Raw genomic sequence first — 72,089 nt, forward strand, 5'->3', positions numbered from 1 at the left:
CAGTGAATTGACTCCTTGTGTTGAAAATTAGTAAATGAAGGGAGAGAATCAAGCATTTCTTCTGCTTTTCCTATACAAACAGTACCACTGGGTAAGCAAAATTTAGGGGAAGGAAAAGCTTGCTTTCATAGAAATAGTCCAGCAAGTAAGTGAAGAAGAAATGATAGAATTAGAATATCACCTCATGATAGAATTAGAATGTGACCTCTAATGAATTAACGAATTTAGACATTGACTACCAATGACTGGTAACATCACAAAATGAAAGGCAACCAGATGGTATACGCCTCCTGATGGAAGTGTAAAATATCAGCTATCATGAAATCTGATCAAAGTTCTAAATCCCACAATGTATTCGCGAGAAACACAGAGAATAGCAGAACATGTTCAACTAACAGTGTAAAAAAAAAAAGACGACATTTATGAGACAATCAGAAATCTGAATACTGACTGGTTACATGATGATATTAAATAATTGTTATCATCTTTTTTTTAGGTGAAATAGTGCCATTGTAGCTATGTTAAAGAAAGAACCCTTATCTTTTAGATATTTAGAAATAAGTATTTACAGATAAAATAATACAATGTCTGGGATTTGCTTCAAAAATAATACAGGGGCGGGAGTTAGGGGTAGTGGGTGGGCATATAAATGAAACAAGATGGCCTTGCATTGAAGCCAAGGGATGGGAACATGGGAGTGCATTATACTCTTTTGTCTACTTTTGTATATACTTGAAATTTTCCAAAGAAAAAGTTTTTAATAAAGAAAAACTAACACTTTTCTGAATATTCTGACCATCTTGTCTTAAGGGACAGCCACCGCCCTCCCACCCCTTGAGATCGTTATCCTAGGGAGTCTCCCTGAATTGAAATACCCAAGTAACATTAATTCATCAGCCTCTCTTTACAAACTAGTATAAAAGATTATTTCCTGGATTGTTTTTACCCCTGAAAATACTGAGTCCCTGAGGGCAAAGGGCAAAGAAAACCCTGCAGGATGGAAAAGGAAGGGCTGAGCATGGGAAGAAGAAAGGGAAGAACAAATTTTGCCTTTATTACAATTTTCCCAGGGCCTTCACTAGTTGGCACATGCATCTTCTTTGTGTGGGTTTTACTAAGAGAACTTTCACTGGAGGCATGAAAAATATGTTTAAATTGCGAAGTCTCAGGTTAAAATTTCACAAAGCATCCCCTTTTATGTTGTCAAAGGCTAATATAAATATTTTCAGAAGCGGGCTCAGTGAGCCAATGATGAGACCACTTGGGTGGAGCTAGGGCACAGTTGTGTCTGAACCTGGGAACAGTCTAGACCTGTCCATAGGACTACAATGACATGGAAAGCAGGAGAGAGTAAAGAGTCACATCAAGTGCTCATGAGTATAGCTTTTTATAGCAGATCTCTGGAAGAACACCAAGAAACTGGTTGCCTCTGGGGAGGGAAGCTGGGGCACTTGGAATAGGGTGGGAGGAGAAAAAACATTGTAGGACTTTATTGTCATAGCCAGGTTATACTGTGGTTAGTGCCTTAGTATGTATGATGAGATTTGCAAGCAGCCTTTTGTTTACGTAAGTGACTGTACTTTTTATGTTGAAATGAGACAGAAGACAGATGTGTGTTTGTTTCTGGGTTCCTTGGCTGGGCCATCAGCTGGCACTACCTGCTGTTTGCATATTTTCTTGATCCTCCCTCCCCCTTGCCTCCCTCCCCCACCCTAAGCTCCCAGAATCTAATTAGGAGTAGATGGTCCCCAGAAGGAGAAAACTAGGATTTGAATAGTTGTAGTGTGACTTGTATAGGTGTGACATGGTATTGGACAAAGGTCCAGTTCTCTCACAGACGCTCGTCTAATAGCAGAGGCAGTGAACACTATCTTTGATGGCTCCTATTTTACCTTAAATATTCAGGTGAATTCTGTGGTTTATGATTGACATTGTAAGTTACTATTAGAAACAAAGTGCCTCTGTGTTTATGCTGTGGTTTTTGTTTTGTTTTGTTTTTTCGGTACGCGGGCCTCTCACTGTTGTGGCCTCTCCAGTTGCGGAGCCTTGCGGAGCCCAGGCTCCGGACGCACAGGCTCAGCGGCCATGGCTCACGGGCTTAGCCGCTCCGCGGCATGTGGGATCTTCCCAGACCTGGGGCACGAACCCGGGTCCCCTGCATCGGCAGGCGGACTCTCAACCACTGCGCCACCAGGGAAGCCCTATCCTGTGGTTTTTAAGTATCCCTGCACACTCTGCCTGTCTCTAGAGTATTAAGTCCAGTTGCGCTGTTTTTTCCCTCTTTTGTTTATTGAGGTTATTATTTACTTGCATTAAAATGTACCAATTTTAAAGGTACAGTTTGATTAATTTCGGTAATTGTATACAAGGTGTAACCACCACCACGACCCAGATATAGAAAAGTTACTTACCCTTTAAAAGTTTTCCATCCCAATTTGCCCCAATTCAGTTTTGAGACACTTTATTGAGTTTTACTGCTTTCTGTAACATCGACTCTCCAGGTGATTTAGGAAAGTCACTTTACCTCTCTGGATGTGTTTTTGCTTTTATAACATGAAAAGTGCCAGAACAAATTTGTTACCAAGGGCCCTTGCAATCCTTTCAGAAAGTGAGGGGGTAGGGTAAAGGGCGGGAATCTCAGCCTTGCGTCCTCATTCTTCACATGGCACACGCATGTGGCAGATCCTAGTGGGAAAAGCCTGTGCTCGCATCAGAGAGAATTAGGTTTCCATCTCCTCTCTTGCTAGTGTGTATGTAACCTTTTGTAAGCATCAGCTTTCTCATCTCCAATATCAGGCTTATTAACAAGGCCTATTTGTTTACTGTTGTTGTGAGGATGAACTGAGATGCACCGGCAGCCTTAAATGTTAGTTGGTATTTGTATTATGGCATAATATAAAGGCACTGCATTCAACCATCTCAGTCACTACACGTTTATGCAGGCTGATTCTCACAGCCAAAACAGACGCACAAAGTACACCCACCCATTTACCCACCTGGGGAAGCCCGAAGCCTCCCTGCCTGCCTGCCTGCCTGCCTTCCTTACGGGGCTCAGAGAAAAGCTGCGCATGCGTGCACGTGCTTCCAAAGAGCCTCGCTAGGGGGCGGAATGGGAAACAGGAAGTTCTAACGTCTGTCGTACAAGCGCGACGTAAAGCGGGTCTGCTTTATGGCACCCTGCTTCCGCCGTAAAGCGCCGTTGGCAAGCCCGCGTGAGTGGGTTGACGAGACTACTTCCGGGTGCAAAACGCGATTCTTGGAGGTTGGCTGAATTGCCGTCTTCCCCATGGGCAAACGCGGGAGCCGGAGCCGGAGCCAGAGCCAGCTGCTCAGCTCCCTAACTAAAAAGCAGAAGAAGCATCTAAGGGATTTCGGCGAGGAGCATCCCTTCTATGACACGTATGGAGAGGCAAGGCTGGGACCGGCGCTGCCGGCGTCCTTTCCCGGTGGGAGCCCGCGTGTCCCCGCGTTTGGTCCACCGGTGCCCCGGGGGTAGTGACAGGGCAGCTCCCGCCGCGTCCCACGCTGCCCCGGCGCCGGCCTAGCTCGCCCGGGGATCCTGACGGCTTCCCGCCTGAGATGGGGTTCTTCACCGGACTTCCTACCCTTTGTTGAGCCTGTAGTTTTATGCTAGACGGCACGCCTCCCGTGTGGCGACTGGGCGGAGATTTTATAAGCTTGTTTTCGTTTTATATGCTTTTAAAGAATTGCTTGGGGGGCTTCCCTGGTGGCGCAGTGGTTAAGAATCCGCCTGGCAACGGAGGGGACAGGGGTTCGAGCCCTGGTCCAGGAAGATCCCACATGCCGCGGTGCAAGTAAGCCCATGCGCCACAACTATTGAGCCTGCACTCCAGAGCCCGCGAGCCACAGCAGCTGAGCCAGGGTGGTGCAACTACTGATGCCCGCGAGCCTAGAGCCCCTGCTTTGCAACAAGAGAAGCCACCGCTCGCCGCAACTAGAGAAAGCCCGGGCGCAGCAACGAAGAGCCATAGCAGGCAAAAATAAATTAATTAAATAAGTTTAAAAAAATAGAATTGCTTGGGACCCTCGACATCACCTATGTATTCAGTGACCATGAGGAAACTAATGTTTGGGTAGTTGTGGGTTCCTCTATAAGTGTCCAGACTCTCAGTTATGATCTTAGTGCTCATCCCACCCCTTTGGGCTGCTTTATCAACAGTTAGAGGGATAATCTACTTAAGAAATTTGCTAGAAAAGGTGAACCCCGAGGGCTTGTATTTGCCAAAATTTCCCATCTTTTGGATGAGAGCCTGTTACTGTGTGACTGTAGTATTTGTCATGTGGTCTTGTTAGACCTTTTCATTCGTCTATTATTATCTATTTGGCATATCCTTACAAAACCTGTCCAAATGCATATGGAGTTTTTAACTTGACAATAGATATAATGTATTTATAACGGTATAGTCTGCCGTGTTCATTTAAAGTTGTATCATTAGGCTTTTCCTAATTGCTACATACTAGCAGTTAAAGTTTAACATTGCCTGTTTCTTCTCAGGGTTTCCAGAAAGGAAGCAAAACCACAGACTTGTCAACTGGTAATGCTTTATACCTTCTTTATGATAGTAGATTCTGGACGGTTACTTTTAAGATTATATATGGTAATAATGTTTGGCTACATTTCCACTCTTTCTGATTTTAGATGTAAGCTATATTTTAGTAATATTGCTTAGTTTTAAGTGCAGATGTCTGTTAAGATGCCATTGTGATAACTAATATAGTATAGAGTAGGAAACTGTCCTGAGAGAGTAGCCTGTTAGAACCTGTTAAGGAGGCTTACCAGAGGGCTCTTGGTGAATCCTAAGAGGGAATGTTATGTTTGCTTAACATAAAATAGAGTGCAAAATCATCAAAGGTCTTATTTCATTACCACGGACTCAGAAATAAAGTACACTTTTTTGTTGTAAGTTTTCCTGTTGCTCCTTTAAAGGTGCCAAGTGGCTGACACATAGGTTAGATCGCCTTATAACCTAAAGCTCCATGTGTTTAGTTTGCTGTCTTCCCACGTAGAACATTAGCAGTTCAAAGAAGAGGAAGAGCTTCTAGAATCATAGCTAGATTAGCTGTTTTAAACAAATTTGGTGCTAGGTTTGGTTGAATAGATAGGATTGCATATTTGCAGAAAAGCTGGTTTTTATTTAGAAAAGTCTGAACTTGGTTCCACTGTGGGCCTGATGATAGTCGTGGGGTAGCAACAAGAACAATATAATTTTTGTTTTTAAAATCCCCATTTTCCTTTTAGTCAGAGGGTTTAGATACTTCCAAGTTCTGAAAGTGAAGCATAGAGTGAACCAGAACAAGTTTCTGGTTACAACAGACTACTTGCCACGTTAAAGGATGTTTCCAAGGAAGATGAGGAGGAAGAAGAGGAAGAAGACAGTGTTATAGATGAGACAGAAATGAATCTTGAAGACGGCGATAGTGACATCGTTGTGGAGGAAGAGACGGCAGTAGAGTCTACTGACATGCGGAAGAGTAAGTGTCTTTGATGTGGGTTTATCATCTTTGCAGGGACCACAGACAGATTGCCCCAGGGGCAGGGTGCCTTGTACCATAGAGCTGGGTGAAAGCACATGGATTCAAAGCAGAGATTCTTAACATTGTTGGGCTCTGTGATATCTTCAAGAATCTGATGAAAACACAGGACCCTCTGGCCATAAAAATGCAGAAATGACGTTTTTGCTTATGATTTCCAGGATTTCATCAATCCTACTTCAAATTCCCCTGATTGAGAGGAAAGGGAACATAATTATGTTTTTGTAATGGTCTCAATTTATGAAAGAGATGATTGTTCCTGCCTTAGAGGAACCAAGTTTAGTGGAAGATAGACATAAAATATACAAAACTTTTCAAGCATCAAATCTGAATGGAACCGATAAATATAAGGTGTTAAAGACGTGCAAAGTGGTCACATGCTGCCAGGGTACATGAGGGGAGGCTTCAGAGAAGAGCTGGGATTGAAAGCTTAAAGGAACTCTGTCTCACTCGAACATCTAGGTGACTTTTTTTTTTTTTTTTTTTTTTTTTGCGGTATGCGGGCCTCTCACCTCTGCGGCCTCTCCCGTTGCGGAGCACAGGCTCCGGACGCGCAGGCTCAGCGGCCATGGCTCACAGGCCCAGCCGCTCCGCGGCATGTGGGATCTTCCCAGACCGGGGCACGAACCCGTGTCCCCTGCATCGGCAGGCGGACTCTCAACCACTGCGCCACCAGGGAAGCCCCTAGGTGACTATTTTTTAAAAAATTATTATTAATTCATTTATTTTTGGCTGCATTGTGTCTTTGTTGCGGTGCGCCGGCTTCTCACTGTGGTGGCTTCTCTTGTTGTGGCGCACGAGCTTAGTTGCTCTGCGGCATGTGGGATCTTCCCAGACTAGGGCTTGAAACCACGTCCCCTGCATTAGCAGGCGAATTCTTAACCACTGTGCCACCAGGGAAGTCCCCATAGGTGACTTTTTAATTTAACTTTAAAATCAACTTTATTGAAGTATGAATTACATTCAACAAGGTGTACCCATTTTAAGTATGTAATTTGATGAGTTTTGACAGATGTGTCTGTCTATATTGTCATCGCCAAAGTCAAGATACAGAACACTTCCAATACCTGCAAAAAGTTCCTTCTTGTCCTTTTACAGTCAGTTTCCCAGGCCTGGCATCAGGCAACCACTGACATGCTTTCTTTCACTATGTATTAGTGTTTTCTATTCTAGAAATTCATTTGAATGGAAGCACACAATAAGTACCCTTTTGCATGTGGCTTCTTTGGCTCCTCATGTTGTTGTGACTCATCCGTGTAGTTCATATTAGTAATTCATTTCTTTTTATTACTGGAATAGTAGTCCATTGTCTGAATATATCTGGGTAACTTTTTATATTCTGTTATCTTAATGCCTATTTGCCTTACTGTATTTTTGTCTCTACTTTAAGGTGTCACACACCATTCTTAGTATTTTCATTCATCACTTGTACTCGGATAAAAAAAATCGTTGCCTCAGACTTAGGGACTTTTAAAATTTTGTTGGTTTTCCATTTTTCTTTCATGTTTTAGGTTTTTAAAAATGAAAAGTTTGGTTTTTTAAATTATAAAAGTAATATATATTTACTGTAAAAATTTAAGAGGGTAATATAGTTAACGTATATCTCCTCCACCCTGGGATGAACACCTTTAACATTTTATAGAACCTTCCAGGCTACTTTTTTATGGATATATGAGTGAATATATATTTGTGTGTATGTGCATAATGGCCTCATACATTTCTGTAAGTTACTTTTTTCTTTAATGATATAACGTGTGTAACTGTGGGTTCACATTAGCTTAATCACATAGTATTCCATTGTAAATAATATGTGGTAATTTAATTAGTACCCCTTCGATAGAAATGACGAAATCATTTTTTCTAGTTATTTGTTATATCAACGCTGATTTGAACATCTTTACATGTACTAGGTCAGCAGTCAAGCTCAGTTTTGAAACTTATGTCTTCTACCTGAATTTGCTTAAAAGTAAATGATAGCCTAAGGAATTAGATTTCATTTGTCAACAGAAGTGTAATTATATTTATGAGTAGTAAATAATTTCACAAAATGTTTTATCAAAACTGCAGATGCGGCCTTACCTGCTGACCCTAAGGGAAAAGATGGGCACGGGCCACCTGGCACAGCAGAGGAATCCCCAGAGGAGTTTACAGATGCAAAACATGAGTCACTCTTTAGCCTAGAAACCAAGTTTCTCGAAGAGGAAAGAGGAGGCAACTGTTCTCTGAAAGCATCACAAGGTCAGAGCACAGCTCATGTTGTTTGAATTCAGCTGGTGCTTAGTATGGGTGGTTGTGGTCTAATACCTGTTAAATCTCTTGTTATTGGAATGAGCAGTAATAGAAACAGATAGTTTAGCAGCTAGATGTAGAGCTGGAAAGAAATGCTTCTCCGAGATCTTTTGTGTTTTTCAGGGTTAGGCAGTGTTGCGAGTGGGCGCGGCTGTTCATGAGGACAAACAGTTGAACAATGATAGCAGGGAAGGCCAGTTCCTCAAAGCTCACGATCCACAGCTGGGGTCAGGGGAAGACTTCTGATTTTTTTCCCCAAGCAGGGAAGGGAGAGAAAGAGGAGAAAAGTACTTTGCATTTTTCTGTCTATCCTTCACTTGCTCTTCCTTACTGGAGCGGTAATTTTACAGATTTGTGAGACCTGGCAGTGGCTAATCTGATTGGTCCTTATTACTAGGAAGCACCTCAGAAGCCAGAAAGCTCCACCCTGTCTCCCCAGTCTCTCTCTTTATTTTTGGCTGCATTGGGTCTTTGTGGCAGTGTGTGGGCTTCTCACGGTGGTGGCTTCTCTTGTTGTGGAGCGCAGGCTCTAGGCACGCGGGCTTCAGCAGTTGTGACACGCAGGCTCAGCAGTTGTGACACATGGGCTCAGTAGTTGTGGCTCACTGGCTCTAGAGCTCAGGCTCTGTAGTTGTGGTGCATGGGCTTAGTTGCTCCACGGCATTGGCAGGCGGATTCTTTTTTTTTTTTTTTTTTTTTGCGGTACGCGGGCCTCCCACTGTTGTGGCCTCTTCCGTTGTGGAGCACAGGCTCTGGACACGCAGGCTCAGTGGCCATGGCTCACAGGCCCAGCCGCTCTGCGGCATGTGGGATCTTCCCCGGACCGGGGCACGAACCCGTGTCCCCTGCATCGGCAGGCGGACTCTCAACCACTGCACCACCAGGGAAGCCCGGCAGGCGGATTCTTAACCACTGTGCCACTGGGGAAGTCCCCATAGGCGACTGTTTAATTTAACTTTAAAATCAACTTTATTGAGGTATGAATTACATTCAACAAGGTGTACCCATTTTAAGTATATAATTCGATAAGTTTTGACAAATGTGTATATTTATATTGTCATCGCCAAAGTCAAGATACAGAACACTGGGCCATGCCTCTGTCCCCATGACTGTTACTTAGACAAGCCTGTGGTAGGCTGAGGCAGGGCTCTGCTGTCTCTCAGGTCCTGTGTCTTAGCCTGTGCCTGGGTGGGCACGTCAGGTTGGTCTCATTCTGGGTCCTGACTGCCTTTTTTGGTCCCAGTGCCATTCTTCAACCAGCGGTGCCACTGAAGTTGAAATTTTAATCCTCATTTGGTTCTGTTAGCTATTCTAGACAAGAGGAAGAAGTAGCAGGTAGAATTTGGGCAAAAACCACGTTCTGAACTCAAAAGAAGTTAAAAAAAACCCTGGAGGAAACATTAGGAGGCTTGACTATCCTAAAGTTTCTCTGGTTGTTTGGTCTGTACTGATATATTATCACCTAGAATTCTTATTTCCTATTGTTCACCTTTATCTTAGGTCTTAATATAAGGTGCACTGCATTTGAAGTTTTACTACCTGGGTCCCTGAATGGGTCATTTAACTTTGCTTCTTACATGAGTGGGGCTGGAAGAGAAGGTTGGGTGGCCAGTGCAGAGCACTGACCCTGCCATTTTGATCATTTGTTCACCTCAGTTGAGTGTTGAGCATTTACATTTGTCTTCCAGTGCAGGTTAAATCAGACGTGGTACCTGCCCTCAGGGATCTTGCAGTCTAGTTAGGTGAGGTAGTACATGCACATATATGTGTTGGTGTGGATAACTGAGGGCAGGGTGGGGCGCTTGAGAGAAAGTGATGACTGTCTATAGGGGACCAGAGATGGCTTCTTTGGAGCCAGAACTGTGCCTGACACAGTAGGCTCTTGGGAAATAGTTATTTATTGTGAGTCAGGGGGTAACATTCAACAGATACTATTTGGATATATAGAAATGCGGTGAACAAGAGGATAGAATTTTCAGTTAAAGGAAGGAAAGCCACAGTGGCAGAAGAATTTGAGAGCCATGTAATTCAAAAATTACATTAGAGAGGTAGGTTAGAGGTGTATGTTGAATTTCAGTCCAAGAAGTTTCTTCAAAGGTTTTTGAGGTGGGGAATAATGTGATTAAAGAAATGCTTTAGGGAGATGAACCTGTCAGAAACTTTTAAGCTCTGGACTGGGATAAATGATGGGGAAAGTTGATGGGGAAAAAGATGAGTTAACATCATGAAAACAGGATGTCATTCATAGGGGAAGACTGGAAAATCCCTGTCATTTGCCCTAAGTGTTCTAATATTCTTTATTTCTGAATTAGATCCATTTGCACAACATGTAAACAAAGAACTGAAAGAAAAAGAAATCCAGGCTGTTGCCACAAATCCCAAAACTACCCACCAGCTAAAAGTAAGCAGTGGTCTTGGGTTTTAGTGGTCTCCCTGAATGTATGATACACACCCGTGGCAGATGGCTTGATAGGGAGCAAGATAGAGGAAGACTGGAAGAGCCCAGTAAGGCACAGGCATAGCTAGAAAAGGCACTGGGAAGCTGGAAGGTGGGGACCAATAAGATAAGAATGCTTTGGAGACAGGTACACCAGGGTTTAGACCAACGTCTGCAAGGGGCTATCTCATGACCTAAGGCAAGTTAATCTACCTTTTTAATCTTCACTGTTCTCATCTGTTAGAGGGGGACAGTAATGCCTGCATCAAAATAAAGTAATTTAGTTTACTGGAAGACATGTACAAAGTGTTCAGTCAGACAGTAGCTACTGCTGTTCATTTGTTTGAAATATCTGAGATAAGTTCACACCTAAATTATTCAGTATGGAGCAGTTTTTGCTTCTTTTTTCGGTGATTTTTTTTTCACCACTGATGCTATTCATAAGAATTGGTCATCCTTGTTTCATTGAAATTTTTATTGAGGTAATAATTATAGATGCAGTTGTAAGAAATAATACAAGGGTATCCCATGTGCCCTTTGCCCGGTTTCCCCCAATGGTAGCATCTTACAAAACTGTAGTACAATATCACAAGTAGGAAATTTCCACTGATACAACCTACCTGTCTTATTCAGATTTCCTCACTTTTGCTCCTGCTCCTTTGTGTTATTTAGTTCTATACTGTTTTATCACGTGTAGGTTGCCCTGGCCACCACCACAGTCAACATACAGAGCATTTCCAGCACCATCAAGATCCCTCCTCTTCCCTGGTGCCATTTTATAACCACACCCACCTCCCTTCCCCCATTCCTAACCCTTGGTAACTGCTAATCTGTTCTCCATTTCTATAATTTTGTTATTTCAAAAGCGTTATATAAATAAAATCATACAGGTTGGCTTTTTTCACGCAGCATAATTCCTTGGAGATTCATCCCAGTTGTTGGCATATATCAATAGTTAATTCTTTTTTATTGCAGAGGTCATCCTTTCTTTATTGCTAAGATCAGCAGTTTTGTTACAGTGCAAAAATTCCCAAACTGGTATTCCACAAAATACTATTCTTTTCAATTCTAATATATGTCTCCCCCCCAAAAAAAAATCCAAAACAACAACAAAAACCTTGTTCCACGTCCAAGTAAATTTGGAAAACTCTGGGTCAAACGAAGTGGAACGGAGTCCTTGTTACAGGACTCAGCAGAACCTTTAGTGTCCGATCTGCATGTGACTCTCCCTGAGGGGGATTAGGTTTTGTGGTGGTTACCGAAGTTATTTGACCGTTGGGCCCCCTTTTCTTTTGTCTAGAGTAAATTTTGACTTCCTACAGTGTGGTCCACAGGACAGTTTGTGACCCACTGATCTAGTGAAGAGCTCACAAGGTTTCTAAAGTCAGAAACCTTGGGGTCTAACCCTTAGTTCTGTTCTCCTGTTTGTCTGAATCCTATAACCTCTGAACCTCAGCATTTCCTAAACTGCAAGAAGAGCATTATAGTGTTTAGCTTGTAAGGTTGTTGTGAGGATAAAGTGAGAGGATCTGTAAAAGGATCTGTGAAAGGCCTTGGTAAATTATAAAGCACTATATGAATGTAAGGTAGTATAATTCATTTCTAACTTAGTTCTTGATCATTTCTCCCACAGTGGCCCATCCTGGGCCAGCTTGCCTTTTCATCCAGGTTTCAACAGTTGGAAACCTTTAAACCCCCAAAGGACATTGACTTAAAGTCACTTCATCTCCAGAAGCCTCTGGAATCCACCTGGATCAAGACCAACAGCCAGTTCCTCTCTGGTCCCCCAAATTCAAGTAGCCCCTTCACACCCCTCCAGAAAGAGCTCTTCTTAATTATGAATTCTTACCGGGACCTGTTCTACCCAGAAAGGACTGCCCTGAAGAAAGGGGAAGAGATCCGCCACGTGTACTGCCTGCATGTGATAAATCACGTTCTCAAAGCCAATGCCCAGGTGCTTGCCAACAACAGCAGATGCCGAAGCCAGAAACTTGGGTTGGGTGATGATGATGACTTCAGGGACCAAGGGCTAACGAGGCCCAAGGTGAGTGGCAGCAGCAGAACTTTGCCCTCAAGGAGGCTGTAAGGCTCTAACATATGGGTCCTGGCACTTAGCAGGTTCTCAGACGGTTTAATGATTGGAATCATGAATGAGTCCAAGAATGAGCATATTAGATGGGCCAGGTAATGTCACAGCAGTGCTGCAGACAGCTCAGTGGACCGTCTCTAACAGCAGATGTAACTGGAAAGTGGAGTAGGAGGTACCTCCATGATAATTCTCTCCTTAAAGATAAACCCTGATCCTACATAAGTAACACTCCACTATAAATGTCTTCTTTGTGATTGTCAGAGCTGGATGGGACCTTAAGGAGCCTTTTATTCAATCCCTACATATTACACCTGTGGACAGAGACCCAGATTCTTAGAGGACCTTGCTAAAGAGAACCAGAGAAAAAGTAGCAGAGACAGGACTAGAACCAAGGATTCTCTTCACTAAGCCACATAAATATGTAAACCTTGGAAAACAAAATCCCTGTTTTGGCATTGTATCCTTATTACTGCTTAAAGTGATGATTACATTTATGTGGCTCATAAGCCTAAGCTCCAGTGGACTGGGAGCTTACGTCGTTGAATTCTGTCTACATTTTTCATGATGTGCTGGAGCTAGATACTGTGCCACCCATACCCCCTTACCCCTTAGCCTCTGTGTCTATATTGAAGAAGCCTCATCTTCTTAGATTCTTCTCATTGGGCTTAATAGGATTTTAGGATTTTGATACTGATATGGCTCTTAGAGATTTCTTAGTCCAACCCTCTTGTTTGATAGTTGGGGAAACCAAAGCCTAGACACTTACTTAGTGTGACAGCCGGGACAGTAACTTGGCCCTCTTCAAAACTGATCCATCATCCCTGCACTGTACCAAACTGAATCACTACACCCCTCTGGCTGTGCTGGTTGCCTTTCTGAGAAACTATCTCAGAATCTTGAACATCAGGATAATAAGATTATCTGTTTCCATTTAGAATTGCAAAATAGAATATGAGGTAGATTACCCATGAATCACATTCAGAATTTGGTGAACTGCCTGATCTGACTGGGGTTATATCCATTGACTGTATTGTTTACACAAGGGTAGTTAGAAGGTAATCATTTGTTAAGCATCTTCTGTTTTTTTCCTCAACAGTTAAAATTGAGCACTTTTGGAAATGTTTGGAAAACTGAATCCTGTATTTCCCATTGAAATATCATCTTATTTCAGAAATCCTTTATCATCATTTCTGAAAAATGTACTAGGAAATGTACTAGAAAAGTAACGATGCTTTAGTCCTTTCCTTACTAACTTTATTCTCTACTTAATACATCTAATTCATTTGTTCAGCATATTCCTTGGGTCTTACGGATCAAAATACTGAACTAAGTTCTGTGGGAGACAGAAATGAGTAACATTTCTTGTCCTCAAAGAGCTTTGTGTGTTTATGCCCTTGGGTTTTTGCTAATGGACACCTCTGTTAACGGCATTGACTTACCTCAAAGAGTATTTCTGGGCTTCCCTGGTGGCGCAGTGGTTGAGAGTCCGCCTGCCGATGCAGGGGACACGGGTTCGTGCCCCGGTCCAGGAAGATCCCACATGCCGCGGAGCGGCTGGGCCCGTGAGCCATGGCCGCTGAGCCTGCGCGTCCGGAGCCTGTGCTCCGCAGCGGGAGAGGCCACAACAGTGAGAGGCCCGCGTACCGCAAAAAAAAAAAAAAATTCTACATTCTGCTTAAGAATTAACCCCCCCCACCCCAAGGAGCCATGAGATTGAAGTCCATAGGACATGGTGCTGTGGGTCGGAAAGATGCTCAGCCTTCAGTACTGAGCCAGGTCCTATGTAAAGGGGGTGACACGGATGTGGTCCTTGGCCAGGGGCTGTGGAACGGAGGGCTCCTTAGGTCCCCAGCAGGCTCACCTCGAGCTGTCCTTCCTTCCCCTTGCCCCTCCAAGGCTGCCCATCACTCCCTCCACAGGTGCCGATAGTGGTGCCATTCCAGGAAGCTGCTTTGCGGGTGGTACAGCTCTTCATCAGTCTTCTTGAGGGCGACAGCAAGAAGAAAATAATTGTAAGCAACAAAAAGAGGTTTAATGGAGAGTATGGCTCAGATCCCAAGGAGAGACCACCCAACCTGAAGAGGCCTGAGGATTATGAAGCTGTATTTGTCGGCAACATCGATGACCACTTCAGGACTGGTAATTCCTCCTTGTCAAAACTGAGACCCTGAGGGACCTGAGGTGTGAGGTGCACATAGCTGGAAGCTAGAAGCCTGGAATTAGGCATTCTTTCAGAGGGTCACTGTCTCAGCCTCCTAGCAGAACCAGGACGCATTTGAGACCACTCGTCTGCCAGGGGAGAGTCTTGCCTTGGCTAATGGGGTACATACTTGGCTAATGGGATGGAGTGTCTGTGAAGGCATGTATGAAAGGCACCTGCATGTTTATAACAAATGTCTCAGCATGCCTATAGCTGGTAGCTCACAGTCAATGCTACAGGGCTTCTTGGGGGAGTTGGAGCTGATGGGGCTGGGTGGGTCAGTCTGGGGAAGATGAATAAACTAGAGCATCTGTACGTAATGGACTTCCCTCCTGCCTGCCATGTGGAGTGCCCACACCTGAATTATCTCCACTCTGGACTTACTGACTCCCACCCAGCTTTGCACATTTTTGCTTGTTTGTCATTCAGCTCCCATGTACTTGGTTGCTTGTTCATTGAAAAAGTTCCTGGAAAATATTTATTAGTCACGTATGCCCATTTACCACTTATTAAGCATCTACTATGTGCCAGGCACTGTTAAGCTGGAGATATGGAATTAAAAGTTACTGTTAAGCAAGTCCAGCCTTAAGACAAATCAGACAGTATGGGATGAGATGTCTTACTGTTAGAGGATAGTGGGTGTTCTAGTTAAAAGTATTTAAAGCAAATATCCTTACTCAAAATGGGCTCAGGACTGTTAGGGAAGGCCTTCTGTTGGAGGTACCATCCATACTAAGTTGAAACCTGAGTCAGATTTAGCCAGGTACAAAGTGGAGCGATGAGAGTGGAAGAAAAAGTTTCAGACAGGAAATGGCAAGTGTGGAGGCATCAGGGTGAATAAACCGGCATGACTTAGGATTCAGAGGCTTTAGCATGGCCAGAGTGTGCAGTGCAAGGGGATTAGAGCTTGTGGTTAGTTTTAAACATGCAGGCGGCCAACAAGGAGCTGATAAATCAGTCTTTTGTTTAATTGATATATAATTGACATATTAGTTTCAGGTGTACAACATAGTGATTCAATGTCTATATACCTTACAAACTTATCACAACAATAAGTAAAGTTACCGTTTGTCACCATACAAAGTTAATGCAATATTATTGACTATATTCCCCATGGCATACATTGGATCCCTGTGACCTGTTCACTTTATAACTGGAAGTTTTATACCTCCTGATCTCCCCCATCCATTTTGCCCACCCTCCAACCCCGCCCTCCCTGCTGGCAACCACCAGTCTGTTCTCTGTATCTATCCGTCTGGTTTTTTGTTTTTTAGATTCCACATATAAGTGAAGTCACATGCTGTGGATATTTGTCTTTGTCTGACTTATTTCACTTACTGTGATACCCTCAAGGTCTATCCTTGTTGTCGCAGATGGCAAGATTTCATTCATTTATGGCTGAGTAATATTCCTGTGTGTGTGTGTGTGTGTGTGTGTGTGTGTGTGTGTGTGTGTGTGTGTGTGTGTGTGTGTGTGTGTGTGTGTGTGTGTGTGTGTGTGTGTGTGTGTGTGTGTGTGTGTGTGTGTGTGTGTGTGTGTGTGTGTGTGTGTGTGTGTGTGTGTGTGTGTGTGTGTGTGTGTGTGTGTGTGTACACCCACCACATCTTTATCCATTTGTCATCTGTGGACACTTAGGCTGCTTCCATATTCCATATTTTGGCTATTATAAATGTTGCATTGAACGTAGGAGTGCATATATCTTTTTGAATTAGTGGGTTTTTTCTTTGGATAAACACCCAGAAGTTGAATTGCTCAATTGTATGGTGATTCTATTTTTAATTTTTGAAGAACATCCATACTGTTTTCCATAGTGGCCGCACCAATTTACATTTCCACTAACAATGCACACGGGTTCCCTTTTCTCCACATCTTTGCCAGCATTTGTTATTTCTTGTCTTTTGGATAAGACCTATTCTGACAGGTTTGAGGTGATATCTCATTGTGGTTTTTTTTCTCTCTGTGCTTTGGTTAATAGCAACTTATAATACATGGTGGCTGTAAGAATTTATAACTCCAAAATCACAGCCTATCATTTTATATTATTTCATTTTGATCACAGCACTTACTAGCCACCTGATACATTCTTCTTTTTTTTTTAATTGGAGTAGGTATAGTTGATTTACAATGTTGTGCTCATTTCTGCTGTATGGCAGTGACTCAGTTATACACATATATACATCCTTTTTTATATTCTTTTGCATTACGGCATATCCCAGGAGATTGGATATAGTTCCCTGTGCTATACAGTAGGACCTTGTTGTTTACCCATTCTAAAGGTAATAGTTTGCATCAACTAACCCCAGACTCTCAGTCCATCCCTTTCCCCACCCCTGACCTTGGCAACCACAGGTCTGTGAGTCTGTTTCTGTTTTGTAGATAGGTTCATTTGTGCCATATTTTAGATTGCATATATACGTGATATCATATGGTATTTGTCTTTCTCTTTGACAGACTCCTCTTAGTATGATAATCTGTAGTTGCATCCATGTTGCTGCCAAATGGCATTATTTTGTTCATGTTTATGACTGAGTAGTATTCCATTGTATATATGTATCACATCTTTATCCATTCATCTGTCAATGGACATTTAGGTTGTTTCCATGTCTTGGCTATTGTGAATAGTGCTTCTGTGAACATAGGGGTGCATGTATCTTTTTGAATTATAGTTTTGTCCAGATATATGCCCAGGAGTGGGATTGCTGGATCATATGGTAATTATATTTTTAGTTTTCCAAGGAAACTCCATACTGTTTTCCATAGTGACTGCACCAACTTACATTCCCACCAACAGTGTAGGAGGGTTCCCTTCTCTCCACACCCTCTCCAGCATTTGTTATTTGTAGACATTTTAATGATGGCCATTCTGACCAGTGTGAGATGGTACCTCATTGTAGTTTTGATTTCTCATTGTGATTTTGATTTGCATTTTCCTGATGACTGATGTTGAGCATCTCTACATTTGACTGTTGGCTATCAGTACGACTTCTTTGGAAAAATGTCTATTCAGGTCCTCTGCTTTTTTTTTTTTTTTTTTTGCTGTACGCGGGCCTCTCACTGTTGTGGCCTCTCCCGTTGCAGAGCACGGGCTCTGGACGCGCAGGCTCAGCGGCCATGGCTCATGTGCCCAGCCACTCCACGGCATGTGGGATCCCCCCGGACCGGGGCACGACCCCGTGTCTCCTGCATCGGCAGGTGGATTCTCAACCACTGCGCCACCAGGGAAGCCCCCTCTGCTATTTTTTAATTGGATTGTTTGGGGGTTTTTTTTTGCGGTTTTTCTTTTTTTTTTTGCAGTACGCGGGCCTCTCACTGTTTTGGCCTCTCCCATTGCGGAGCGCAGGCTCCGGACACGCAGGCTCAGCGGCCATGGCTCATGGGCCTAGCCGCTCCGCGGCACGTGGGATCTTTCCGGACCAGGGCACGAACCCATATCCCCTGCATCGGCAGGCGGACTCTCAACCACTGTGCCACCAGGGAAGCCCTGTTTGGGGTTTTTTGATAATGAGTTACATGAGTTCTTTATATATTTTGGATCTTAACCCCTTACTAGATTTGCAAATATCCTCTCCCATTCAGTAGATTGCCTTTTTGTTTCATTGATGGTTTCCATCGCTGTGCACAAGCTTTTTAGTTTGATGTAGTCCCATTTGTTTATTTTTGGTTTCATTGCCCTTGCCTGTGGAGTCAGATCCAAAAAAATATTGCTGAGACTGTTGTCAGGGAAGTTACTGCCTATGTTTTCTTCTGGGAGTTCTGTGGTTTTCAGGTCTTATGTTCAAGTCTTTAATCCATTTTGAGTTGATTTTTGTAGATGGTGTAAGCTAGTGGTCCAGTTTCATTCTTTTGCATGTAGCTGTCTAGTTTTCCCATCACCATTTGTTGATGAGACTGTCTTTTCTGCATTGTATATTCTTGTCTCCTTTGTCATAGATGAAGTGACCATATAAATATGGATTTATTTCTGGGCTCTCTGTTCTGTTGATCTGTGTCTGTTTTTGTGCTATTACCGTACAATTTTGATTACTGTAGACTTGTAGTGTAGTTTAAAATCAGGGAGTGTTATACCTTCAGCTTTGTTCTTCTTTCTCATAATCAGTTTGGCTATTCAGGATCCTTTGCACAAATCCCCAGGATCCTCTGTACAAATTTTAGGATTATTCTAGTTTTATGAAAAATGTCATGGGTATTTTGATAAGGATTGCATTAAATCTGTAGATTTCTTTGGGTAGTATGGACTTTGTTTTTGAATTTTATTTATTTCTTTATACAGCAGGTTCTTATTAGTTATCCATTTAATACATATTAGTATATACATGTCAGTCCCAATCTCCCAATTCATCACACCCCCACCCCCACCCCCACTTTCCCCCCTTGGTGTCCAGTATGGACATTTTAACAGTACTAAGTCTTCCCATCTATGAGCATGGTGTATTTTTTCATGTTTCTGTCATCTTTAATTTCTTTCATCAATACCTTGTAGTTTTCCAAGTACAAGTTTTTTACCTTCTTGGTTAGATTTTTTCTAGGTAGTTTATTCTTTTTGATGCTATTGTAAATGGATTGTTTTCTTAATTTCTAATAGTTCCTTATTAATGTATATAAACACAACAGATTTTTGTTAATTTTGTATCCTGCAACATTACTAAATTTATTTATTAGTTCTGACAGTTTTTTGGTGGAGTCTTTAGGGTTTTCTCCATAAAGTATCATGTCATCTGCAAATAGTCAGTTTTACTTCCTCCTTTCCAATTTGGGTATCCTTTATTTCTTTTTCTTGCCTAGTTGCTGTGGCTAGGATTTCCAATAATATGTTGAATAAAAGTGGCAGAAGTGTGCATCCTTGTCTTCTTCCTGATTTTAGAGGAAATGCTTTCAGCTTTTCACCACTGAATATGATGTTAGCTGTGGGTTTATCGTATATGCCTTTGCTAGGTTGAGATACGTTCCCTCTATACCCACTTTGTCAACCCATCCTTGCATCCCTGGAATAAATTCTACTTGATTATAGTGTATGGTCCTTTTAATGTATTGTTGGATTCAGTTTGCTAATAATTTGTCAAGGATTTTTGCATCTGTGTTTATCAGGCATAGTAGCCTGTACATTTCTTTTTTTGTGGTGTTTCAGTATCAGGGTTATGTTGGCCTCATAAAATGAGTTTGGAAGTGTTTCCGCCTCTTCAGTTTTTTGAAATATGTTTGAGAAGGATAGGTATTAAATCTTCTTTAAGTATTTCGTAGAATTCACCATGAAGCTCTCTGGTCCTGGTCTTTTGTTTTTGGGGAGCTTTTTGATTACTGATTCAATCACATTACTAGTAATTGATCTATTCACATTTTTTCTTCATGATTCAGTTTTAGAAGATTGTGTGTTTCTCGGAATTTATGTATTTCTTCTAGGTTATCTGACTTGTTGGTGTATAATTGTTCGTAGTAGTCTCTTATGATACTTTGTATTTCTGTAGTGTCAGTTATAGGTTCTCTTTCATTTCTGATTTTATTTGGGCCCCTTCTCTTTTTTTCTTATTGAGTCTGACTAAAGGTTTGTTAATTTTGTTTATCTTTTCACAGAACCAGCTCTTAGTTTCATTGATCTTTTTTTTTGTCTCCATTTCATTTATTCAGTATTTCTCATCTGACTTCTATTATTTCCTTCCTTCTTTGTTGGAAGTTTTTTCCTTTCAGCATATTTGAACATATCATGCCATCTCCTTCTGGACCACAAAGTTTCTGATGAAAAATCAGCTGATATTCTTATGGGGATTCCCTTGTCTGTAATTAGTTGTTTTTCTCTTGCTGCTTAAGATTCCCTCTTTACCTTTGACTTTTAACGTATTAATTATAATGTGTCTTGGTATGAATCTCCTTGGGTTCATTTTGTTTGGGACTCTTGGTTCTTGCTGGACCTGAATGTCTGTTTCCTTCACCAGGTTAGGGACATTTTTAGCCATTATTTCTTCAGATAAGTTTTCTGCCCCTTTCTTTCTCTGTCCTCCTTCTGGGACCCCTATAATGTGGGTGTTAGTGCCCCTTTCTCTCTCTTCTTCTGCGACCCCTTAACACCGATGATAGTACACTTGATGTTGTCCCACAGTTCCCTTAAACTGTCCTCATATTTTAAAAATATTTTTTCTCTTTGCTGTTCTGTTGGGGTGATTTCTGCTACCTTGTCTGCCAGGTCACTGATCTGTTCTTTTCTACCATCTAGTCTGCTGTTGATTCCCTCTAGTGTATTTTTCAGTTCAATTATTATAATCTTCAGCTGTGTGAGTTCTGTTTAGAACTTGCTTATATTCTGTCTCTTTCTTGAGTTTCTCACTGTGTTCGTTCATTCATCTTCCAAGTTTGGTGAGCATCTTTAGGACTATGACTTTGAATTCTTTATCGGATAAATCACTTACATCTGTTTCATTAAATATTTTTTCTGGGGTTTTATCTTGTTCCTTCATTTGGAACATGTTCCTCTGCTTCCTCATTTTGCTTGACTCTCCGTCTTTGTTTCTGTGTATTATGCAAAACAGTTACTGCCCCGTCTTGAAGGAGTGGCCCTGTGTGGGAGATGAACTGTATTTTTAACTTTTTCCTAGTTCTTGGTCATCTTATAAACTCTCTCTGTTTGTTTCACTCCCATGGAGTCTAGAAATGCAGTCCCACCCCCATCTGCCTGAGCCTGGTGCTCAAGGAGTGTCCCCTGTGTGGGCTACATGCGATTGTTGCCTCAGGTCATGTCCCGCGAGTGGCATGAGATGGGGTAGGCGTGGCTGCTCGTTGTCCATGTTTGTCAGTGCTGCACACAGGCAGTGCAGGGCCGTGGGGTAGGGGGTACTCACCCACCACCACTGTTAGCAACTTAGAGTGAGAGTGCAAAAAAGTGGCACCCACCAGTGCCATCAAGGTAGAGGGAATTTGTAAAAATGGCATCTGCCAGCATTCTGTCCCCAGAGAGAGTCCCAGCCAACTTCTGCCCCTCTGGTAGATGCTTTAAGATTAGCAAGTGAATCTCCTTCACATATGATCTGGGCTCTTTACAGACTGCTACTTGTTGCTTAGGAAAGAGATGTGGGCAGGAAATATAAATTTTTGTGATGATAATGTTAAAGCCATAATTAGTGAATATATTTATCCAAAGCTTTATGTAGAGTGAAAGAGAACTTGTGGGTGAATCCAGGGATTTGTTGAAGAGCTCTTTGAATATGGAAAAATAGATAAGAACCAGGTCAGTAATAGAAGTAAGTGTTAAAGTGATAGAAACCACCAGTAAGGAAAAGAACATTTCAAGGAGGGTGTGCTTATGCATTCGTGACAAGAAACACTAAAGTGCCATTGAATTGGTAACTGAGAGCTGTTGGTGACCTTGGCAAGAGTCATTTCAGTGGTGTCCTGAGACTCAGAGGCAGATTGCAGTACATTAAGGAGTCAGTGGGGGATTTTAAAGTAGAGATAATTTTTTGGAAGGTTTGCCAGTGAAGGAAAAGAAGAGGGTGGGAGCTAGAAGGGACCGTAGATGCAAAGGAGGGATGATGATGATGACGATGATGATTTTAATAATTAAAGCAGTTTGAGCACAATTACATGCAAAGGGGAAGATGTGGAAGGTACAAGGGGAGGCTGCAGTTGGAGAGGGTGGAAGCTAATGGCTTGGTGGTGACTCATGAACTGATGTGTGCTTGGCTGTTTTGTGTATAGGGGTGGCAATACTGCAGAGAAGCATCTGACTTTATGCCCCCTTCTATTCGTCAGACATCCTCATTGCCTCCCCCCTGGGCTTGAGGACCATCATTGGTGGAGAAGGAGAGAAGAAGAGAGATTTTGACTTTTTGTCTTGTATTGAGCTTCTCATCATTGATCAAGCTGACATTTACCTGATGCAGAACTGGGAGCATGTCTTGGTAATGCTGGTCATTAACATTTAGAGACAAGAAGCTCAGTGGTTTGAGTCTGAAATGGTTATTAAAGTCCAGATTAAAACTCAGCTTGGAAATGGAAATATTCCACATTTTCCAATTTGAAAACGGGAAATGTTGTCCCCTCTTCTACCCACAAGTTGGTCAGTAAAGTATCCAGAAAGATTAAAATTCTTGTCAACATTTTCAAATCTCCAGAAAAGATTTCTTCCCCTTAAAAGTTGCTTCTAGTAATAGACCAGTTTAGTGTGGTTGGTTGGTTGGTTGGTTGGTTGGTTGGTTGACTGATTGAAATCCCTCCTCACCAGGAATGTTTTTATCTAAAATAGTTCCTCCTATTTATGCTCGTTCTCTTTTGTTTGGTCTTCAGTGGAGATGGGAAAACATTGCTCATGATTTCTTAATTTGTGATGTTTTACAGAGAAACGTAAGATGTTTTTGTCCCCCTACTGTAATTTGTACTATAATTTTTTTTCTCCCTCTCAACATACTCTGCAATGTTTTGGGGTTTAGGATTGTGCTTTGGAACAATCCTCATCACAGAACTATAGGTTTATTTTTATAAGGCATGTGAGCATTTACCTTTTCTACAACCCCAGGACTTGGAGTAAGTTTGGGACAGATAAAGGGGAGTACTTATTTATAAAGTAGGGAATAAACTTATGGTACTTGTGACCCTTCAATATACATTACAAGGTAAAAATATGATTAAAATAGAACAGGCATGTCGATGGTTGAGTCATCTTTATTTTGAGCAAAAGGCACATGTAGTCACTCAGGGAATTTTCTAACGTTTTGGGAACCAAGTCATGGAAGGACAGCAGCTCTGTTTTCCGTGTCATTTCCCTTCTTGTCCAAGTCTGGAACTGAGTTGCTTACAGAGTGACCAGAGTGGCATTTCAGAATTTCCTTGAAAAGAAATACTCTGTATAGGTCGCATCTTGATCCTTTTTGAGAGATCCACAAGGTGGCCAGTTTGAGCTTTTCTTCTTGTTCGCTTGACTCTGGGCAAGTCACTCACCCATCTGAGCCTGTTTTCTTGCTGTAATTTGGGAGATGATAGTATCTACTTCATGGGGTTAAATAAGATGATGGGCTTATAGAGAGGTTAGCAACGCCCAGCAGGTAAGTGTTCAATAAGTATTAATGGAGTATTACTTCTGCTCAAAGCATTTGATGAGCCACATGAACCTACTGCCCTTGGACTCACATGGGGTGGACTTTTCTCGAGTGCGCATGTGGAACCTCAATAATCGGTCCAAGTACTATCGTCAGACGCTGCTGTTTGGGGCCCTGCAGGATGCCCAGATCAACTCTGTGTTCAACAAGTACTGCGTCAATGTGCAAGGCCAGGTGGGTTCTCTCCTTCTTTCTCTGAATTTTCATGAAGTATTGTGTATTGTTTGGGTCATGAGGCAGAAGGAGAGGACAGCATTTGGTCAACAATGGGGATAGCTCACTTCCTAATGTTCTCACTGACACCTGGCAGGTGGCTGTGAGGAACGTCCCGATGACAGGCTGCATCAGTCATGTCCTGGTGCAGCTCCCACATGTCTTCCCGAGGATGGAACCTGAAAACCTAGCTTCAGTGATTGATGCCAGGTACCCTCCCCTGTCCCATTGGATCCCTGGGGGTCACAGAGAGGGATTTTACTTGGGCATTCAAATTTAGAATTGTATTCCACGTTGGCTTTCTTAGTTACCATTTACGAAATGAAATGAGATAACTGAATCCAATCATGCCATTGACAGAGGAGGACACTGAAGGCCAGAGAAATGGTGTGTTGTCCTAGTTCCAATAGTGCCAGGGTTAGTAAATCAAGGGTACTTTCCCCTAGACTGTGGCATTTTTTAATTACATTAATTTTTTAATGCCTCATGTCAACAACTTAATTCTAAGCCCTTCAGGGCAAGAACTGTTTTCCTAATTCTCTATGTAATTTCCCCGTCTTCTCCTTGTGTTTAGTCAGGGGACCCATGGTAGCAGAATGGTGCTTAACACGTGGTAGGTGTTCAGTAATTATTTGTTGACTGACTGACTGACAACTGAATGAATGAATGATACAGTTACGTACTTCCTAGAATAATTCTCTGGGATATACCAGCATCACATCTATTCTTTATGATGAATAGTGTTGGCACTTACTTTTTGATGCGCTTAACAAGTTTTATCCCTACAGAATCTCTTTGCAATGAGGTAGGCCAAATTGGCCTCTTAGGGGAGGTAGAAGGAGATTGTGACTTGCCCAGGGTCATGCAGTTGGCAGTGACACTATGGCTCACCTCTAGACCACTGACTCTGCCCTTCGCCTTTCCGAATCAGGTTTGACTTTTTCGTCAACAAGATTTTGCCTCAGTATCGTGATGCAGTCATGTCTCACACGCTTATCTATGTCCCCTCCTACTTTGACTTCGTGCGTCTCCGAAATTACCTCAAGAAGGAGGAACTGAACTTCACTCATATCTGCGAGTACACCCAGAAGTCTGGTGTCTCCAGGGCCAGACGCTTCTTCCTTCAAGGAGAGAAGCAGTTCCTGCTCCTCACAGAGCGCTTCCATTTCTACAAAAGGTAAAATAGGGCCAGGTTTCAAGTGTCCTCTCTGGAGGGTCTGCTTCCAAGTGCATGGTGGGCTTTGCTGTGTTATAAGGTCCTCCCTTGCTTCACCTCCTGCAGACAAGCCAGAGTTTGGGGGGCTGGACAGACTTTTGTTGATTGGTTGGTTGGTTTTCTTTCAAAATGGGCATTGTTGGAAAAGGTGGTAGAAACGAATGAGTGACTACAGCATAACCTGTATATAGATCTGGAGTGGGTCCATACTTAGGGTACCTCCTGTAGCTGTGGGTATACCCCTCAAGAAGGACATTACAGAGCTGAGCAGCTCTCAACTGAATACAGGAAAGGGAGGAACCTGTCGTAGAAGCACAGATGAAACACCTGGGGACTGTGTGGTCTGTGGAGATGGAAGTTGAGTACAGGGTCAGTGTTCAGAAAGCTCTCATTTGTCCTGAGGCAGTGCACACACACTTCTGCACCAAGGAGAACCAGGACTAAGGGGCTCCTTGAAGTTTAGGAGAAGCAAAAGGTGAGGGGCTTAGAGGTGAATATTTAAGGGCTTCAGGGTTTGCTTCTTGCTGGCATCATTATTTGCTTTGTTCCAGTGAGTTGTTGTTTTCATTCATGTTGGAAATGGTATTTTGGGGGAGTTTGCACTCAGCAGGTCTAAAGAGCCCTTAGTTTTCCAAAAGCTTGATACGTCAAAGCAAGTCCTTTAAATGAAGTGGATGGATTGGAAAACTTCCCAGCGTGATTGTCTGTAGCAAGTGTGAACTAAGCTGGGATGAGGACTGCTCTCAAGTAGCAGCTTTTCAAGGAGAGGGCATGATGTCAAAGGAGCCCTTTCTCTTAAGTAGGCAGGACAGTCTTCTGTCTTACACTGTTCATTTATTGACCAAACTGTTTTGTCCCCAAAGTCACTATAAAGACAAACCGAACACGTGCCATTAGCTTTGTACCCTGGACCAGGTTAGTGGGTGTTTAAGTTGAATGGAGATAATCTGCAACTGCCAATTATCTCAAGGTTCCCAGCTATAGATTTTTTTGCTTGAGAGGTCACCAAGGTGATGATGGGTATTTTGATCTGCAGTGTCTTTGTGATTTGATTTTTTCATTTGACCTTGGGAAAAGTACATGTATTTTACACTTTAGTATCCAGCTTTAAAATTCTGTATTTATATTCTCTATGGAAGTAGGCCGTGTTAGACATATTGCAGTTCATTTGTGAGCTAGCAAAAAACTTTCATCCTGAGGATTTGTTTTCTTTGGGGGGATGAAACCAGTAGAATCTTAGGATGGGATGGGCATTTGGTCATGATGGCCCTCCTGAGGGGAGGACAGTTCACAGTTCTTTCTCTGAGCATCATCAGTGGGTTAGCACAGGAAGGATTCTTAAGCAGGGGGCAATCAGAAACTCTGGAGGTAGGATTTCTGGAGGTGGGAAACGCTAGTGGGGTGTTTCTGAGTGCTCCCTGCCCCAGGGAGAACCCCAGTTATAGAAGTAACAGACCTCGTCTTTATAGACTGTATGCAGGAGCCAGCCTTGCAAGTCAGTTGTGGTTGCCTCATTTATCTTTAACAGTTGTCAGGTAACATAGACATCGGGAATGTCCTTAGTTTTGGGTCCTGTCACAGTGTTACGCCATATTTGTAGGGGTCACCGAAGACCCAAAGCACATACAGGAGAGGAGGAAGGCAGGGGAAGAGGTGCAGAAGACCATGGGAATTGTTACTAACTGCCCCTCTGAAGAGGTTCTGGTCACGTGCTCTTATTTCCAGGAGATGCCTAGTCTCTACTGTGCACGAATTGGTACTAAGAGAGATTTTCTTGGGTTTTAAATATAATACCTATTGGAATTGGTTTTGTTGTTTTATTTTGCTTTAAAAATACTCTCATTATAAGAGTATTACACAATTATTGTAGAGAACCTAGAAAATCTAGGTTAAAAAAATGGGATCACCTGTCATCTTACTGATATAAACACCCATTTTGGTGTATTTCTTTCCTGTCTCTTTGATGTAAAAAACATGTGCACGTGCACACACACACAGACACAGGCATTTTAAAAACGACACCAACATTGGGATCACAGTGTACACATTTGGATTTTTTTTTCTTTTATCTTGAATGTTTTATGTGCTTATTGAAAAAAAGCTTAAATAAGTTAGCATTTTGGTATATACTTGTATGTTATGGATGTATTTTTTAGTTTATATATATATATAGTTCTACTATATCCTGCCCCCGCTCCAACTTTCTATTTGGGAAGATTTCATTTCAAAAGACATTGTAAGACTATCCCAGTGAACATCTCTAACTCCTTCCACTTAGGCTTCACCAGCTGTTAGCATTTTGCCACATTCTCATGCACCCACATTCTCTGTCTCTCCTTCTCTCTTTCCACTCACATCTCTTATTTTTTCTTCCTGAACCATTTGAGAGTAAATTATGGGAGGCTTCATGACACTTAACTCCTAAATCTTTCAGCCTGTAGAGCTTAAAAACAACATTCTTTTATCTAACCACAACACCATTAACATACCACTTGACATTACTGCAGTAATACCATCTAGTATTTAGTCTGTATGCAAATTTTCCTAGTTGTTCCCAAAATGACTATTACAGCTGTTTCTCACCACCCCCCCCACCCCAATCCAGGATTTAGTTAAGAATCCTACATTGCATTTGCGTGACATGTTTCTTTAGTCTATTTTAGCAGTTCTCAAGCAGGAGCAGTTTTGCTCCCCAAGGGACATTTGGAAATATCTGGAGACATTTTTGGTTGGTACAGTTGGAGGGTTATTCTAGTGGTCTAGTGGTTCAAGCGGGTCAAGGCCTGGGTGCTGCTAGACGTCCTACAGTGCACAGGACAGCCCTTACAACAAAGAATTACCTGGCTTAAAATGGCAGTAGTGCCAGGGTTAAGAAACCCTGATCTAGAATAAGTCTCTGCCTTTGTTTCTTGCTGTGATACTGATATGTTTTGAAGAGTCCAGTCCAGTTTCCTGTAGAATGTCCCACATCTGGATTTGGCTGTTTTCTTATTATTTAGATCAGTGTTCCCAAACTTTGCTACATATTAGAATCCCCTTGGGGAGCTTTTAAAAATCTGAATGCCCTGGTCATACCCCAGTATCAATTAAATCATGGTGTTTGGGGATGGGGACCAATTACAGGTATGTTTAAAAAACAAATAGGTGATTCAGTGAGCATTAGAGTTCGGGGACCAAAGATTTAAACATTATTTTAGTAAGAATTCTACATAGAGGATATTGTGTACTTCCCCCTGCATCTCCTCAAGAGGCCCAGGGTGTCAGTTTGTCCCGTTTTTGGTGATACTAAATGTAATCACTTGGTCAAGGTAGGTCTGCTAAATCTTTACATTGTAAAAATACCTTTTCTGTGTAATTATAAGTAATCTTTTAAGGTGTGTATAGCATCCTTTTTAATGGTTGCATAGTGTTACATTGTATGGGTATATAATTAACCCAGTTTCCTTTTAATGGGCATATTGATTTGTTGTTTTCTGTTATTATATACAATAATGCCAAGAGCATCCATATGCGTAGTTGATGGCATAGTTGCCTAGGCATTTCCTTAGGATAAATTTGGAAAGGAAAACTTATTTGTTCAAAAGCTGTACCCAGTTTAAAATTTGCTGTGTGTTGCCACTCCCATCTTCTCCCCTCCCCGGTGAAATACACACTCACAATAATTTATACTCCATTAGCCTATTTCTGTAAATTCTGTAAATATTTCTGTAAATTCTCCTTTTTTCCAGTGACTTGATAGTCAAAATGATACCTCATGGTTTTAATGTCTTCTTCTTGCTTTTCTGTGTTTTTTGTAATTGTCAGTTGAACGTAGTGCCTGAGTAAGTAGCTGGCCTGGACGCCTCTTCTGTCAGGCCACTAGCGTGGCAGTTGTGAATCTAGTTAGGATTTGGTTGTTACCGTCGTTGCCTTCTAGTTACCACAAACTGCCAGTTCCTCCAGCAGACAGTGGCCCACTGTGGGGCCCAGTGCTGGAGGGCCTTGTCTCAGTGTCCTGCTCCCCTCTCAGCTTTCACCATGCCCTGCACCCCTGTGCCGAGGGAGAGCCTCTCCCACGCTCCGGCCCCTCCCCCAGTAGCAGGCTGCTCCTGCTCGCTCCTCCCCTAAGGCTTGAAGTGGGGCAGTTGTTCTCCTCCTGGTCCAGCTCAGATGCAGGCAGGTTCTGTCCATCCTGGGCTTTGGAGCTGGCGCTTTCTCAGGGCTTCTGCACCACCCTCCATGGTGGCCAGCCTCTGCCTTGTTCTACGAGGGGTCTTGGTGGGAAAGAGTTCCCTGCATCTCTGCAGTGGTGGCAAACATCTGCTTACATCAGTGCAGGATCTTGGGCTGAACAGGCTTCACGCCCTTTCCCCAGTCTTCATGCCCTTTCCCCTTTCCCCAGACTGCTCTTTCTACTGGATGTAAGTCCTGTGGTGGGGAGGGATGGGGTGAGGGGTTAATGCTCCTCCCTTAGGGCACACAGTTTTGCTGCTTCTGACTCCACCCTGGCAGTTGACCTTTGCCCCCTCACTGGCTTCAGGCTTTAGCTTCATATACAACATGGCTCTGGGAAGAGAGTGAGTTTTCATGTCTGCACCACCATCGGGGTCTCTCAGGTCTTCTGCCTTGCGTCCAGTCTTTCCAGGGCTCCCAGTGGAGACCTTTGGAAAAGCCATCATGACTGTGAAGTAAAGGAGTGTCCGGGAATCCCAGGGATTCTGAACTGTCATGCAAGCCCATAATTGCCCTTTAAGAACTTGTTAAAAGTGTAGCTTTTTTCTTCCTACCCACTTTCTTAGCAGCTGCCCTCTTCCCCACTGTGCTCTGCCGAAGGTGAAGTGGTTCATATGTCCTGTCTTTCTTCAGACCATCGTGTCACTCTTTGGAATTCAGTCAGTGATGGGCTGAAGCTGGCTCATACCAGCTCTTAAGGTATGGTTGCACATCTCTTCCCAGTTCCAAGTTCAGCAACATGACACTGGTAGCTTGAAATGGAGTATTTACACCACAGAAATTGGCAAATGCTTCAAATCAGCACCTATCCTCCCCCACTGAGAATCAGTTGTTAAACACACACCAGGGCACCGTTGAATCAGTTCACTTGGTTGCCCTGTGACATCAGCTGTCTAGGCTCAGGAAAAGGAACACTGTTGTAGATTATCTTTTTCTTGTTAGCATGGGAGCAGTATTCTCTTGAGTTTTCTACATACTAAGCAGAAATGGAACTCTGTGTCTGTTTTGATAACTACTGAGGCAGAACTGTGTTTTTTCAACATCATTAGCCATTAAAATTCCTTTATGGAAAGAGGATGTGGAAAGCTGATCCAAGTAATGGACTGCAGTTATATTTTGGGAGAGGAGGGTCTCCAGAGAGATCAGGATGAGCCAAGGGATAAAAAGACAAGGAAAACTTACCGTCCATGAATAAAATAAAATTCCCGAGGGAGTCTGACATCAGCCCTGTATGAGAGTCTTAACAGGAAAAATCAGAAACTTGTCAACGTATAAAATCTTTGGTCATGGAGCCCAAGAGGGAATGATTGACCTCAACCCGAACCGTAAGGCGCGTCCCTAGGGTCTGCAACCCCCCACACCATGCAGCCCTGTGCAGCAGGGAAAGAAGCGAGGAAGCTGTTGAAATTAATTGCCTTCCCATAATGCCTAATGGGTCCTCGGGCAGGATTTTGTAAATGGGTGAACTTGGGACATCTGCCATGGAGTTAACATGTCTACAGAATGACAAGAAAAGACTAATGGGAGTGCATTTACAGTTTATGCTGTTTATTTTATGTACTGGGTCTGGTCTGACCTCAGCTCCATTACAGAACACTGTTTTGCCTGATTATAATTAGGATAATGTTAAATTGGAAATGCCTGCTTTTCAAATTTTCTGCGACAGATTTCTAATCCTTGTCTACTATTCTTCCCCACCCTACCTCAGTCTGCTCAGATTAGGCTCAAGAAGTGCAAATTCATTTTATCATTATCTTAAGCCAAACATTAGGAATTCAAATACACTGTCACAAAAAATGAGCCCCTCCAGCTCAAATTAGAGTAACTTTTGGTCTGTGTGTTATTTGTGCCATGGTCTTTCTCCTTGCATGAAACAGCGAGAGTGACTATGTCCCTGTAAAACTCTTCGGTGGCTTTTCCATAAACTTTCTCATGTAGACATAGCCTCTCTTTCTCCTTCTAACAGATACACAATAAAAGGCATCAGGAACCTAATTTTCTATGAACTGCCAACATATCCCCACTTCTACAGTGAAGTCTGTAACATGCTGCAAGCCACCACCAGAGGAGAGGAAGCTGCCTGGACCTGCACTGTCCCCTACTCCAAGTACGATGCCCAGAGGCTGTCTGCTGTGGTCGGGGTGGAGCAGGCTGCACAGATGCTGCAGTCCAAGAAGAACGTCCACCTTTTCATTACTGGAGAGAGATGAGAATTGGTTGGACAGGAAATGGTGTTTGGTGTGATATGTCATGCTTGATTCTGTGTCTCTTGGACCTGATTCTGATCACTTACACAAAGAAGGGCTGCAACAAGGAAGGAGCACCAGGCAGGTTCTTAGCAGATACTCCTTTCTTTTCAGACCATATATACCTGAAAAGTTCCGTGTAAACCAGATTTTGGTAAAACCCATCTTTCAGAGGTCAGGGGAGAGCTCATGGAACTCTGAGAAGTTGATAGAAGGAATCTTCTACTTGTGAATTTTTTTGTACACCATAAATTCTTTTGTTGTGATTTCACCTCTAATTTATTACACTTGGTGAACTCTTTCAGATTTGCCTGTTTCTATTTGACACCTTCTTAAAGTGAAGCATGCATTTCTTTGCTTGTGAGAACTGGTTATGAGAAATTGGAATACTTCTTGCTGTTGAATATCATCTTAGTTTTGGATCGCAAAGGTTTTGCAAAACTGTTATTTTTCCCCAGCCAAACTTTTTTAAACCTTAAATATTCTATTTTAATTCAACCTAGAAGAGCACATTCGTTCACTGATCTTTTTTTAACTCCTAAATGTTTTAATGAAAATATATACTTAAAAGTCACATTATATAAAATAACATGAATTTCTACCTTATTTCAAGAAATAATTTTATGAAATTCTTGATGTCGCAAATTCATCGTCAACACCACTGTCTTCATTGCTATAGTCATTTTTTAAGTCATATAACATAAAAAGGAAAAGAAGTTACACTTTTAAAAACATTTTTAGGGAGTTCCCTGGCGGTCCAGTGGTTTGGGCTCGGCGCTTTCACTGCCGAGGCCCAGTTTCAGTTCCTGGTCAGGGAACAAAGATCCTGCAAGCTGCACAGCGTGGCCAAAAAAAAAAAAAAATTGAACTATTCTCAGACAGAAAAATTACCAATTCAGAACCTGAATCATCTGAAAATAAATTGCCAAGTTGCTGGGCCTGTCACTCCTAAAAATCACTCCTGAATTTAGTATGTATTTCATGTAAACAAGGACATTTTTCTATGTAACCTCAAAACAACCGTCAAATCAGGAAATTGCCACTAATCCTTGGGCCCCATTCAGATTTTGCCAAATGTCCCAATAATAACCTTTATAGCAAAAGGATGCAGTTCAGAGTTACATACTGCTTTGAGTTGTCATATCTCTGTAGTGGCCTTTATTCTGAATGGTACCTCAGCTTTTTCTTGGCTTTCTTGACCTTTTTTTTAATTTTTAAATTAAAAAAAATTTTTAAACATCTTTATTGGAGTATAATGGCTTTACAATGGTGTGTTTCTGCTTTATAACAAAGTGAATCAGCTATACATATATCCCCGTATCTCCTCCCTCTTGCGTCTCCCTCCCACCTTCCCTATCCCACCCGTCTAGGTGGTCACAAAGCACCGAGCTGATCTCCCTGTGCTATGCGGCTGCTTCCCACTAGCTATCTATTTTACACTTGGTAGTGTATTATAAATCCATGGTACTCTCTCACTTCGTCCCAGCTTATCCTTCCCCCTCCCCGTGTCCTCAAGTCCATTCTCTATGCCTCCGTCTACCTAGCCTGCCCCTAGGTTCTTCAGAACCTTTTTTTTTTCAGATTCCATATATATGCATTAGCATACGGTATTTTTCTCTGACTTACTTCACTCTGTATGACAGTCTCTATGTCCATCCACCTCACTACAAATAATTCAATTTCATTTCTTTTCATGGCTGAGTAATGGACGTTGACACTTTAGAAGATTACAGGCCAGTTACTTTGGGTGGTGTTTCCTGTCAGATTAGGTTAGGTTAGGTTTAGTTTATGCATCTTTGGCAGGAGCAGCATAGAAGCAATGCTGCGTCTTCCTCGCTGCATCTCTTCAAGCGGTGCATGATTTCCACCTGTCCCATCGTTATGACACTAACTGACCACTTGTTTAAGGTGGTGCTTGCCAGACTTTTCCACTATAGAATCACTTATTCCCCCTTTATTAATTTATATTAATATTACAAGTATGGATTCTTCAGTTTTTATTCAGTGGGTTGTAATTGGTTATTATCGTTATTCCTTTAGATGCTTAAATGGTCTCAGATGTGGCCAGCAGGAACACCTTCAAGCTGGCTCCTGTGTCGTCTTGACACATCCCCCTTTAACTTGGGCATTTCTTTATTTTCTGACACTATAAGACATTCCAAGTTTGTCTTGTACTTTCCCTATTCCAGCCCTGCTTGCTTTAGTGGAAAATTATCTTAAAGCGAAGATTTGAGTGCTAAGTGTACCCAGTACTGTTGTGGAGCCACTGGTCCCAGGCCATCTCAGTGGTCAGAGTTTGGGAATATCTGCATGTGTGTATATGTATACACATACCTATGTGCCCATGACATCTAAATTTATTTCTGTATCCATATATTGAAAACCATGAATTTATACCTTACCTCCAATTTCAGACTAACAACACAGGGTTCCTTTTGTTTTCTCCCTTTCCAAACTTGTAACTCCCTTGTCAGATAGACATGTGGCTCCCATTAGGCTCAGTGGAACAACCCATATTGGTACAGATTTTCTTCCTCTTGGACATGCTTAAAATTGCTCATCAAAAAAAAAAAAAGTGAAATCACTTTTGGGGTACTTTTCCTGCTAGATATTTAAATAGGCATTTTTATTTGTCTCTCAACATGGAGAGTAGAACTATTCATTCCATATATAGATGGGTTCCTAAAGTTTTGCAAATTTATAGGCTTAAGCCAGCCAAACTCATGGTACAAAGAACATTTTCTTAAATATATATTTTTAAAATGGAGTATAGTTGATTTACAATGTTGCATTAGTTTCAGGTGTACAGCAAAGCAAATCAGTTATACATGTATCCACTCTACAAAGAATTGTCTTATCCATAGAGTGCCCTGTGGTTATTGGCATATTTGTGCTGTGTTTACCATAGAGCCTGTGTATTATGAGAAAAGAAACGAGTTATTTGCCTAGTTCAGAGATATGAGGAAGAAGGGACTCTGATTACCCCCATCTTCTATTTCCATATTCTTTTCCCTGTGAATTGTAGCTAATTCATGGCTTTCATTATCACTATTCACAAGACTCTCAAATCTCCATCTTCTCTGGACCTCCACTCACATGTGAGCCTGGATTTCAAGTCTATGTATAGCCCCAGAAATACATGTTTTTTTTTAAGCATCCCTACTGATTTTAATGCTAGCTTGTAGCCAGCTAACTGCTTCTCGCCTACAGAGAACACTGAGGGTTTCAAGTGCGAACCAAGCAGTATTGCTTCTGTTCCTGGCTCAGCACCTGGGAAAGAAGGTAAGCCTCAGCAGTGGCGCTGGCTCCTGAGTTGATTGCAAAGAGTTGACTTTTTGGAGTGGTTTCATCAAAAGCATGCCTTAACGTCAGGTCTCTCACACAAAATAAGGGAGAGAAGAGGGTCTACTGGACCACGGATAACAACACCTGAGCTGGAATTATACACAATCTTGATATTTCTTAGCAAGGCTCATCTTCAGCAAGCAAGTACCTATATAGTGCTGGTAGAAAACAGACAAAGGAATGGTCCCAATCCTGGGAAGAGGTAGAATTTTAAGGTAGGAAGAGGAACTTAACCAGAAAGTAAGAGTTTTAAACTTTTTTTTTTCTTCCCATAGTAATAACAACTTAGCACTTTTCTCTTTGAGGGGAAAAAAGCTTTGAGTCATGAATGCTTTCTGCAGCTGGCTGCACCATATGCAGTATTCAAAAGACAAGAACTAGCTAATCATAGAGAACCAGCGGCAGCTTAACAGCCCTCTGCTGGCTTCCAAAGGGCTTATAATTGAGTGCAGATGGTCCCGGCAGGATGGGTATGAATCCCTGCTGACTCCTCACATCCCAGAGGGCCAAGGGGGGCTCATGAAGCCTCCCCGCCCTGATTGTGCCCTCGTGGGAGCCACTGAGGAAGGAGGGGAGGCAGGTGGTGTGAGAGCCTGCTGGCTGCCTCCTGCCCAGCCTTCCCTTGGCTGTGTGGACAGATCTTCAGGCTGCAGAGTGTAGCTTTGATGAGTCTAGGGTCTCAAGATTATAGAAGTCCTGGGGTAAGGGAGCAGGGTTGGGGGTTCTTTATACTCATTGGAAGAGCCTCATCGTGTAACCTGCAGGTGGCTGCAGGGCGCCAGAGCCTCACGGAGGAGGGGTGTGGTGGGCACTGCACAGACTGCTGCTTTCAGGGAGCATCCTCCTGGGGGTGGGGCCCTCACAGCCGGCCCGGCCTCTCCTTCCCATCTCTTTCCCAGCTTCTCTCTTTAAAGGAGTCATGGTAGTCATCCTTGCACCATTCACAAAAAGCTTTTCTGGCTTTTCTAGCTAAACAATTCTAAACAAATTTCAGTCTCATTCAAAAAAAGAACTTTTCTAGCTAAGTAGAATTCTAAACAAATTTCAGTCTGCTTTTAATACCAGAGTCAGTGAATTGGGAGTAGATACACAGATAATCCAAGATTCATGTAGTCTTTGGAGGGAGAAAGAGAGAATGAACCTACCACGTCTAGCTGACAGCACAAGGTGCATTTCTTTCTAAAGACTTGTATTTCTTCCTCTTATACCATATGCTCTAGCCAGAGCTGCAGTAAAATTCTATGTATTTTATGTCCTGTTTCTGAGCTGAACACGCGTTCCTATCCCCTCATCGATTGCCTTGTTTCTGTGAGGACCCTCCTTTCTTCAGATGTGGGAAGGAGTTCTCTCTGCATTGCTTGCATTTCGGTATAATTCCTGGATTTGCCTTTCACCTCTGGCCACGTTGCCATCATTCCTGTGGGAGGTGAGAGCATGAGAAAGAACAGAGGTCTGGACGTCAATCAAACGGGCTGGCTGTCTCAATAGTTAAGAGTCCTATGCGCCAAAGGAGTCAGGGCTGAGACTGGATTGCTACAAGGCTTGCTCGCCCTGCACAGAGAAATCTGAACCTGGTGGGCAGCTCCACCTAGGTGTCACCCTCACTGCTGGGTGGAACACCTGCACTTGCTTGTCCTCCTGGCTCCCACAGTGGGCGGGGCATGGCACAGGCCGGGCCAAGTTGTCATGGTCTTCAGGCTTGGGCCTCTGCAGCTGGCTGGGACTGGTGGGAGCTGTAGCCTCAGCTGACAAGGGCAAAGAAGGCAGTCTTTGCTGCTTGGCTGATTTGGAAGCTGTGCCGAATTCCTGCCCATCTGTTCTCCCAACTGAGCCAAGGCCAAAGCTGTCTAGCTCTTGCCAACCCAGGGAATGACATGGAGCCCTGTGTCCTGCAGCCCTCATTCTCACTGCACCCTGCAGCCCCTCTCATCTGTCAGTTTGACTCCCCACAGAGATGGCCCTGGGCTCACAGCTGCTGTTTGCCCACAGAGGTTCATGGATTTCTGCCTTTTGTGTTCATCATTTTTCAAAACCGGCCCTGAGCTGGGTGCTGACACCAACATTACCACCAACCCACTGTGGCTCTGTGCAGGTCCTCCTGGCCACCGCTCAGCTTTCTCATCTTTAGAAAGCGGGGTACAATCTCCACTATCCTGACAGAGGGACATGAGAGAAAGTAGAAGAGACTGCTGTTGTTTGCCCTGTACTCGCCTCCTACTTCCCTAGTAAGAGGACCCTGGATTTTATTGGGTGACAAAGTGCCCAGTCCCCCTTGCGGTAGGGTGTGGCCAGGGAAAAGAGCACTAACCTTGGGGCAGACTCTTAGGAGAGCTCTTTGAAACTGGTAGGAACACCACTTTTTCCTCTTGTTCTTCCCTTTTTCCTGCCTGCAACACAGAAGTGATGGTGGAGCCAAAGGGCAGAAGGAGCCTGGCTCTCAGGTCATATCCTGAAGCTGCATCCCAGCTCTGCATGGTCTCTCTTCACACTTTTCTGTGAAAACCTAAATCCCTCATTTGTTTCAGCCACTGAGGCCAGGCAGTATTGTTGGCCTCAGGCTGTATTGCCAAGTCCTAACGGCTACAGAGGACAAAAATGGGATCACAAGTCCTGAAGTCCAAAGGCTCTGCCTATTCTTTCTTCTTTCTTCTTGTCTCTGCAGGAACCAGCATAGAGACTGTGCTTCAAGGTTGACGCCTGGCCATTTGGTGACAGTGCGGAGTGAGCGCTAAGACGTGTCTGGCTTTGTGCCATCACTTCCGTCATCTCCAACCCAACTGGATCTGTAAGAATGAGGGAGGACATATGTCTCCTCATAGGGTTTATGGAAACTGATGGTGGCAGAAAAATAACTGGCAAGAAAACAGACTTCAATTCTCTGAAAGTTGGCGACCACCTGTTTTTCATTTCTTCAGGTGTATTTCAAAGCAAAACTAGGAAATGGGTCCAGATCCCCAGTTTGGCAGCAACTTAGAGGTCTTGTGGTCCAATCTGCTGCTTGACCCCTGAGTCGCCTATAGGTTGTCTCTGAGAGGGAGATCAGCTCAGTGCGTCGTGACCACCTAGAGGGGTGGGAGGGAGAAGCAAGAGGGAGGGGATATGGGGATATATGTATATGAATAGCTAATTCACTTTGTCATACAGCAGAAACTAACAACATTGTAAAGCAATTGTACTCCAATAAAGATGTTAAAAATAAAAACAGGACTATCATACAGAGTGAAGTAAGTCAGAAAGAGAAAAACAAATATATATTAACATATGTGGAATCTAGAAAAATGGTATAGATGATCTTATGTGCAAAGCAGAAATAGAGACACGGATGTAGAGAACAAATGTATGGTTCCAAGGGAGAAGGGGTGGTGGTGGGATGAATTGGGAGATTGGGATTGACATATATACACTATTTTTTTAATACTTTTTTAAACATCTTTATTGGAGTATAATTGCTTTACAATGGTGTGTTAGTTTCTGCTGTATAACAAAGTGAATCAGCTGTATGTATACATATATCCCCATAGCTCCTCCCTCTTGCGTCTCCCTCCCACCCTCCCTATCCCACCCCTCTAGGTGGTCTCGAAGCACCGAGCTGATGTCCCTGTGCTATGCGGCTGCTTCCCACTAGCTATCTGTTTTACACTTGGTAGTGTATATATGTCCATGCCACTCTCTCACTTCATCCCAGCTTACCCTTCCCCCTCCCCATGTCCTCAAGTCCATTCTCTATGCCTGTGTCTTTATTCCTGTCCTGCCCCTAGGTTCTTCAGAACCATTTAAAAAAATTTTTTTTCTAGATTCCATATATATGTGTTAGCATACGGTATTTGTTTTACTCTTTCTGACTTACTTCACTCTGTATGAGTCTCTAGGTCCATCCACCTCACTACAAATAACTCAGTTTCGTTTCTTTTTATGGCTGAGTAATATTCCATTGGACATATATACACTATTAATACTATGTATAAAATAGATAACTAATGAGAACATACTGTATAGCACAAGGAACTCTACTCATTGCTGTGTGGTGACCTAAATGGGAAGAAAATCCAAAAAAGGAGATATATGTACATGTATAGCCGATTCACTTTGCTGTACAGCAGATACTAACACAACATTGTAAAGCAACTATATGCCAATAAAAATTCATTAAAAAAAATAACAGGATCTGAACCCAGGTAGTATGATTCCCCCAAACCCACATTGTTTTTCACTAGTTGATGCTTCTCTAAAACAAAAACAAAAAAGCACTCAATAGATTGTAGCCATTATTATTACTACCCCTTTAAAAGGAGAGATCTGAAATTGTTGAACTCTTAAAAAGACAGAGGATTATAATGCTTTCTTGGTGGTGGTAGCCTTGTTATAAACAAACACTAAGTTGTTTTGTATGCCATCCTTCTGGATTGTATGACATTCTAAAGGGCGGTCTAGGCTTCTGAGAAGCTTAATGCCTCATATAGCAGATGATTATTGAAGGCATATTTTTAACTTGTTTGCTGCTCTGTTTATCCTTGGTCCATCGAGCTTTACCCAGGGAAATTAAATTCTTAATATCAGGCCAAATAAAAATTAAGAAGATACCTTTTCTTGAAACATGCACCTACACGGAAAAGCAGCATAACAGTGTTTAAAATCATGGACACTGAAGCAAGGCTTCAGGCCTGGGTTCAAATCTTTGCTTTGCTACTTTCTAGTGATTTTTATGAAATTCCTTTAACTCTCTGTGTCTCAGCAGCCACATCTGTAAAATGGGCTTATGGTAATAGTAATACCTGTCTCTAGAGTTGTTATAATAATTAAGTTACTTAATCCATGCAGGGTACTTAGAACTGCTTGGCACATAGTCACTGCTCAGTCAGTCTGAACTAGTATTACATACAGACCTTCCGTCCCACAGCACAAAGCTAAAAGAAAACAAAGGAAAGTCGTGGGGCATCAACTTCTGTTTTGGGTTATTCTTGTCTATAAGCCTTATTCTTTTTAAGTGAGTGAAAAAGAAATTTTGAGAGAGAGGGCTTCAGAAAATAGCTGTGGGGATTTTACTCAGCAAATTCCAGGGCTTAAGGACAAGGAAGTGTGACATTTTAATGAGTTATAAACACCAGGTGGTGCTGTAAACAAGCTCAGTAACAGGCTCTTCACCTCCCCTCTGGCTGCCTCTGGGCTGCCACTGCCCTGTGCCCTCTTGAGCTGAAGAGACCCAGAAACCCAAGCCTCTTTTTCTCTTCTTCTTCTTTTTGAAACAATTCCAACACATAGGAAATGTGAAAATTCAAAGACAGTTACAAAAACTTGTGGTATAATTTAATTGTTTATAAGTTAACCCCTTTTAAAAATGAGTCCACAAATAACATGTTTATTTCAGGAAACAGTTTGTATAGAGCAGTGTACATTATGTTTTAAGAAATGGAAAATCACTACTAGGTGCAATCCATAATTAAACTCACAGATAACTGTTAAAAATTAACATTTTAAACACCCCAAATTATAATAACTTGATGAATAACTTCCTTTGGGAATCCAACCAAATTTGTACGTATGAGGCCCAAGTCAAATGGTCCCCTGCTTCCCCTTCACCAAGCTCTGGCTACACCTTTTGTGCAGAGAAAAGACTGGGCACATGACTTGGAATTCTGGTTGCTTGTCTGAACCTTCATTATAGGGGGGGGGGGTCAGAGTTTTCCTCATAGAGAAAACTGCTGGGTACTTTCCTAGCCTCTTATCCACCCACCTCTTCCAGGCCTGGCTTGTCACTCACTACCTTCTTGAGACTATCCATTTCCATACCTGCCCCAGAGCAGATGCCCTCCTAACACTTCCTCCCTCTTTGGTCCTCCTCCTGGGAATAGTATTTCCCAGACCAAAAGATAGCAGGAGGCCATGGGGAAAGAGAAGTAAGTTAATATTTATTGAACACCTACTATGGGCCAGGAACTGTCCTGGGTGCTTCATCTGCATCATCTCATAACAACCGTAAACCTAGTATCTGTCACCATTTTTTTCATGTGGGGGAAACATGCTTGGAGAAATTAGATATCTAAGGCTTCCAAAGTTAAACAGCTAGTTAGCGGCCAATGCTGCATGTTTTTTCTGTCATCCCCATGAGATTGAGAAGGAGGTCAGGACTAGCGGCTCAGATGGAGATGAATCTGCAGGGGATTCTTTCAGTCTGTGGCCACGTCTGGTCCATTTTATTAAGCCCAGCAACTCTTAAGCATGAACTCTTCTCTCTGACTCCCTTCCCACGGCTTTACTTAGTTCAGGCCTTTGTTAGCCTCTTCCTGTGGTACAGTCCAGACTTTGGAACCTGCTAGCTTAGGCTTCAATGCCAGCTTTACCTTTTACTGGGTGTGTGACCTTTGTCAAGTTGCTTGCCTTTGTCTTACCTCAGTTTCCTTATTTGTAAGACGGAGATAATGACATCTTTCTTAGGAAGGAGAATTGTGAGGTTGAAATGAAACCACATAAGTACTTATAGATCTCATCAAATCCCGTTCTCTCCCTTTTGCTTGGACTGCCTACTGATTCATCCATGCTACAAATATGTACTGTGCACCCACCATGTGCCAGGAATTCTTTTGGGCACATAGGATAGACCTGCTTCCTGCACTCGGAGAATTAGAGTGCATGGGGGAGACAGAAAATAAACAACGAGAAGCTAGACAAAAATATAATTTCAGATGGTGCTAAATGCTGGAAGAAAATAGAGCAAGGTCAATGGATAGAGATCTTTGTCTGTCTTGTTTCCTCTGCACAGAATGCCCTGTCGCCACTGTGGAACTCCTACCTTTCAAGACCCCCTTCAAATGATCCCCCGCCCCCGTCTACGGCCATACCACCCTGAACGCGCCCGATCTCGTCTGATCTCGGAAGCTAAGCAGGGTCGGGCCCGGTTAGTACTTGGATGGGAGACCGCCTGGGAACACCGGGTGCCATAGGCATTTTGCCTCCCGCTGCGGCTCCGCCTTCTCCTTTAGTCGCCCGTGGCGGTGGCCGCCAGCTCCGCCCCCCCGACGGGCACCGCTGCAGGCCCCACCTCCTCCGGCCCCTCCCACCACAGCGCGCCAGAGGGGGCGCTCTATGCGGCCAGAAGGCGGCCCTGAAAGGCGGCCGCACCCCAGACGCTCCCGGGGTGGCTGACCCGGACCCAGACTCCGCCGCGGGCCCGGGTGCCGTCCGTGCGGCCCGCGAGCCCCTCGACCTGCACCTGGCCGCCCCCTCCGGCTCCCTGCCCCGGCGCCGCCACCTGTCCGCCGGTGTGGCTCTCCACAGCTCCCTCCGGATGAAGGCCCCCCTCCGCCGTTTCGCCATGGCCGGGGGCGGGAGTGGGAGCGGGGGCCGGGGCCGCTTCCCCGGGCCTGCTGGCCACCAGGGCGGGTGGTAGGTGTAGACGGCTGCAGGTGTAGACGGTTCGACAGAACCACTTTCTAGGCTCTTGTAGCCAAGTCATGGCCACCAGTCAGACTGCATCCTGGCTATCCTGCAGGGCACAGAGCTCAGTAAAGGTATCCACCCCTTCTACAGCAATGTCAGTCGGCTCACCGGCTTTGGCGAGGTAAGGACCCGGCTTCCATACCCTGCCCCACATGGATGTACAGCCCCGCCTGTTCCCTACAGATAAATACACACAAGATAAATGCAGCAGCCCTCATGCCCTCTCCCCATCCTGTCCCGGCAGAAGGTGGTGGCAGAAATGAACCGCCTGGGCATGATGGTGGACTTGGCCCATGTCTCGGATGCTGTGACACGGCGAGCCCTACAAGTGTCACAGGCACCGGTCATCTTCTCCCACTCAGCTGCCCGGGGTATGTGCAAGAACACTCGCAATGTTCCTGATGATATCCTGAAGCTTCTGGTGAGAGACTGCCCTGGCCCTCAAACCTAAAGCAAGAGATTCAAACCAGGAGCCCTTGAACCTGAGCCTCTTCTCCCTCCATTTCCTCAAACGCCAGGTTAAATATCCTCTGCCCCCAAAACCCACGGTCCACAGCCCCTGAACTCTTCAGCCCTAGGTGGGGGTCTAGGTGGTAAGAGACTCCTCCAAACCCGGAAACCCAGGGCCAACACACCACCCAGACCAGGGCTGCGGCTCCTCCATTCACACAAACCCAGAGAGGACATGACTCTGACCTCAAAGCCAGGGCTGAACACCTTCCTCACAGGGGCCGAGAGAGTGAACAGGCAGCTGGTTGTGCTGGGGGCCAAGCTGACTGTCCACGGGTCCACCCCTGCAGAAGAAGAACGGTGGCATCCTGATGGTGCCCTTGTCCGAGTGGGTGCTGCAGTGCAACCCATTAGCCAATGTGTCTACTGTGGCAGGCGAGCCTCAGCCTGGGCTCTCTGAAGACTCGGATTTGGAGCTGAAGCTGGGTCCAAATTTAGGGAGGACTTCAGAAGAGCCCCAGTGGTTTGACCCACCTATTGGCAATAGGTACAGCACCCAAAAACCCAAGAATGGACAGTACACAGCACCTTGGTGCCATGTGGAACTGGAGCCACAGAATCAAAACTGTGATACTGATGGGTATCAGGGAGGCTGTCAGACACTGCTTTATGTCAAACACATAAAGAAAATATCCACTATCAGAACCGTTGGTTGACTGACTTTTTTCACATCTTTCTGACAAAATTCGAGAAGTTGTGAGTACCACAAGCGTCATTACACTTCTGTTCAAGATGGAATCTCAGGCTCACAATCATTGTTTAGCTTCTGTATATTGCAGTGTACATGAAGGTCTCTATTAGTCTGGTTGGGCTGTTATAGTGAAATACTATAGACTGAATGACTTAAACAGCAGAAATTTATTTTCTCACAGTTCTGGAGGGTGGAAGTCCAAGATTAAGGTATTGAATACCATAAGAATTGGTTTCTGGTGAGAACAATCTTCCTGGCGTGCTGACGGCCGTCTTCTTGCAGTGTCCTCACACGGCCTTTCCTCTACGAGCAGAGGGAGAGAGATCTCTGGAATCTATTCCCCTTCTTATAAGGACACCATCAGTCCCTGTCAGATTATTACCTCACCCTTATGACTTCAGTTAACTTCAGTTACCTCCCTAAAGGACCTATCTCCTATCTTCTACAGTCAACTTAGGAGGGGCTTCAACATATAATTTTTCGGGGGACACAATTCAGTCCATAACAACAACTTAAGATAGCTTTCTCTGATTTTCAGTCTTTCACTAATACCTCCCTCTTTGTCTACCAATTATTCAAGTTTCCTTAATTTTTTTTTAATTTTCTTACATTATCCCTTCCCTTTAAATGCTCTCTTCACTTCTTAATTGGCATTTCTTGCAAATGAAGGCAACTTTCCTCACAATACATTGATTACTCTCCCCACTGTAACACAGCATCTTCTCCCATGACTTTCCTGAAATGGTTCCACTTTTGTTCATAAAAGTTTAGCCATCCAATCAGATGCTTTATTTTCAGTTCCCATAGCATTTTGCCTTTGGGAAACAACTGACTCCGTTAAGTGGTGCTTCTTTGAAAACTACCTTCCTTTATGTTTTATAGCAATCTTATGATTTCTGTTGGCATACCACCTAGCTTCTTTCTCATCATTCTTTTTATTTTTATTTTTCAGTTGTTTCTCTCCTCACTCCTTAGTGTTAGATACTACAGACAGTTGGCCTTCTTCTCATCTCTTATATACTCTCTCTCTTACTCCAGCAGCTTTGTTTACCATTTAATATATTATCTGCCAGGCGCCTTCCATCTGTTACCAACATCTCTCCCTCTGTCTTTGTCATTTCAGCCTTCGCTATGCTCTCTGAGCTCTCACAGGCAGATCTATTGAACACAGGAATCTCAGTGGAAAATACGAGTACGTTATTTCTCTACTGAGTAAAGCCCTTACAGATCACATGGTCCTGATCCATCTTGCAGCCACGTCATCTGGACTATCTGACCTCCCATGTCACAATAGCAGAGGACCAGACAAGAGGGACACTGGCTCCTAATGACCTCAGCTCAGAAGTGATACACTTGATTCTGCTTCTTTGCCACTGGCCACAACGAATCAAAGGAAAACAGTTGAACTACAAAGGAGGATGAAAAATGTAGATAAGCACATAGGATATTTGATGAGCGCTATCTCGAGGTGACATCACCTCCCATCAAACTTTCATTTCACAGAGAAAACACAGACTATAATGCAAAAACACCCCAAACTACCTTCTTCTCTTTACGTCCAAGAATAGCTTTTCGACATAGTTTATAAATACCTATTCTCACTTCCTCAGTATCTTCCATTCATTTTCCCACCTCATTGGGATTGTTAAGGTTTTCCTCTTTAGCGATTTTATTTTGGCCCCCTCCCATTAAAAAGCTGCCCCCCTCCCATTAAAAATTACTCTTGCTTGATGCCAAGTAATTCTCTAGTTACCTTTTCTCTCTTCCTAATTTCACAGTGCAGTTTATCAAAAATTGTATTTATTCTCACTGTCTGTATTTTCTTATCTTTATGTACCTCGTGACTCACACAATTTTGCTCTTTTCTTCTTACTTATCTGCACTGGAATTGCATTCACCAACATTTAATTTGTGATTAAATTGAGTGAATGTTGTTTGGTCCTTCTGTCACCTTTCAGCAATATTTGATTTTGTTGATCAAACTTGTCATCTCAGAAAAATCTTTCACCTTAACAACAGTAGCATCTTAACCTGCTACTTCTTCCTCCTGCCTCTGGACATCCTTATCTCTTTCATTGGGCACTCTCACTTTGCCCTCTGCCAAGAGATGTGTATTTCTCAGAAGCTCTCTTCTGCCCTTGATAGATGGTCTCATCTACTCTTGTGATTCCAGCCACCATATATATCACAGATCTTGACCTAAAACGTACATCTCTCTCTCCTGAGTCTCTTACAAACTTAACTAATTGCCAACTGAACAACTCTGCCCAAATATAACACGGACACTTAAAATTAATTATGTGATGTTACTGAACGATTAATTTTACCTTCAATACTTACTTCCGCTATTCATCTCTCTACATCATTTAGACCACCACTATTTGTACACTTGTCCAAGTTGGATACTGGGGGAACACTGAAGACTCTGGACTCTGACAACCCTCAGAATGGGAGAAAATAGTTGCAAACGAAGCAACTGACAAGGGATTCATCTCCAAAAAATATAAACATAAATAAATTTGTAAACTAGATAAGCAACTCATGCAGATCAATATCAAAAAAAACAACCCAATGAAACAATGGACAGAAGACCTAAATAGACATTTCTCCAAAGATGGCCAACAAACACATGAAAAGATGCTCAACAGCACGAATTATGAGAGAAATGCAAATCAACACTACAAGGAGGTATCACCTCACACCGGTCAGAATGGCCATCATCAAAAAATCTACAAACAATAAATGCTGGAGAGGATGTGGAGAAAACGGAACGCTCCTATACTGTTAGTGGGAGTGTAAATTGGTACAGCCACTAGGGAGAGCAGTATGGAGGTTCCTTAAAAAAAAACTACAAATAGAACTACCATATGACCCAGCAATCCCACTACTGGGCCTATACGCTGAGAAAACCGTAATTCAAAAGGAGTCATGTACCAAAATGTTCATTGCAGCTCTATTTACAATAGCCAGGAGATGGAAACAACCTCAGTGTCCATCGTCGGATGAATGGATAAAGAAGATGTGGCACAGATACACAGTGGAATATTACTCAGCCATAAAAAGAAACGAAATTGAGCTATTTGTAATGAGGTGGATGGACCTAGAGTCCGTCATACAGAGTGAAGGAAGTCAGAAAGAGAAAGACAAATACCGTATGCTAACACACATATATATATATGGAATTTAAGAAAAAAATGTCATGAAGAACCTAGGGGTAAGACAGGAATAAAGACACAGACCTACTAGAGAATGGACTTGAGGATATGGGGAGGGCGAAGGGTAAGCCATGACAAAGTGAGAGAGTGGCATGGACATATACACACTACCAAACGTAAAATAGATAGCTAGTGGGAAGCAGCCGCATAGCACAGAGAGATCAGCTCGGTGCTTTGTGACCACCTAGAGGGGTGGGATAGGGAGGGTGGGAGGGAGGGAGACGCAAGAGGGAAGAGTTATGGGAACTTATGTATAACTGATTCACTTTGGTATAAAGCAGAAACTAACACACCATTGTAAAGCCACTATACTCCAATAAAGATGTTAAAAAAAAGAACACATGTTTTTTGTTTTGTTTTTTGTTTCTTTGTTTTTTTACCGTTTAGTTTAAATTTTAGTTCCTGCCCCCAAACATCCATTAAGCCCCCAGAAGAAGGAAAAGGGGATGTGACTAGCAATAGAGAGAAACTTTCTTCCCAACAATGGCCATGGCAAGCTTAGGCACTTTTGGTGAAATCTCTCTGGGAAGTACTGGCAGAGGAATAAAAGGCAAACTGACACAGAAGTATTGCCTGGTGTGCATTTCCAGGCTCTGCCTTCTTTCTCATGTCTTAGCGGCAGGTGGAGGAAGAGGAGAAAAGGTTAAACTTTTGTATCAACCGGCAGAATAAGCTTATAACATCCTCTCACTATCTCTGCATAGGTTCTAGTCTCTGCAGCACTACATAAGCTTTGCCCAAAGTAATGAACAGTTGAAAGTCAAATGTAATACTTCACCAAACAACTTAAAAATGCTTGCACACTGGAAAGGATTCAGTTGCAGAGAACACAAATGGACCCAGAGCAACTTTTGCCAAAAGAGAATATTGTGCTAAATGTACAGCCATAGCTCTTTTCCATATGAAGAAACAGTCAGAAAGATAAAAGAACTGGGTCAAAATCACACAAGCAAGTAGGACAGAATCTGGTCTGCCTGTCGTAAGGGTTGTGTTTTTTAACCACCAGGCTAGCTTTTCCCAAACCTGATTCATGCATAGAATAACTATACACCTCTGTTTGCCTTGAATATTCCGTTTATACGTATGCCTGCTGCAGTTTTTAATATTGCCCACTTTGACTCCCCAAAGCAACCGAGAACACACAATAATTTGGTCACTCTATCCATGGAGCACTGTGGTGGGACTGCCCAGGAAGCTTAAAAGTGCAGCCTCCAGAGCCCTACTCCAGATCTAGATAAGTTTTCTTAGGGTTGGCTCAAGAATCCAGGTACAAGTCTTTTTCAGTGCTTTTGTGAGTCTCTCGCTCTCGTAAATTAATAAAACCATTTATTCCGCCTTCCCCAGATGCCCAGCCAGGTCCTGTTAAGGTAGGAGTCCCCCCGCCACATCACAGGGATGCTCCCAGTCAAGTGATCTCTGGAGCCGTGGAGAATCTGAATGGTCTCATGCTGGCCCACCTGCCATGACAAACCTCCTCCAGAGCATGCCCCTTCACAGCTTACATTCTACCACTCCCAAAGGCAGTCCGCTCCAATGAGGCCTGACTTCGTCTGTCCTAACGTGTACCCGCTGATTCAAGCAGTTTAGGAAGAGAAGGTGCTGTGCTTCTCAACCACGGTGGCCCAACCTCTGAAATGGTAGTCGAAGCAGTCTCTACCTCCTGGGAACAACGCCTCTGCAACAGTCCCATTAAACGAATGTCCCATCTTTGCTTTTTCAGGGTCGGCAACAGGGAGTCCCCTCCTAAAGAAGGTTCTCTCTCATTGCCACACTATCAGAGGCTGCCCCAAATGTGCTTGCTTCCTGTGGGCCTGATCAGGCTAAGGGCAGAGTTGTCTCTTTCCTTCTCTGAGGTGGACCAAATCGTCTTAGTAACACCTCTTCACACTGTTGACCATGTTTCTCACGGGGGCTGCTGCTGAGTCTTTATCTCATTCTTTCATGGTGGAGAGAGAGAGGATTCTAATGACTTTTACTTCTAGGGGGGAGGGGCCTGTAGTAATTATGTTGTCATTTTGTATTATGTCCTTTTGTCATGAATTTGTTTTCAATTTCATGTTCAAATGGGCCCACCATTCCCACTCTGTGAGGTCATTCAGCACCCGCATTTTGCACCTTTAACATCTCTCTCAGTATCACTTGGAAATGTTTGAAATGGCAGGAGCTTGTCCTCACATTCCTATCAGCTGTAAACCTGGAGCCCCGACATGAACCTAACCATTGAGCAGAACACCTCTCCACTACCTGTGTACCACTGCGAAGGCCCCTTAACCTCTTGGTTTTTTTAAGTCCTCAGTTGTAAAAATTTCAGGGTGCTAGGAATTTATATTGGGGGCAGGACAAGGTCGAGAAGAGTGTGTCTTTGCTTTTATTCTTCCAAACTGGAATGTCTTCCCTCTCTTCCCCATGGGTCCAAATCTCACTTGTCCTTCAGGCCCACTGCAAAGGAGCCTTCCCTGATTCCCCAGTCCACACAAATCTCTGCCTCTTAGGGTAAGCGCCATACAACCTAGCTGTCTCTTACGTTAATCTTGCCTCTCAAGCCAATCACAGAATGTGGGTCTCTCTTGCCCTCCTGTGGCCCCTGGGGCTGTGCCAGACCACCAGCACGCCCCACCTGGGGTGTCTACTAGGCTAGGGCATTGGTGGGGAGGCCCAGCTGTGAGGGGCCAGGCAGAGTACCTCTGCCTCTACCCTGTTCTCCTCCAAAAAACTGCCCCTCCTCCTGAAGCCTGCCCCTCAAGTCACAGGTTCCATATATGACCTCACTGGGTAGTGATGCCCTCGCAGGCCTTCTCACAGATTCCATGGTAACAGATTCCATGGTAACTGACAACCGAGCAGATTCGTACCTGGTGGAGAACTGGTGGGAAGTTTCTCTGACGGTCAGAGCCCATGTCTGACGTCATAGGCTACAGATACTCAACCCTGTGCTCTGTTCCCTGGGTGGGCAGTGCAGCAGGTACACCCAGACCGGCCACCTCCACAGGAGGTGTGGGATACAATCCACCTCACCTGGCTGGCACATGTTTTTGTGGGGCCTGCCAACTATGTACAACTGAGCACACTCCCACATGTAAGTAATACCAGTGACCTGGGACACCTTCAGGGACCCACAGGGCTCACTGCTGAGGACAAGTGAAAGGTCATCCCTGGACAAGTGTGCAGGACGGTTCTAAGCTTTATAATGTAGCCTTCCCCTTTGGGCTACAGGATGCTTCCGTTCAGACCCTCTCCTGAGTGGCCTCTCAGCAAAAGACAAGTGCATTTTTGTTGGCAGACGGTAAATGGAGCCGTTTGTGGAAGAGGGGCCACAATCAGAAGCACACCTTCAAACCCAGGCACCTCTGTGTTGTCATGCAGACATCTCTAGCGGTCCCCTCAGACACATCCCGTACTGAGTTGCTGAGTACTCGGGGACAGGGTGGTGCCATATTGATGGGAAGACCGGAAGAATGAAGGGGGGGGTGGTGAAGTGCTAATGAGACTGGAGGGCTGAGGGGATGGTGTCCCAGGAGGCTGCGTTGATGTGAGCCTAGACTTGGTACCCAGACCCCGGTTCTGAGTCTCCTGATCACTCTGCCTCAGTATTTAGCCTTGTTCTAATCTAGATAAAAGTACCAGAGGGCTAGAGTTCAGTGTGGTTGAAACAGGCAGTATAACTGGGGCCCAAGAGGGGTTGCCAAGGTGAGAGGGGTTCTTAACAGATTTGTATTAGATTATTTCTTTCCAAAACTTGAAAGACATTTCCATTAAAGCCTCAGAAGTGACAGACGGCAAGAAATGTTTTCTCTGTTGTGGAAGGCAGAGATGGAGAGCATCATGAGTGCAATTTCTTTCGGGTTCTACTGTTTTCCCTGGAAACGGTGAAGAGACTTCCTCATCTGCTGCAGCCGTAGGCTCTAGGGGTTGCTTTTGCAGCCAGTGTCCCTTCTCTAGGGACTCATAGAGGTGATGGGCCAAGGCTGTGTTTTGGATGTCAAGTAGATTAAAGGTCTTCAGCCAGAAACTGGGAGAGACATGAGAGGGGGAAATTGTGGCAGGAGACTGTGCACAGCACAAGTGACTGATCAGTTCTGATTTTCTTTGCAGCAGCAGTGGCTCCCGTTTCTCCTCCCACACCCGGGCACTACCATGTCCTCTACCGAGGGTGTGGAGAAACGCAGTTGGGCTGGCATGGGGAGACATACTGCCTGGTTGGTGGCTACCGGGCCTACGGGGATGTCCCTTTGGCCCCACCAGCAAAGGTGGAAGCAGTGAAGCCAGTCCCCAGACGTGCTCCCAAACGAAAGCACTCTTCAGAAAGTTCGGACGAAGAGCTGGACTGCTCCAGACCCAAAAACCGGCGATTGGAGCATGGTGGACCTGTTCCCTGAAGCAAGAACAGGATGGAGAGTCAAGCAGCATGCACCCTGCCCCGAGGTTCACATGCTCCTTTACTGCCAGCCCTTTCTGTCCCCACTGGGGTCCCTTACTGCTCAATAAAATGTTTGTGTGTTACAGATTTCTAGGGTCGCCAGTGCTCAGACTTAGGTCACTACCCCTGTGCTAGGCACTCCTGCCACCTGGGAAAGGTTCCAAAGGTGGAACAGCTCCAGGGGGTGCCAGGGATCAGAGCAAAAACTTGAGAGGCTGGGGATGAAGGAGTTTGGGCACAGTCCCTAAAGCATCTCTGTGGTTGAGCTTCTGTGAGAAGGCACATCCCCAGAGACAGAGAGAGAGAGAGAGAGAGAGAGAGAGAGAGAGAGAGAGAGAGAGTGTGTTGAGGAGAAGGGGTCTCTAGAGGAGGCAGCTAGGGGGAGGGCCTGAGGCTGGAAATGGGGAATGGCGTGTGGCCTCTGAGTAAGTACAGGCACTTAAGCCCTTGAGCTTTCTGGGAAAGCTAGAGCCACAAGGGCCACGAGATAAGGCAAGTGTAGCAGCAGAACCCAGGTGCCAGGTCTTTCCTCAGAACCTATACTTCTCCACGAGGCCGGGACTTCCACACTGAGGTAGGAGGGATCCTGGCCAGAAGGTCAGCCAGCAGCTCTGGGAGGAAGGTTGCTGCGGTGGGGGCTCTGCTGCCATGGAAATCACTTCATTTCCTTCCAGTCAAATAGCCTGCTGACTGGGTTCCTGCTCTGTTGAGTAAAAGGGTCGCTGACTCTCCCCAGAAGGTCGTTCAGTTCACATCCCCAAAGTCCCTCTATTCAGGCCCTGGGGAGGTGTAGCGGCTCCTGAGGGCGCTCTTTCCTGAGGCTGGCTGACAGAAGTGGGGGAGGTTCCTGATAGTTCCCAGGTGCTGGTTGAAGTCCCCAGAGAATGGTCATGCAGGTTGGGGAGTCAAGTAGGTGGAGAGAGAAGGTCGGGGGCAGAGGGCCCCTTCCTGAATCCACAGCTCACATGGTTACCCCCCCATTTCCAGAAACTCTCTCTTTCCCCACACAAGCCCTCATGGCCCAGTCCCGGGAAACCGGGAGCCCAGAGCACCTGTGGCCACAGAGACACTGGCACGCAGCCCTCAGGGCGGGCGGGGCCGGCTGCAGGCAGATGGGGACAAGGTGTGCTCCCGGGAGGCCTCGGGCTGAAGGTGGCCCTCTGAGAGAAGCACCCCAGCTTGGACAGGAAGGTTACAGGCCGGGGAGAGCAACCTAGGGCGCCCCCTCAGAGCAGTGAGAGTGGGAAGAGAGGCAGGGGTGGAGGGAACCCGCGATGGGAGGTGAGTGGGCTCTCCGCAGAGGCCAGCTTAGCCCGCAGGAGCTGCCTGTGAGCAGGGGGCGGGAGGGCACTGCCGCCCTGTGGCTGCTGGGCTTCCCGGATCGCGGCTCTCTGCGCAGGGGTTGCAGGGTCCTGTGACTCTGTATCCCCTCCCTCAAACCGCCCCCCGCGCGAGGCCGCGCCGCTGGGTGCCCTGTGTCGACAGGCAGAACCCCACTGCCCGCCCCCTCAGACCCGCCTCTGCCCGCCTCGATGGTCCCCGCGCACTCAGCCAGCGGCCTCTGCTGTGTCTGCTGCTCCTGCTGGGTCTGCTGCTGCGGCCGGTTACCGGTGAAGACCACGCCGGGCACCTCCAGCACCCCAAGTCCGCGGGAGCGCACGCGGGCCCTGATGCGGGACTTCCCGCTTGTGGACGGGTGGCTGCAGTGTGTGCAGGCTGCTGGGGGCCGCTGGGTGCCTAGCCTGGCCCCGGGGAGGGCAGGAGGTCCGGAGCATGCAGAGCTAGTGGGGAGGCTCCCTCACACCACCCCTGGATGTCCTCTCCATCATCTATGGATGCCCTTCCCCTTCTCTGTCATCCCCTCCCTGGTGGGAACCCCTCAGCCCAGGCCTCAGCTGCTCCTAGTATGGTCTGTGTGACAGTGGGAGGTGGGGGACCCACAGGCTGGCCCAGGCCAGGCAATGTGTCCTGCCTGATCCCAAGACCTAAGGAGCCCACCTATTTGCCTTGACCTCCCTCCAGCCACAACGACATGCCCCTGGTCCTGAGGCAGTTTTACCACCACGGGCTACAGGATGTTAATCTGTGCAATTTCAGCCATGGCCAGACCAGCTTGGACAGGCTGAAAAAATGATCTCGTGGGTGCCCATGTACCAAAGGGACACACAAGGTGCCACCATGGCTGCTGGGGAATGTGGGGCAGTTTGGGGGCCTCAGAGACCACAGGTTAGTCACATTGGAACTAAGTTACCATAGTGACCTAGAAAGTGCCATGCCATGGATGCTGGGGGAACAGGGGTCACAGTGAGCCAACCTGACGGGCATCCAAGTACCACAGAAAAAGCAACGCATTACATGTGACTTCTGGGCACAGTGAGTGTTGTGCCAGCTGAGGAGGCTATGAGAAGCCCAAGGAGCTCCAAAGCCCAAACTAAGCCCTTGCCTTCCCTCAGTTCTGGTGAGCCTACGTCCCATGCCGGACCCACGAACGCGATGCTGTGCGCCTCACCCTGGAGCAAGTTCACCTCATCTGCCTCATGTGTGCCTCCTATTCTGAGCTGGAGCTTGTGACCTCAGTTAAAGGTAGACGGGGGACTTCCCTGGTAGTCCAGAGGTGAAGACTCCACGCTTCCACTGCAGGGGCCTCGGGTTTGATCCCCGGTGGGGGAACTAAGAGCCCTCATGCTGCGCGGCACGGCCAAAAAAACAAAAAAAAAAAGGTAAAGAGACTGGTGGTGGTAGGTGTTAGGGACTTCAGTTAGCTACCCCTGCCTCTGAAAATGATCATCTGACCTACCTGCCCCCAGCTCTCAACAACACCCGGAAGTTGGCTAGCCTCATTGGTGTGGAGGGCGGCCACTCACTGGACAGGAGCCTCTCCATCTTGCGTACCTTCTATGCGCTGGGTGCGCACTACGTGACACTCACCCACACCTGCAACACGCCCTGGTGAGCACAGTGCAGGTGGTAAGGGCCCAGTGAGGCAGGGATCTGCCCAAGATCACGCTGGGCCCAAAGCAAGTTTACCCCTGGGATCCAGCCCTGAACCTGGGGTCGGGAGGGGAATGGAGGTTTGCAGAACAAGACTGAATCCCCAGAAGGGCCCTCCTACTGCCAGGCACAGTCCAGTCTGGGTCCCTCCTCTTGCACCAGGGAGCTGCAGGTGTAGACGGTTCGACAGAACCTCCTTCTACGCTCTTGTAGCCAAGTCATGGCCACCAGTTAGACTGCCTCCTGGCCATCCTGCAGGGCACAGAGCTCAGCAAAGGGTATCCACCCCTTCTACAGCAATGTCAGTCGGCTCACCGGCTTTGGCGAGGTAAGGACCCGGCTTCCATACCCTGCCCCACATGGATGTACAGCCCCGCCTGTTCCCTACAGATAAATACACACAAGATAAATGCAGCCCTCATGCCCTCTCCCCATCCTGTCCCGGCAGAAGGTGGTGGCAGAAATGAACCGCCTGGGCATGATGGTGGACTTGGCCCATGTCTCGGATGCTGTGACACGGCGAGCCCTACAAGTGTCACAGGCACCGGTCATCTTCTCCCACTCAGCTGCCCGGGGTATGTGCAAGAACACTCGCAATGTTCCTGATGATATCCTGAAGCTTCTGGTGAGAGACTGCCCTGGCCCTCAAACCTAAAGCAAGACATTCAAACCAGGAGCCCTTGAACCTGAGCCTCTTCTCCCTCCATTTCCTCAAACGCCAGGTTAAATATCTTCTGCCCCCAAAACCCACGGTCCACAGCCCCTGAACTCTTCAGCCCTAGGTGGGGGTCTAGGTGGTAAGATACTCCTCCAAACCCGGAAACCCAGGGCCAACACACCACCCAGACCAGGGCTGCGGCTCCTCCATTCACACAAACCCAGAGAGGAGACGACTCTGACCTCAAAGCCAGGGCTGAACACCTTCCTCACAGGGGCCGAGAGAGTGAACAGGCAGCTGGCTGTGCTGGGGGCCAAGCTGACTGTCCACGGGTCCACCCCTGCAGAAGAAGAACGGTGGCAACGTGATGGTGCCCTTGTCTGAGCGGGTGCTGCAGTGCAACCCGTTAGCCAACGTGTCTACTGTGGCAGGCGAGCCTCACCCTGGGCTCTCTGAAAACTCGGATTTGGAGCTGAAGCTGGGTCCAAATTTAGGGAGGACTTCAGAAGAGCCCCAGTGGTTTGACCCACCTATTGGCAATAGGTACAGCACCCAAAAACCCAAGAATGGACAGTACACAGCACCTTGGTGCCATGTGGAACTGGAGCCACAGAATCAAAACTGCGATACTGATGGGTATCAGGGAGGCTGTCAGACACTGCTTTATGTCAAACACATAAAGAAAATATCCACTATCAGAACCGTTGGTTGACTGACATTTTTTCACATCTTTCTGACAAAATTCGTGAAGTTGTGAGTACCTCAAGCGTCATTACACTTCTGTTCAAGATGGAATCTCTGGCTCACAATCATTGTTTAGCTTCTGTATATTGCAGTGTACATGAAGGTCTGTATTAGTCTGGTTGGGCTGTTATAGTGAAATACTATAGACTGAATGACTTAAACAGCAGAAATTTATTTTCTCACAGTTCTGGAGGGTGGAAGTCCAAGATTAAGGTATTGAATACCATGAGAATTGGTTCCTGGTGAGAACAATCTTCCTGGCTTGCTGATGGCTGTCTTCTTGCAGTGTCCTCACACGGCCTTTCCTCTACGAGCAGAGGGAGAGAGATCTCTGGAATCTATTCCCCTTCTTATAAAGGCATCATCAGTCCCTGTCAGATTATTTCCTCACCCTTATGACTTCAGTTAACTTCAGTTACCTCCCTAAAGGACCTATCTCCTATCTTCTACAGTCAAATTAGGAGGGGCTTCAACATATAATTTTTCGGGGGACACAATTCAGTCCATAACAACAACTTAAGATAGCTTTCTCTGATTTTCAGTCTTTCACTAATACCTCCCTCTTTGTCTACGAATTATTCAAGTTTCCTTAAATTTTTTTTTGATTTTCTTACATTATCCCTTCCCTTTAAAGGCTCTCTTCACTTCTTAATTGGCATTTCTTGCAAATGAAGGCACCTTTCCTCACAATGTATTGATTACTCTCCCCACTGTAACACAGCATCTTCTCCCATGACTTTCCTGAAATGGTTCCATTTCTGTTCATAAAAGTTTAGTCATCCAATCAGATGCTTTATTTTCAGTTCCCATAGCATTTTGCCTTTGGGAAACAACTGACTCCATTAAATGGCGCTTCTTTGAAAACTACCTTCCTTTATGTTTTATAGCAATCTTATGATTTCTGTTGGCATACCACCTAGCTTCTTTCTCATCATTCTTTTTATTTTTATTTTTCAGTTGTTTCTCTCCTCACTCCTTAGCGTTAGATACTACAGACAGTTGGCCTTCTTCTCATCTCTTATATACTCTCTCTCTTACTCCAGCAGCTTTGTTTACCATTTAATATATTATCTGCCAGGCGCCTTCCATCTGTTACCAACATCTCTCCCTCTGTCTTTGTCATTTCAGCCTTCGCTATGCTCTCTGAGCTCTCACAGGCAGATCTATTGAACACAGGAATCTCAGTGGAAAATACGAGTACGTTATTTCTCTACTGAGTAAAGCCCTTACAGATCACATGGTCCTGATCCATCTTGCAGCCACGTCATCTGGACTATTTGACCTCCCATGTCACAATAGCAGAGGACCAGACAAGAGGGACACTGGCTCCTAATGACCTCAGCTCAGAAGTGATACACTTGATTCTGCTTCTTTGCCACTGGCCACAACGAATCAAAGGAAAACAGTTGAACTACAAAGGAGGATGAAAAATGTAGATAAGCACATAGGATATTTGATGAGCACTATCTCGAGGTGACATCACCTCCCATCAAACTTTTATTTCACAGAGAAAACACAGACTATAAAGCAAAAACACCCCAAACTAACTTTTTCTCTTTACGTCCATGAATAGCTTTTCGACATAGTTTATCAATACCTATTCTCACTTTCTCAGTATCTTCCATTCATTTTCCCACCTCACTGGGATTGTTAAGGTTTTCCTCTTTAGCGATTTTATTTTGGCCCCCTCCCATTAAAAAGCTGCCCTCCTCCCATTAAAAATTACTCTTGCTTGATGCCAAGTAATTCTCTAGTTACCTTTTCTCTCTTCCTAATTTCACAGTGCAGTTTATCAAAAATTGTATTTATTCTCACTGTCTGTATTTTCTTATCTTTATGTACCTCGTGACTCACACAGTTTTGCTCTTTTCTTCTTACTTATCTGCACTGGAATTGCATTCACCAACATTTAATTTGTGATTAAATTGAGTGAATGTTGTTTGGTCATTATGTCACCTTTCAGCAATATTTGATTTTGTTGATCAAACTTGTCATCTCAGAAAAATCTTTCACCTTAACAACAGTAGCATCTTAACCTGCTACTTCTTCCTCCTGCCTCTGGACATCCTTATCTCTTTCACTGGGCACTCTCACTTTGCCCTCTGCCAAGAGATGTGTATTTCTCAGAAGCTCTCTTCTGCCCTTGATAGATGGTCTCATCTACTCTTGTGATTCCAGCCACCATATATATCACAGATCTTGACCTAAAACGTACATCTCTCTCTCCTGAGTCTCTTACAAACTTAACTAATTGCCAACTGAACAACTCTGCCCAAATATAACATGGACACTTAAAATTAATTATGTGATGTTACTGAACGATTAATTTTACCTTCAATACTTACTTCCACTATTCATCTCTCTACATCATTTAGACCACCACTATTTGTACACTTGTCCAAGTTGGATACTGGGGGAACACTGAAGACTCTGGACTCTGACAACCCTCAGAATGGGAGAAAATAGTTGCAAACGAAGCAACTGACAAGGGATTCATCTCCAAAAAATATAAACATAAATAAATTTGTAAACTATATAAGCAACTCATGCAGATCAATATCAAAAAAAAACAAATACCGTATAATATCACTTATATGTGGATCCTAGAAATATGGTACAGATGAACTTATTCGCAAAGCAGAAATAGAGACCCAGATGTAGAGAAGAAACACATGGATACCAAGGCGGGGGGAAGGGGGGGATCAATTTGGAGATTTGGTTTGACATATATACACCAGTATGTATAAAATAGATAACTAATGATAAACTATGGTACAGCACAGGGAACGCTACTCAATGCTCTCTGGTGACCTAAATGGTTAGAAATATTAAAAAGAGGAAATATATGTATAGGTATAACTGATTCACTTTGCTGTATAGCAGAAACTACCACAACATTGTAAAGCAACTATACTCTAATAAAAATTAATTTAAAGGAATAATAAAACTCTGGACGCTGTATAATCATCCCTCACCTTCACAATTAATTCAGTAACCAAGTACTCTCTAACCTAAATTCCTACTCTCTCTCAATATTGTCTACTTTTATTCAAGCCTCTTGCCACTACTTGGTTCTGAGCTACATTTTCTCTTATTTATGGAACATAAACAGTCTCTTAACTTTTAACAGAATAAATCTTTTAACAGAATAAATATTCATTGAGTACCTACAACACTGGTAAATAAGGACATTGTTCACATGCAGTTTACAATGTAGTAGGGGCAATGAACTATAAAATAGAACTATACCTCTCATAGGTAACTGGACAGCCAAGTTTTATAAGAACACGTAGAAAGGGAATTTAATCTCTAATGGAAGTCATGAAAAGCCAGAGATTCAATGTTTATTTTGAAACTTGTATGATGAGCGTGCATTAACCAAGGATTGAATGAGTAAAGTATGATACAAATTGATGACATTACCTGGAGAAAGTTCAGCAGTAAGAGAAGTCTAACCCTGAAGTCTACTGAGTATTGCTGAAAATTTATGGAAGAAGGAGATGCTAAGTAAGGATAGAGAAAGCAGATGAGGGTGGACTAGTAGGCAAGAGCACAGTGCTTGAAGCCTTTTCCCCAAAATTAAAGAGAAGCTATCAAAGAGCTCTAAGCCGTTGAGTGAAATTTAGGTTGCAATGCAGAGAATAAACAAGACAGAAATAATACTGGAGTCAGGGAAAAAGTGAACTGGGATGTTACATCCGAGTAAGAAATGTAAAAGATATGACAATGGACATAGAGAAGAATGGACATATGTGTGTTTGTGTGTGTGTGTGTGTGTGTGTGTATACATATATACACACATATATGTGTGTATATATATGTGTGTATGTGTATATATATATATATATGTGTATATATATATATATATATATATATATATATACACATACATATATATATATATATATATATATATATAGTATAATTATGACGATTCTTAGGGATTGTTCCAGAGTTTAAGGGTGGGGAGAAGAGTAAAGAATGACTCTCAGTTTCTTGCTTGGTTAATTGGGTTAAAACAGTTTGCAATAAAAAAGATTTAGCTTAAGTCATTTAATCATTTTAAGTGCATTCTGAATCCTATACAAATAAGTTTGAGAAATTTAAGAAAATTGTGTTTCCTTAAGTTTTGCATATCTTTTGTTATTCCATGTAAATTCCCTTCTTTTTCATATGATTAAAGAAAAGTTATGAAAAAAATAAGAGAGAAATGAGAGAAAATAAGGTCTTATGAAGAATTATGAATGATCTTTATCTGTTTTTGTGCTTACTGTAATTTCTTACTGTTTATCTCTCTATATACATATTCTGAGATATCTTCTCAGACCTGCTGAATCAATCTGTGAGGAGTAAGTTTAACTAATCACTCAGATGAACCTAAAATTGGTTCATCTACAGGAATAACCAACATAAGAGAGTAGTCATGGTAGTCTCAAAATTAGAGAAGACTTCCCAATTATTCCCATTATGTCCAAGAGAGAATATGAGCAGGTACTTCAAGTATCCGAACTTCGTACGATTAGATTCTGCAAAAGCATTTTAAATAGGAAAAATACATAGAAGAAAGGTTAAGACAAAACTTCCCCAGGATAAAATGGATCCCATATTTTCACCAGATGCCTTTACTTAGGAAAAAGAAAGGTTGAAGAATTGTAACAGTATCCAACCTGGAAAACAAAATACAGAAATTTTCACCACTAAGCCTGAGCTCTGTACAACTCTGATTTAGTGTTTTTTCAAGCCTTACACAGCAGTCTCTATTTTTAAAATATTTATAAGTAACCCATTTTGTAGGAAAACACCTAACTTTCATCATAAGAATTATGACACTTTATACTTTTATTCCAGCCTAACTTTTATACTCTATTTTCTACCATTTGGCAACTTATACCCTACGCTCTAGTCAAAAAAATCTCAGTTACAATCACTTAAACATATTGTGTTGGTTCTCAAGTCCAGGATGTTCCTTCTGCCTGGTATGCCCCTGACCTTCTCTCCACGTGGAACATTCCTACTGACATTCAAAACCTAATTCCAAACCCCCTCATTGTTGGCATTCTCTTTAATATCCCCTATTAGCAGGGTTAGTGACTCTAAGTTCTGTTTTACAAAGTTACATTTTTATGATCTATTTATTTAATAGCCTCTCCCTATTTGATTGTAATGAGTTGTTTATGCATCTCTCACACTCTCTTTTGAGTTCCTCTGGCCTTTATTTTTTCTTTTATCTCTTACCCATAAGCACAGTGCTTGCCCCATAGTACGTGCTCAACGTGTTGGCTGAGTGAAAAAAGACACCTTTTAGCTCTCTAATCATTTGTGAAATGTCATTTAAAATGACATCAGATTACCCTTTGTTTCCTAACTTAATTTCTAGTACTATAGAATGTACACTCAGAACACCGTCAGTGGCCTACAGAAACAGTGTTCTCACTGGACTTCATGCACATAGTCAACCCCCTTATAACTTTCTCTGGCATACAACTGCCAGACATGTTATTAAAAGAAAATGATGTACCAACCCCTCACCTATTGGAAAACTTCCAGAAGCTCTCCATTCCTTATTGTATCTTTTCTACTTGATTTTTCAAATACCTCTGTCTTACTTCATCTATTCAGAACTGGCTTTTCTACCTTTGCTTTCATTTTCAATTTCATTCATATCATTATCTGCACTTACCCATAGAACCTAAGCATATTTTAGTTTCTTATGCAAGTTTCCTCACTAGAGGTCAAAGGGGCAAGGACTATTGTGATAAAATATTAAATAAATAGACGATAGGACTTTGTTCTATTGGTCTGGGAAAATTACTACCTGAAACAAAAGAATTCTGGAAACTGAAGGGGTCAGACCAGTCAGCTTTGTTTACTTCAGACTCAAATCAATGTCTTGTCTTTACCTGAGCTCTGGTTACATTTAGAAAAAAGTACTGTAAATACAGTGAATGAGCAAGGCCACTATCTGAGACGTGTCTGGGTCCTTAGTATAGTAACTGAGGGAATGGTAAGCATTGGTCAATGTTTGCTGATTGATGACTCAATAGATCTGGTTAAGCCTCACCGTCAGAATTCCAGATTTTTTAACAAGCTTCTCAGTCTTTTCAACCCAAAGAAAAAACTAAAGAAAACCAGATGACAAGAATTTCAAATTATAAAATATCCCGATTGTCAAATTTAAATAGGGATATCCTGTGCAATGGAGAGGCTGGCTGGTGCCAATTTCACATTTTGTTCTCTAGTGTCTGGACGAAGCCTGCTCTGCCAGTGAGCTGACAGGTCGAGAGCACTCCAGCTTCCACAGACACCCGAGAACTTTCTATTTTTCATGGTGTTCCTACCTTACCTAAGGGAAGGACTATATTCACAATGAAAAGAGTTATGATTCATCACCAGTAGAGAGATTCTTCCACTTTCTGGGTGCCCACGTTAAAAGTCTGGTAGAGTCAACACTCCCTCTAACAGAGATCATGTATTGAAATGAGAAAACCATCACCTAATATGGCCAGAGAGGTGAAGGGACTTGGCCCAGCTGAGCCCAGGAGACACCACTAATTCAAAACCTCAACCATTAACACAGTGATTGTGATCAAGGAGACTTACAGCACATAAGAGATTCAAAGAGCATATTAATCCACCTCTGGCAACACTGCCAGTTTAAAAGAATGATGAACCTTCTCTCCCACTTGATTCAACCTGGCTATGTATTATACCACTCTAAACGCTAGCAGACTCTATGCTATGGCTTCCATTAGGTAGCACTTAGTATACATGAAAACTTTCTTCAAGAAGTAATTACTTTTGAAACCATAAACATTTCAGTTGGGAAAAGTGAAAAAGAAAGGAGGTGCAAGTAAAGGGAACTAGAAAAAAATAAGAAAATACCCTCAAATATAAACATGTTGATTCAAAAAATAATTTAATGGGGATTTAAATGATACTAGGTGAGCATTTATTCTGTTTCTGCTTTAAATAAAGCATTCTGTTCTATTTGTTAGGTGTTGTACTTGTTTAGGATCTAATGTCTGTTAAAAACCTCTCGAAAGAGATGTATTCATTCTGGTATCCTAAGCACCTATCTGGATGAAAAGCACAAGCAATGGGAAGTCATGGGGCATAAAGGACCTTGCAAAGGCTCTGAAATCCATCTCTTACTTATGGCCTTTGAGACTCAGCCTCCTCCTCTATGTAGTGTTCATAAAACTTAGTGGAGATAGAACACTAGGGACACAGAAGGTCAAAAGAGGTATTTACTACGACTTTCCAAATATCTTCCTTTAGGAAAACAAATATATTTTATTTGCAATGAGGCTTTCTTGTGAATTTTATTCTTCTAAAGAAGAATATTTTTTAGTGAACAATTGATTCGTTTGCCTCCCTGTGCTACTTTATTGACAATACTCAGGTAGGGGTGGTTTTCCCTCAAGCAGTTACCTCCATGTGATTTGTATATCAGACCTTCCTAAAAGCATGTTTTCCTGCTCTTTCGTTCCACCCCATCCCAGCTCTACTTCAAATATTGTGATCCTCTATTAAAATGCACAGAACCCTGGGAAAATAAGGAGAAGCAAAATGTTTGTCACTCCCAGCTCTGGTATGCATATATCAGAGGCTAAATTATAACTGATGAAGACAGAAATGGGACCCATATCTGTCTGACTTCAGAAACCAGAAGTGTATCTACTACAAGCTGATGAATGGGAACTCAGATCAAGGCCTAGAGTGGAGAGGAGTCTTCTGATCAGAAGGGGAAAGTAAACAAAGGGCAGCGTTTAATTATTTAATAATAAGTAAGAGAATGACTAGGGTGTTTTTACAGAACAGGATATAATATTGAAATAAAATCCCCCAAAGTGACACAGAAACATAATGCAATCCTCTTAAGCTACAACCCTTCCTAAACCAAACCATACCATTCTCTTCACACATCCTGGAAAGTCAAAAGAAAGGGGATACTGATCTGCATCACACTGGCATTAGAAGCAGATCTAGTTTTAATGAAGTATTACTTCAGGGACTGAAGTTTCCCCCCAAAAAGGGTAAGCTTTTTTCTCAAGAAACATCACTGTGTAATAATCAAGGAGCCAGGGATGGTGGTATTAATTGTTCTAAGTACATGGATTTGTTTTGCAGAAAGAAGTACCAATCAGAAAGAGAACTGACCAATAATTACTTAACAAAACTGCTTCAGAAGTAGATTTCTAAATCTACTTTTAGACTGATAGTTAGAAAAATCTTACTAAGTTTATTCATTTAGAGGAAATCTGTGCAAGCCTCTGAAACCAAGAGGTATTGTATCAAAAGAGATAAGGTCACTAGACACTTATGTAAGAGCTACTTCTTCCTCAAATGGCCACCATTAAGAGGAGAAACTATTTGCTGTATTTTCTGACTATTACGTTACCAAGAAGTAACAATGCACCTTTAGGAAACTAGTATGAAAGAAAAACATAATAAAATTTTTTGCAGGTGACTCTTTGATCTCATAGGTGTGTGTTAATTTTCCAAAGTTGGCACTGGATCCTGCCTTTACAAAATGCTCCTTGAAATATCACATTGAAAATCTTCTCTTTTACTCCTTATTGTAAACACTGTGTATGTTTTTAAGAAGACCAATAAAAAATATGGACTATGGGGCTTCCCTGGTGGCGCAGTGGTTGAGAGTCCGCCTGCTGATGCAGGGGACACGGGTTCGTGCCCCGGTCTGGGAAGATCCCACATGCCACGGAGCAGCTGGGCCTGTGAGCCAGGGCCGCTGAGACTGCGTGTGCAGAGCCTGTGCTCCACAACAGGAGAGGCCACAGTAGTGAGAGGCCCGCGTACCGCAAAAAAAAAAAAAAAAAAAAAAAAAAAAAAAAAAATATATATATATATATATATATATATATATATATATAGAGAGAGAGAGAGAGAGAGAGAGAGAGAGAGAGAGAGAGAGAGAGAGACTATGAAATTATTTTTCCAATAGTGAAATTGTGGAGAATACATCTTGCATTTCTACTGTATTCCCGCAAAAAGAGGAAGTTCTTTTCCACAAAGACTCTCATCAATGTTAACTCTGGGAGAGAAGTATTTGTAGTTGTCTCATGCTTTGTGGTGAGAGACTCGCACTTTTTCCCCTGTCTCTATTGTGGGAAACAGGGCACACTTTGGGCTGAGAATTCATGCTGTGGTCGGAAAAGAAAGAAACGAAAAATACCCTCATTAACACTGCTCTTTAACAAGTTCAGCAAATGGGCTTCAGGCATTCTAAACAGCAGCAATTAAAAAATAACTTTAGATTTCATACATTTCTTCCAGTAGGATGAAAAGCTGAGGTATGTTAACTTTAATTTTATGGTTTGCGTGAATACCGAGTTCGATTACTCCCTGTCAAAGCAGAAATCAGCCTCTTACAGGGAGTAAGTGCTAATTAAGCAAAACAGAGTAAGCATGTTATCTGAAGTATATTTGATTCTTTCCTGTGCACTTTGGCTGCACAAGCTCTAACCACAGTTTCCGGAGGGACCATCAGTGCTCCCTAAGAATGCCAATGCAGTGTTCCGTCCAGTTAGTGGGGTGCAGAGACCAGTCAGAATGCTGATGCTTTCCACAAAGGAGATGGGGCTAGGGAGGCAAATGCAATCAGGGAGTATTAGCTCTGTCTTGTGCGCCTGCTACAAAACCGTGTCCTCTCAAGACTGCCCTATCCCTTCTTTGCTTTATACGTGTATGTGTAAGTTTGTATATGTAAGCTTTACAAGTCTCTCCTAAGAGAAAACTGAAAATGCCCAGGAAAAAGACAAAACTGCTTCAACAGAGAAAGGTCTCTCTGTTCCAGTTGAAGAGGATATAGAGTTAATAACAGGAAATATCCATCCCCTGAAACTGTATGAAACATGGATGCTTCCACAATTTACTCAAGGTCTCACTGACCAGGCTATAAGTAATTTTAATTATTATTTCTTATGATTATGGTTGATAAAAAGTCTCAGTGGTATGCTAAAAATCTTTAACACTTGTTGACCTTTTTTCTTGATAGCTTTCCTCCTCCCAGGCTCCAGCCAACAGGAGCAGTAACAGATATCCAGATCTTAAGAGGATAGAAGTATAATGGTGCACTGAATATGGAAAGGAAGAACCAGTAATGGTTCCTATACATTCATAACGCGAATCAGCATCAAACTAAGCTTCCCCAAGAAGAAGCTGACAGCAAATAGTTTCTCCTCTTAATGAATTGAGGAAACAACTTTGAAGTTATCCGTAGCCACCGCTTCTGAAGCAACCAGTAGCTTTGCAACTATTAGTTTACTTGTATTAGATTAATTTATATTAGAGTTTATTTAATGCAATTGCTCACAAATTTTAAACCATTTTGTAGAGTAGTGTTCTCTATCTGTTTAAATGAAATGCTTTCCTAAGCTCAAAATCAGTGTTTTTATGTTGTGTAAATTATGAAATTACTGTGAAATATCTGGTAAACTTGATAGGAAACCCCAGATGTCAGCACTTTGCTGGGCAAGATTTAAAGTGGCCCACACCATTAGCCCTCATCAGGAGCAGTAGCAGTGGGCTAAGTCATAAGGGCACGCCCGTCCATTACACTCACCCAGGATACTGTGAGTGAGAAACAAAGGGCAGTCAGACAGGGACCTCTATGCTCAGATTCCACTGCCAAGAAATGGCCTAAGTCAGCTCTTGTTGTTGAAGAAAATAACCCTTTAGCAATCAGACTGAATCCTATTTTAAGTTTTAGAGGAAGAAGGATACTATTTAAACATTGATGAAATGTGCCTCTCTTTTTTTATCAGCATAGAAATCTATTTGAATTCAAAAGAATATGGTTATATTTAGCATAGTGTAATAATTATCTAAAGCACATATCATCGTTGGCTCTGAAACAGTTCTAAAGATGTCATTCTTTTGAAGTCAAAAAATATGCAGTAAAAATGGACAAGGAAGCAAAAATATGAAAAAAACAAGTTTGCTGAGTATGGGAAGTTGTTACAAGAGGGGCACAACAAGATAATGTAACAGAGTCCAAATTACATAACATGCAGCAAGGAGTTCTCTTGCTTTAACAACTCCTAGAAAATAAACCAGTAATCTCAATGCAAGAATATCACCACTGGGTTATTTAACAGGACAAATTTTCTGAGGGACACAGGTAGTAACTCACTATACTTCCCCTTTCTCTAATATCTTTTCTCACACCAATTTCTTTTCTTTCCTCGAGGATAGATTTTATCCTGTTGAAAACAATTTTAGTTTTATTTGTAAAGTGGAGTAAATAATATCCTGAGTGAAGTAGGCAGCGTTTTAGCTGAAGATGCTTAGGAATCAAACTTTTGAAAAAGGCCAATCAGCTAGCTAGCTAGCAGTTACCATCAGTGGCTTGCAGAGAAAAAAATTACAGATGATATGTTTGCTAAATAGATAAAAAGAATAAGCAGTTTAGAATGGGTGAAAAATCCCAGGATCTACTGTGACCTAGACCAGAGGTGCCTAAACTTTTTGGAACCAGGGACCGGTTTCCTGGAAGCAAATTTTTCCAGGGAGGGGGGGCGGGGTGTGTGAGGTTCAGGCGGTAATGTGAGCCATAGGGAGCAGCAGATGAAGCTTAGTTGGCTTGCTTGCGACTCACCTCCTGCTGTGCAGCCCGGTTCCTAAGAGGCTGTGGACTGGTACCCGTCCAAGGCCAAGGGGTTGGGAACCCCTGACCTACACACTCAAAAGCAGACAGCTGACCTTTGATTAAGCCCATTTTCCTGTGGAGTGAGCCATAAGGGGCTCCAAGACACAGTTTGGTTTCAATGTTTCAGTGTTCACAGCCAGAGGGCAAACTCAGAATGTCTCCTCCTCTTGCAAAAACTGGACCACGGATGAGAAGTCTTTTTTTTTTGAGTAGCCCTTCACGCACAACATCCCTGCAGATCTGATGGGCTTGACTGCCCAGAAGGACTGGGCTCTTTGTGCTGGTAGCAGAGTCTCATGCTAATCCCAGATCCTTAGCCATTAGTGTTGCTCCGAATCCGCCCTGATAGTAATTAGCCGAGGGAACTCCATCCATCACCCCAGGTACAGGATTATAAGTGTCACTTGACCAACATTGTCCTGAGCTCGTATTTAGGATTTTAGCCAAGAGTTTTGGGTCAAGCCCTAACCTGAGTCCCAGATTCATAGCTTCAGCAGTTCCAATCCTACTAATAGCCAGCAGCAAGTTTTTGCAGATCTTCGAAGCCTGGCCAGTCCCAACAGCTCCACGATGCACCACATGGGAGCCCATGCACCACAGCAGCTCAACCCCTCCCATCCTAAGTGTGAGGTGGCCAGATCGAGCCATTCCCACACTACCAGAAACAGGGGCATCCGTGAAAACCGCTCCCATTTTCTCAACTTCTTTGGCCAATTCTCCGAAAACCATAGGATCAACAGTACTGGAATCTATTAATAGTGAGTCTTTCTTCACTTTTTTTTGAATTCCATTTGCTCCACAATAAGCTTCTAGTGCATTGATGCATTGTAATAATTCTGTCACCTTTTTCGGCTACATCCCCTGCAGAAGACACTACAGGGTTCATCTGCATCTAGAAGCTCTTTGCATGAATCAGGGAACACATCAACAACGGTGAGTGGCTAGCCATGTTTCATGAGCTCTTTTGCCACTGGACTCCCCACGTTGCCTACTCCAATGAATCCAACTGGAGTCTTGGAAGCTACTGACCTAGAACACAGCGCTGCAAGGCTGGCCACCACTGGCTGCTGCAGACGACTCCCTGTACCGGAGGCCGGAGGTGGCTCCACGGAGACGGAAGGAGGCTGCCACGCTGCCCGCGCCCCTCCTTCCCACGGTGACCTCCTCGACTCCCGGCTCACCCACTGGCTGCTATAGGGTGCGTGATGCGGAGGGCCGGCTCGGCTGTGGCGATTCTTAATACCTCTTTGGTACTAGGTTACACATACAGTTTCACCTAGTGAGCGATTTAACAGAAGGAATTTTTTTCTACGGCATTTTTGTGGCACAGCAGATAGAAGCGAGGTCACCATTTCTTTGAAAAACTGAATTAAAAATTTATAGAAAGTCATGATTCATTCTACAAATATGCTGAGTCAAAGAAACGTGAAAATTGATGCGATGGAGGAAGAGCGCTAGACTTCCCTGATGCTCAACTGGCACCTTTCTTCTGGTGTCAGAACATGGTTGTGTAACTCCTTTAATCCCAGTGGATTTTCCAAAAATTCCAGAATCTTCAGATTTTGGTAGCCTCTGTTTACTGCCTTTGCCCCCCTATGCCAAACCCCACCCCACCCCGCACACATTCATTTTTTACCAGTTGTCCTCCGGGGTGTTTTACTTTATAGAGTTATTGCAGCAGTTTGTTAGACTACTGACCCCCAGTGCAAATGCCCCTCCCCCCGTTTTCTCACCCTGTGTAGTTTTGTTCCACCTTGACCTGGGCTTGGTCACGTGACTTGCTTTGGCCCAATGGCATATCAAGAGCTGAAGCTTGGAGAGTACTCGTGCTTTAGGGCTTGTCCTCATGGAAACCTGACATGTTAGGAAGCCTGGCTAACCTAGTGGAGACTAGGCACAGGCCACAGCCAGCACCAATGGCCAGACATGTGAAAGCAACCAGCCCCAGTCCAGCAACCAGATGATGGCAGCCTCAGTAGTCACCTCAGGTGAAAGCAAGATAGATCCACCCAGGAGATCCCAGCCCATTCTGCTGATTCACAAATTGTGAGGAGATAAAGTGCCTGCTGTTTTAAACCACCAAGCTTAGGAGTAGTTCATCACACAGGAAGAGATATAACTATCTTTACTGTTAGATTATCTTCCCATTTTATACCATGTTTCCCCTCAAACGACTGTTCCTTAATCCAAGATTCTAGAAAAGAAATAACAACTGATGAGGCTGATAGAGCCTTAACATTTTTTATAAGTTTTGTAAACTTTTAAAATAACTGTTAATAAAATCAATATTTATTTGATCACAAAATTATTTTCTTCAGTTGCCTTAAGAAGTAATGCAGAATTGTACTAAGTTTATACATTTGGAGGCTCTAAAAATGTGTTATTCCTTGGATTCAAGTCCTAGTGTACTTTATGTGGGCATTCACGTTTGCAAAATGATTCCAGGAAAGTTGCGATTTCATTTTACAACTTTGGCCTAAGGAGTCTTATGATATTTTACCTGAGAAAAAGAACACATTAATTCCACTTTCAGCTATTAAACCCATGGCTTCCTGTATTTTCTAAATTCCCTATCAGTGAAGAAGACTATGTATAGCGTACAAGACTGTCATGATTAGGAGGAAGGTAGTACAGAAAGAGCCCATCAAATTAGGCATTGCCCAGTCACGTCAGTATACTAACGTGGCGAGCCACAGGCAGCTTGAAGCCTGGAAAAAAGACAGATACAGTGTAATGATTATCCTAAGGATCCGGATAATGATTCCCATGATTTTGTTTTAAATATTAATGGCAGAGGATTCTGGGGAAATGGTGGTGGCTACAGAGAAGATTTTTATCCCTGAATATGCCACCCCTCCCCTAAATACACAACCCCCCACCCCCACAAAGAAGAAAGAAAAGCATCTAGGATAGCAAGATCAAAAACCCACAGACAACATCTACAACAAGGTGTCCACATTAACTGCAACATACAGCCAGGTAGGAACAAACCAACAACAGGAAAAAGACCTACATATGTGTATCCCAAGGTGTGTGGGAGGAAGACGAGGGAAGGACTCTCTCTCTCTTTAAGGAGAGCCAAAGGTTACTATGGTTCACGAACTCACTGAGATTGAAAAACTCACTGAGAACAGCGGCAGAAACCGGGAGTGAATGTTGCAGGCTCCACTTTGCAGCTGAGTGCAAGAACTTTGAAATGTTCTGAGGATGCCAAGTGTTCTGGGGTCTGTGAAACCTTGACACCTATCAAACCAAAGCACCATTCCAGAACAAATCCCCATACTCAACAAGGACAGGAAAGAGGAGGCCTGGGTAAATGGGCATAGGAGGGCCGAGGAGGAAGATTTTAGAAATTTTAAGGTCATTTTTTAAAATTATGTTGTGGGGCCTCCCTGGTGGCGCAGTGGTTGAGAGTCCGCCTGCCGGGACACAGGTTCGTGCCCCGGTCTGGGAAGATCCCACATGCCGCGGAGCGGCTGGGTCCGTGCACCATGGCCGCTGAGCCTGCGCATCCGGAGCCTGTGCTCCACAACGGGAGAGGCCACAGCAGTGAGAAGCCTGCGTACCGCAAAAAATAAATAAATAAATAAAATTATGTTGTGAAAATAATAGAAGATAGTGAGCCCTGGAGTTCTGAAGCTAGAAATTATATTCTGATCTATGTTTCCCTCCTAAAGTGGAAACTTATTTCATTTAAAAATGAGCGACAGAAGAGTATTCCATTCACATCCTGTAGAAAATCAGTGAGAAAAAAAAAGAAAAAAGAGGGGTGAAAAGAAAGTTCCAGCAAATCCTGAAAACGTCACAGAAAGACACGTCCACAGAACAAATGAAATTTATTGCCTGATATTGCGGAAAAAGTAAAAGAAATTTTCAAAGGAATAGAAACTGGTTTTAAGAAAAACATAAAAGAAATTAGAAAAATTCAGAAATGAAGTGATTGGAGAATAGCAAGATTTGAAAAGGTGAAAAATTCAGTAAGTAATTTGTTTAAAAAAAATCATGTCTCGAGAGAAGGTTAAACTAGAAGGAACACAAGTTTGAATAAACACAGTGGATAATGTCTCCTTGGAGAAACAGCTGATTTCAAATCCAGCATAAGAAACGAACAAGATGTTCCTGGTACCTCTTGTCATATAAGAGAGCTGGGAAGACTTCAAAGACTACTGTGGTTGTGTGGAAAGGACTCAGGAGCCAACTTGAACAGGATCCGTGAACCTAAGAGGGGACAATCTCTGCATCGATATTTATAACAACCTCACTGAAAACAACAACAAAGCAAGAAAATACCTCATTAGTCATCTTTGGAAGAGTCAACCTTTCTCTCTCTTGTTTTTTCTTTTTTTGTAAAACTGGTAAATAAAATAAAAGAAACATTTATTCTTCCTTTCCTAATTAAACTGTAACTCAGGGCAACCAAGTAGTTGATGAAATAATGTTCTAGCTAGTAAATGAATAATCATCTAGTTAGTAGAATATCACCATTTGGTACCCTTAATAAATTAATGGATCTAGACATTGATCATTAATGGCTGCAACGTCACAGTAAGACAGACACTTTATAGTTCCTTTTGGAATTCATCAGTATTATCTATGAAGTAAACTTGACAAAAAAAATCACACCTGAATTATGTCAGTGCTCTAGATCTATCTACCAACTGACAGTAAATACATGGACCAAAGGAGCATGATAAACATATAAGCAGAAAGGGGATGCAATCAGCATAATCCAGACAGTTGGGAACCCTACTGGATGAATGCTTTGAATTCAAGGACAAATACTTGCAAGAAAAATGAGCAAACTGAGTTCTTTTAAACCTATACTTTAAAAGAAATTGTGTTTGGATCAGCAATCAAATAAATAATGGTTATTAAAAT

General features: G+C 43.5%; 1 protein-coding gene and 2 pseudogenes across 3 annotated transcripts; 2 read left to right on the top strand and 1 right to left on the bottom strand.

Moving 5' to 3' along the window:
- The first annotated feature begins 3,245 nt into the window (after nt 1–3,245).
- Nucleotides 3,246–32,776, top strand: LOC308611058 (U3 small nucleolar RNA-associated protein 25 homolog). Its single transcript, XM_081259995.1, is given in 15 exon segments — nt 3,246–3,399; nt 4,517–4,556; nt 5,261–5,281; nt 5,283–5,300; nt 5,304–5,493; nt 7,621–7,791; nt 10,155–10,243; nt 11,913–12,323; nt 14,288–14,507; nt 22,252–22,277; nt 22,281–22,454; nt 23,640–23,822; nt 23,959–24,071; nt 24,793–25,038; nt 31,256–32,776. Coding segments are annotated over 15 exon segments (2,259 nt in total). The 5' UTR covers nt 3,246–3,286; the 3' UTR covers nt 31,500–32,776.
- A 19,856-nt stretch (nt 32,777–52,632) lies between these two features.
- On the top strand, nt 52,633–57,140 carry LOC308611064 (dipeptidase 2-like; annotated as a pseudogene). The gene is made up of 7 exons: nt 52,633–52,843; nt 53,170–53,297; nt 53,601–53,730; nt 53,955–54,096; nt 54,397–54,466; nt 54,587–54,763; nt 55,143–57,140. The product of its transcript is annotated as a dipeptidase 2-like (transcript).
- An 8,526-nt stretch (nt 57,141–65,666) lies between these two features.
- LOC308611061 (3-hydroxyisobutyrate dehydrogenase, mitochondrial-like) lies at nt 65,667–71,513 on the bottom strand (annotated as a pseudogene). The gene is made up of 2 exons: nt 71,502–71,513; nt 65,667–68,464 (listed from the first exon to the last, which is right to left on the bottom strand). The product of its transcript is annotated as a 3-hydroxyisobutyrate dehydrogenase, mitochondrial-like (transcript).
- Nucleotides 71,514–72,089: the final 576 nt, after the last annotated feature.

This window comes from Mesoplodon bidens (genome assembly GCF_964165515.1).
Source record: "Mesoplodon bidens genome assembly, contig: HAP1_SCAFFOLD_500, whole genome shotgun sequence".
Classification (NCBI taxonomy): domain Eukaryota; kingdom Metazoa; phylum Chordata; class Mammalia; order Artiodactyla; family Ziphiidae; genus Mesoplodon; species Mesoplodon bidens.